The sequence below is a fragment of the Pelophylax lessonae genome (genome assembly GCF_965119305.1).
Source record: "Pelophylax lessonae genome assembly, chromosome: 4".
Taxonomy (NCBI): domain Eukaryota; kingdom Metazoa; phylum Chordata; class Amphibia; order Anura; family Ranidae; genus Pelophylax; species Pelophylax lessonae.
Window position 1 is genome coordinate 568,686,982 of NC_138771.1, and position 72,089 is coordinate 568,759,070.

General features: G+C 43.6%; 1 protein-coding gene across 1 annotated transcript; it reads right to left on the minus strand.

Annotated features, from left to right (window-relative positions):
• Window positions 1-16,727: 16,727 nt before the first annotated feature.
• On the minus strand, window positions 16,728-41,204 carry EGR3 (early growth response 3). The gene is made up of 2 exons (XM_082253401.1): window positions 40,691-41,204; window positions 16,728-18,064 (listed from the first exon to the last, which is right to left on the minus strand). The coding sequence occupies exons 1-2, from the start codon at window positions 40,839-40,841 to the stop codon at window positions 17,070-17,072; spliced, it is 1,146 nt and encodes a 381-aa protein (XP_082109527.1). The 5' UTR covers window positions 40,842-41,204; the 3' UTR covers window positions 16,728-17,069.
• Between the last annotated feature and the right edge of the window lie 30,885 nt (window positions 41,205-72,089).

Below are 72,089 nucleotides of genomic sequence, written 5' to 3' on the forward strand. Positions count from 1 at the left end.
ACTCAACACCAATTTCACTATATGGACCACTTATGTATTTATACTTGTTGCTCATACCCCCTCCCCCCCTCCCCCTTTATCTCCTCCTAGGGAATAATTTCCCCTAATAATTTATTTCCTCAAGAGAGAGTAAATTCAGTTCCTCTAATCTTTCCTCATAGCTGAGCTCCTCCATGCCTATTATCAGTTTGGTTGCTTTCTCTGCACTTTCTCCAGTTCCCAGATATCCTTTTTGTGAACTGGTGCCCAAAACTGAACTGCATATTCCAGATGAGGTCTTACTAATGATTTATACAGGGGCAAAATGATATCTCTCTATATCTGCCTCTCCTAATACAAGAAGGGATTTTCTTGGTCTGGAAACCGCAGCTTGGCATTGCATGCTATTATTAAGCTTATGATCTACCAGAACACCCAGATCATTCTCCGCTATTAATTCCCCAGTTGTACTCCTCCTAGTATGTATGATGCATGCATATTCCTGGCCCCAAATTGCATAACTTTACGTTTATCTTAAACCTCATTTGCCACATAGTTGCCCAATTAGACAGTGCATTGAGGTTGGCTTAAAAGTTTGAGACATCCTGTAAGGAAGTTATTCCACTGCATTGCTTGGTGTCATCTGCAAAGACTGAAATGGTACTTTTTATCCCAGACCCTATATGATCTATTAATATATTAAAAAATAAGCGTCCCAACACTAAACCTTGCGGTACACCACTGATAACCTTAGACCATTCAGAGTAAGAATCATTAACCACTATTCTCTGAATTCTGTCTTTTAGCCAATTTTCTATCCATTTACAAACTGATTTTTCCAGACCTGTAGACTTTACCTTACACATTAGCCGTGTGTGGGGAACTGTGTAAATGGCTTTTGCAAAATCCAAGTATACCACAGTCCACAGCCACTTCTTTGTCCAAGGTTTTACTTACCTCTTCATAAAAACAAATCAGATTTGTCTGACAACTTCTGTCTTTCATGAATCCATGCTGTCTGTTGCTTAAAATATTTTTTTTCCAGCAAGAACTCATCTATGTGGTCTTTTATTAAACTCCAGTATCTTCCCGACTATAGAAGGTAAACTGACAGGTCTATAGTTACTTGGTAAAGACTTTGATCCCTTTTTAAATACAAGCACCACGTTGGCCTTACACCAATCCAGTGGAACTATTCCAGTCATTACAAAGTCCCTAAAAATTGGAAACAATGGCTTTGAAATTACAGAGCTCAATACTTTTAGTATTCCTGGGTGGATGCCATCTGATCCTGGTGCTTTATCCATATATATTCTGTCTAAATATTTCTAGGCCATATCACTTTTGAGCCATTGTGGATCATTTGGGGCTGTGTCAATACCATCCCCATGATGACCATGAGCTCCCCCATGCTCCTTTGTATACACAGAGCTGAAGATATTTAATACATTTGCCTTCTCTTTGTCCCCAGTCACCCACTCCAGATTTAGATGCAGGATCTGAAAGTTGCAGCAGGCTGGAGCAGCCAGATTCAAGTAATTGTGCATCTAGGGCAGGGAAGGTGGGTTATTTTTTATCAGAGAAGCTTGGCAGTTAGAATAGCCTTACTTTATATGAAAATAAAGTTATCTTTTCAGACCATATATGACAGCACAATGAATCTTGTGGAATTTATGGATTGTAACTTTTGTAAGTTTCCACATTAAAACTGAGCCTGGTACAGTGATGCTTTCATTTGCTTAGTCATGACAAGTTTATTCTTATTTCAGCACATGTTCCTGTTCTACTGCATGCTTCTTTTCAATGGAGGATATTTTTTAAATCTGTACCAGTGATAGCTGTTACATGTTTTCATGATATGTATGTTCTAGATGTACTAGAATAATCTGATCAGTAGATAACTCAGGGAGGTTATAGAGGTAATACTATTCACAGCTCAATGACTGGTGATATGCTGTATTGAACAAATTATTTTATTGTTCCTATTTGTTTTTTGCTTTTTTTGGTGAAATAAAAGATGATTTTATTTACTGTATATGTAATTTATTGATTAATAGCACCCTAAAAATCCTAACCAGTTATATTATCTCTAGTGTATTTCAACAAGGCATGGGGTGGTGCTTTGCTTACCCATCAGTCCAATAGTTATTATCACTACTTCTTCTGGGCTGGATGTGGAAACCTTACAAGCGGACCTGAACAAAATAACGGGGTGGGCAACTACATGGCAGATGAGGTTTAATGTTGAAAAATGTAAAGTAATGCACTTGGGTGCCAGAAACCAGAAAGCAAGCTACTCACTAGGGGGGGGAACCTCTGGGTGAGTCTAGGATGGAAAAAGACTTGGGGGTACTGGTAGACAACAGGCTTGGCAGTGGCATGCAATGCCAAGCCGATGCAAGCAAAGCCAACAGAATACTGGGATGTATAAAAAAGGGGATTGACTCCAGAAATAAAGAGATTATTCTCCCACTCTACAAGACTCTGGTCCGGCCACATCTGGAGTATGCTGTCCAGTTCTGGGCACCGGTCCTCAGGAAGGATGTGCTGGAATTGCAAAGAGTCCAGAGAAGGGCAACAAAAATAATTAGGGGAATGGAGGACATCAGCTATGAGGAAAGACTACAAGCACTGAACCTATTCTCTCTGGAAAAGAGACAATTGAGGGGGGAAATGATATCAATGTACAAATACTGTACTGGCAACCCTAGCATAAGGAACAAACTATTCAGAGAAAGGAGATACAATAAGACACGTGGCCACGCACTAAAACTAGAGGAAAGGCGGTTTAACCTTAAAATGTGTAAGGGGTTCTTCACTGTAAGAGCGGTAAGGATGTGGAATTCTCTTCCACAAGCAATCGTATCAGCAGGAAGCATTGATAGTTTCAAAAAACTATTAGATGGGCACATTAGAGACCACAACATACAGGAGTATACAATGTACGGTTAACAGCAAACACACACACACATCATAGGTTGAACTGGATGGACTGATGTCTTTTTTCAACCTCACTAACTATCTAACTATGTAACTACTATTACCAGTGACAAGTGGGTAGGTAGGTTGTTAAAAGAATACTGCTTTGGGTATTAGACAAAAAAAATAATTTTATACTGAGGGTCTCCATTTTACCAGTTTCTCCTGACCTAGACATCTTGCACCCTCTTATGTTGACGGTGGTTCAGTTTCCTTTGTTTGTGAATGGTTTTAGTGTATTAGTTATTTGTTTTCTTGTACTTCTAATACTGTATATAAATGGTGACTGCGTCTCTCTGTCTGTCAAGTGGGATGTATGCCCTATTCCCTGACTCCTCATAGATTGTTCCACATGTTGAGCTGGCCATAGATAAGTAGAATTTCAAATGAAAATTCTTAGGAAAAAAAATCTGTTATGAAAGTTTATTCATTTTTCTAATCTTCAGGGAGGTCAAGTCGGTGTTAATTTTCGACTGCAGTGATCAGAAAATTTGAAAGAGCAGGATGGAAACTTTTTCCTCGTACGAACAGTTTTCTAATAGAGCATGTGGTTTACATTTGGTAAAGTCCATTCATTTTAAAAAATAATTTGGTGAAAGCAAACTCTCGAATGGCATTCAAGAGTTCTGAGAATATTCTGTGAATTTCCATACAAATTTTCATCTGACTTTTCTTAAGAATTTTCGTTTAATCTTCAGGGAGGTCAAGTCGATGTTTATTTTCGACTGCAGTGATCAGAAAATTTGAAAGAGCAGGATGGAAACTTTTTCCTCGTATGAACAGTTATCTAACAGAGCATGTGGTTTACATTTGGTAAAGTCCATTCATTTTAAAAAATAATTTGGTGAAAGTAAACTCTCGAATGGCATTCAAGCGTTCTGAGAATATTCTGTGAATTTCCATACAAATTTTCATCTGACTTTTCTTAAGAATTTTCATACGAAATTCTATCCATCTATGACGTGTTAGTAAGGGAATGGTTGTATCTATCTCATCCGTCACATGAATGGAGAACCTACTGCAGGAGAAAATATTATATGGCAACCACCTGCTACACAGCTCTAGTAATAGCTTTTGCACAAACTAGAGATAAGCCAATTGGTAGACAGGACTTTCATACTTCTCAACTTTTTCCAATTGGTAGAGGCTAAAGGCCCGCACACACTTGACGAAAATTGGACGAAATATCCTCCGATTTTTCTCTCTCTTGCTCAGCGTTCATTACCGTTTTTAGTTGACAGTGCATAAATGTTCACAAAATTTCTCGTCCGTTTTTTTTTTTTTTTTGGGACATTTGTTCCCAGACTTCCGGGTTGTCAGCAACTTCAGATCATGCGCGGACTTTCGTATCTGATTTTTCACGGACGTACTGCATACACATTAAACGAAAATTGGTCGTCTGGGGACAGACGATAAAAATTTTGGTGTTTGTCCCTCCGTTTTTTTCGTTGAAAACGTCGGCATCGGCTGCTGAAAGTTGTGTACACACTAGGCGAAAATCGTCCGATTTTACCTCGGATGGGAATTTTCGGCAGATTTTCTACTAGTGTGTACCCCACTTAATTCAATCCTTTTTTGCATCCGTCATATCATAAAATGTGTCTCAATCCACCCCCGTTTCCCCTCGATCTACTGTCCCAACAATATAGATATTGTGCAAATATTGGAGACTGTTTGCTACTGTTGACGACAAGTTGTATCCTTCAGACAAAGGCTATTGTAATTCCAAACTCATGTTTTAGAAGTCATAAGTGGATAATTAAACATTGCTCACATAATAGTTAATTTACCCTTTGTGTTTTTATTTCATCAGTGACCCACAACTTCCTTCCATCCTTCTTTATTCATGATAGAGCCCATAACAGAAACCATTGAGATTTGCATTGCATTTTTGTTGTGTTAAAAAAGTAAAGAGGCATCTGACTAGTTTCTAAAGGTAACAAAGTTACTTGTCTCCAGTAAACGAGGCTCACCGTTATGCATCTGTAGGTTTTACCATTACCAAAGTGTAGATAACATAGTTTATAGAAGCATGTGTTGTATTCTAGCACATTCTCACATTTTTGATACTTTTTGCCCTTTTCTTTGCATCTTTCACCAAGCCAGCACACATCAACATCAGTTGCAACACACCAGAGCAATGAGACTCACACACAGATAATTATTTTGCCAGTCCTTAATTGCTTTTATATATTAGCCTGACACATCCACGTTACAGAGGGATAAAAACGTGGGATCAGACAGACTATGTCCCAAACAGAGGGTGTGCATTGAAATCTCTCAGCCTGAGATCAACACAAGCAACTTGTACCTGGAAATAAAGTTTGTATATATTTTCACCTTATTATAAGGTACATAGAAATATCTCTGGGAATATAAACAGCCACAAAATATAGAAGACATCTGGTTTCACTTTTTTACATCTTTGTACAAAAAAAACAAAATTAAGCATGTATTAAAACAGCCAACATTTTGGAAAATGTCTCCCACAAAAGCAGCAATTCCCCCTCCCATAAATATCAACACTTTAAAGCACATAAAGCAGTGCCAGGTTTGACCTAAACCTTGAATTCCTGTAGAAAGTACAGAGATACTCAGTGTCATTATACAATGCAGCATTGTCAGTGTATACAGATACTCAGTATCATTATACAGTGCAGAATGATCATCATCAATATATACAGAATCTTGACACCACTATAAAGTGCAACACATTCAGAATCAGCCTAAAAGGCACCAACATCATTAGTATGATGGGTGTCATATATAAGGAATGGGAGTGGAAATGCTGGTCCCATGTTGAATAACTCCTTCTCCAGATTGTTACATGCTTACATAGAAAAAGGACACTGTACATGACCTCTAACCCCTTTACTGCCAGGGAAAATATGTCTTTACTAACATTTTCCTAAATATATGAGACCTGCGCATTTGTAAAAACATAATATTATCTTGGAAAATACAAGTGAATAATGAAAGCAAGTGCATTTGCAGTTTTCCATATGATGGCGCTATCCTTAAAGATTTTAAGGGAGTAGTCTGTAAAGTGGCGGTATAGCTCATAACAAATTCCAGCTGTAATTTTTCCAAGTCATAATATCAGAATCACTGCCATTGAGGCCTGTGCAGCTGCTCTATGGCCTGGTGGTCTGATTAGCAGCTTTTGCGCATCCTAAAGCCCTGTACACACGTACCGATTGTCGGCCGACCGTTCGGCCGTCTTTTGTCCAGTGCTGTTTTGTTGGTTGAAAAGTACTCAAGACTGCACACGAATTTTGCCGGCCAACAACAACCAACTGCAGAAGTGATGTCATGTTCTGGTCTACTTTGCGTGTGTTTTTTCTTTACTGAGCATGCCCAGTCTCGATCATCACATTTTTGTCAAGCCGAAATCTGTACTGACTGACGAACAATCGGCCGTTCTTTGTTGGCCAACAAAAATTTTATAGCATGCACACCAGATTTTGTTCGGCCGAAAAGTCGCAGTCGGTTGTCGGAAGCATCATACTAACAAGCCGATAATCGGCCTATCAGACGTTGGCCGACTATTTACGGCCAACAATCGGTGCGTGTGTACGGGCCATTAGCAGTCCACAAAAAGAGCAGCTCTTGCAATACCACTGCTATGCTTGATCTTTACACCTTTAATGAGGAACTAAACCCTCCTATTGTTTTCAGCCAAGGAAGCTGCCACCTTGGCCTCTGTTTGATCTTCAACTGCAATGCGGTTGCATATGTGATCAGTTATGACACCAGCCATTTAATGGTTTGACAGTTTGGTTTAGAACACAACCAATGTGACTGTTACATTCCCGGCAAGTGCCAGGAATGTAACTGTTTTCTGAAAATGTTAAATTGTTGGGTTTAGTTCTGCTGTAAAGTAAAAATCCTAATTTGCTATAAAAGGCATAATATCTTGGTAAGTAGTAGTTGCACCCTTCCTCCCAGTTCCTTTCTAGTCCAGATAGATCATGTTATGTCCCTGCTAGGAGTTTGAAAATTAAAGCAAGCATAACATTTTATCCATGAGCTGCACTTAGATTTGTATACAGTTTTATAGTACATCCATTTTTTAGTAGTGTACCCTGTTGACCTGTTGAAATACATGTTTATTTGGGTCAAAGTAAATTTGGTTAAACAGTACAAAAAGCAAACCAAGTAGAAAGATGCAGTAACCCATAGCACCCAATCAGAACTGTTTTTTTTTTCTAAACTCAAAACAGTTAAAGATAATTTGTTACATGAGTTTTGCATTTTTTTTTTTTTTACTGTTTTACCGAATACACCTACATATGGTTAAAGTTTTAGGAGTATTCCCTTTGTTATGGTGACCTTTATGGAAGCTTTGGTGCTAATGAATTGCCTAGTGACAAGTTAGCATCTAAGTTTGTTTTTCTGACAAATGTAATAACTTTTTTGTCTTTTGTATTTTTGCTTATGCTGGCTTTGTTGCCATGTCAGTAGATGTACAGGCATACCCCACTTTTAAGTACACAATGGGACCAGAGCATGTATGTAAAATGAAAATGTACTTAAAGTGAAGCAATACATGTAAATACACTAGCTCTATAGGAAATCTTGGTCAGCTTGACATGGCACTGCTCCCAAACAATAAGTGACAAGGACACCAAATTTGGGGAGCACGTTAAGGGGACCCAGAACTATGACATGGTAGATTACCTAGGCAAGCTGGCCGGTTACAAAATAGGACATGTTGTAGTCCTGTGTCCCCTCTTGCTGCTCCCCAAGTTTGGTGTCCCTGTCACTTATGGTTCGGGAGTAGTGCCTTGTCAAGCTGACCAAGATTTCCCATAGACGCCAATGTTAAAAATCGGGAGTAGTGCCATGTCAAGCTGTCCGTTTTTGTGAGTGTACGTAAAGTGAGTGTACGTAAAACGGGGTATGCCTGTATAACAGTACAAGTACACCTATTTGCTAATTTTATATGCAGCTACACACCATATGGGCCTGGTTTGGTAAAGTTTTAAGTGTTTGCTTAAAACTTTCAGTTGTTTATACAGGTTCTCTTTTATGTGATTGGGTGCTTGAAATGAACACAGGTTTACATCACTCACTTCAGCAGAAGCTTTAGTAAATCAAGGACAATGGGGGGAATTCAACTAAGCTATTGCACCACTTTTCTGGCGTTAATCCCTATTGTTACTGTATTGTGCCAAATTCATGAAGCATTTGTGATTCTTTTGGTTCTGACAGCTACTTGTGCACCAAATTCAGGTAGTTCTAAAATATGCCACTTTTTCATTGTGTCGTATTGAATGTGCCACTTTTCCACTGCATTGCATAGAATGCACCAAATATAAAATTGGAGCTAATGAAGACCAACTCTCTTTTGGTGTACAAAGAGAAAAACTGGATCAGACAGATTTTGCAAAAGTGTCTCCTGTGCATTTTAAGGCCTCATGTACACGGGACTCAAAACCCAGTAGAAAGCTGTAGCTGTAGAAGGAGTTTTTCAGCTTTTTGGCAATAGCGTTTTTCAGCGGTTTGTAACTTTTTTCAGCTGTAGCGTTTTTTAGCTTTTTTTTTTAGCAAAACTATACTTCCACAAAAGCTTTTGGCTCAAAAACGTCAAATAGCCACGTAACATTTTTCAGCATTTATAAGCTTTTATCAGAGTTAGAGTGTTTTTACAGCTGCAAAACGCCTCTCAAAACCCACTAGTTCTGGGGGGTTTTTCCAGCCAGAAAACAACCCTGTCAAAAACTGCTGATAACAGCCTATGTTTGCATGGACATAGAATAACATCTGCCTGCGTCAGTCTTTACGAATTCCAGGATATATGTCCACTGTCCCCAAATGTACAAATTGTTTTCAGAAATTTTGAGAAATTAGACTTTTTTGGGAGGGAATTGACAAAGTGTAGCACAGTCATGAATCCTATGCCACTTCTCTAAACCCAGACACAGCATAGAGAGCAGGAGAGCTGGAGCTGCTCGCTCATTGTGAAATAGAAATTGGTGCAGATGGTGCAGATAGACCTGAAACAAATCCATCTGCTTTGTTAATGTGGTACGAGCCACTTTAATTTCCTTTTACATGTACATAATATTACCAGAAGTATTGGGACGCCTGTCTTTACTTGCACATGAACTTCATTGTAATCCCAGTCTTAGTCCGTAGGGTTCAATATTGAGTTGTCCCACCCTTTACAGCTATAAAAGCTCAACTCTTCTGGGAAAGCTGTCCACAAGGTTTAGGTGTGTGTATGGGAATGATTGACCATTCTTCCAGAAGCACATTTGTGAGGTCAGGCACTGATGTTGACTAAGAAGGCTTGGCTTGCAGTCTCCGCTCTAATTCACCCAAGGGCTGAGGTCAGGACTTTGTGCAGGCCAGTCAAATTTCTCCACCCCAAACTCGCTCATCCATGTCTTTATGGACCTTGTTTGTGCACTGGTGTGCAGTCATGTTGGAACAGGAAGGGGCCATCCCCAAACTGTTCCCACAAAGTTGGGAGCATGAATATCTTCAAAATGTCTTAGGATGCTGACCCCTTAAGAGTTCCCTTCACTGGCACTAAGGGGCCAAGCCAAACCCCTGAAAAACAACCCCACACCATAATACCCCCTCTACCAAATTATTTGGACCAGTGCACAAAATAAGTGCCATAAAGACATAGATGAGTGAGTTTGCGGGGTGGAGGAACTTGACTGGCCTGCACGTTCTGACCTAAATACAATAGAACACCTTTAGAATGAATTAGAGCAGCCCTTCCCCTCAACATCAGTGCCTGACCTCACAAATGCACTTCTGGAAACATTCCCATAAACACACTCCTAAACCTTGTGGACAGCCTTCTCAGAAGAGTTGAAGCTGTTATAGCAGCAAAGGGTGGGCCAACTCAATATTGAATCCTCCGGACTAAGACTGGGATGCCATGAAAGTTCATATGCGCGTAAAGGCAGGTGTCCCAATACTTTTGGTAATATAGTGTATATTCAGAACACTGAAGGAAAGATTCAAATACGATGAACCTAAACAAACTAGGGTATATTGCTGAAGTGAGCATGTGTGTGCAATGAGTAGAGAGTGGCAGGCACCCACATTAGCCAATTGGACTATTCTTCCAATAATGGGCAAGTAGATATATGCATTGATATCCACAGATTGTTATGTAATGTGAATGAAAGCAGAAAACTTATGTTTATACTAAAGAGCAAATCAATAAACTTTTTTCCAGCCTAAATAGGAAAAAAATATAATTAACACTGATGAGTAAAACTGCAATACTGTATCTTCTAAATCTTAGAAGATATACTGTTTTGTGTGGCAGCTGCAAAATATTAGACAGTCGACATTCAATGCAGAGCTTTTATTAAAACCTTTCTATTATTTCATGAGTGAAAAGATGACTGTCTAGTAACCGGGTAAGCAATTGCTTATTATATCCTCACTAAGAAGCCTTGGCCTTTATCTAGCACAATACAATTTTCTCCAGACATTTGGCGCTGTCTACCTGCATACGTAATATGTGTTTAATACAAAGTAAGTGCATCACTTTATTTGGTTGTACCTGTGCGCTGGCAGTAAAGGGGTGAAGTTTTTTTTTTTTTTTTTTCTTGCAATTTTAACATTTTAGCAGCAAAAAGTCATTAGAAAAAGGATTTCATTTTTAGTCCTGTCATGCAGAGACATGCAAGAAAGAGGTAGGGTGGCTCACCCCCAAACCTGCCCCCACCCCACTCGTCTCAAAGTGACAAATTCATGTCATTTTATAAAAAGGGTTGAAGCACAGGGAGGAAGATCAGGGGAGGAGGGAGAATGACAGAAAGAGGAGAAGGTATTAGTGACAAGGAGAATGTAGCGAGGAAAGAAATTAGGAGAGTGAATCGAGATGAGAAAATGACAGAAACTGAAGTGGAAAGGGAGAAGAATGCATAAAGCTATTAGATCTACCTGTAATTTTATGTGTATTTCAATCTCTCACATTGAATGATACACTTAACCCACATCATTGGAACAGGCTCCATCATGGAGTCCACGGCCAAGCTGGTATGGTTCTATGTTATTTTTCAAAATCAAGTGCAAGTTGTAAAAATAATGTATTGCATGTGCTTTATTATAGCATTGCAGTGTTTCTCCAGGTTAGTTGATAATAGATGCTAGAAAAGAAAACAGATCCTTAGAAGACTGCTAGGCAAACATAGCATTAGCATAACAGTAAGTAATTGTGCAATATGAAGTAGTTGTGGGATGTTGGGCTTTGTACACACAATGGTCTTCGCTGTTCATGACATTCCTGATAAGAATTTTGTTCAGCATCTAGTTGAATGGAGCTTGTGGTGTAACTACCATTAGTAATAACCGTTTTCTGTGACAGCACATTGATGAAATGCTAGTTTCATTGCTGTTAGCATGAAGGCTCGTACTTAGTGTATTATCCACATCATAGGTTTGCCTTTTTTTTTTTAAGTGTTTTTAAAGTCTACAAAATGATGGTGGAAACAGAGGAAGAAAGCTGCAGATACACTAAAAGGTTTCATTTGCAAATCATCAGCATCTTTATCCGTTAAGGCCAAAGACCTTAAGTCTAATCTGGAAGTTGAATGGATTACACTGGGACAATGGGATGACAGCAAAGGGTGCACCATGGCTTCGTTCTCTCACTGAATGTGCATTTATTGTAAATCTGACTTTTCTTGTTCATTAGCATACACAGGATTCAGAGACAACTGGATATACTGCCGCCTAGAGGAGGATTTGGAAACTGGCAACAAAAATGCAGTGACCAGTCTGGTATAACCAACTCCCTCGCTTCCAGCATGCCCCAGGTTTTGCTAGTGTCCTAGGAGGATGGATGTCTTTTCTCTATTGAGAACTATTTTACAAGCTATTTTATGCCTTTTTCCAACCTTATTCACAAGGTGCCTTTACTTATTGTCATACCCTTTGTGAAGCATGTGTCTGAGCTGGCAGCTTTGTCTTGTAAAGAACCCTTTCTGGTCTTACACTTAGATAAAGTGGTGTTAAGACATTAAGATAAAGTGGTGTTAAGACCCAGAGCTTCCATAATTCCTAAGGTTTCTGTCTTTCACTTTAATCAGGACATTGTTCTTTCGACTCTTTGTCAAATATCAGAAAGTATGTGAAAGTAAAATCAACCCATTTTTTTTACCTGAATGCATTACATGCATTCAGGTAAAAAACCTTCATCTTACTGTTTGTTACCCCCCTTCTCTAAATACCTTACCTGAGTCCTTTCTCAATTCTCAATCCAAAACTGTGCCCATGTGCAGCAGCGCTGGCCTTTCAACCAGCTCTCAGAGGACAGACTGATAGCAGTGAGAGCCAATGGCTCCTGCTGCTGTCAATAAAATCCAGTGAGAAGGAGTGGGGGGGGGGGGCTCTGCTGAGCCATGCTATGTGTGTCTATAGATGCACACAGCCTAGGTTGGGAGCGCCAGCATGTGCATCTCCAAAGCACACACATTGCTATGGGGGCATGCTCAGGAAAAGAAGAGCGAATGGCACCGGCAGGGGAGCCCAGAAGAGGAGGTAAGGGACCACTCTGTGCAATACCCTTGCGCAGAGCAGGTAAGTATAACATCTTTTTTCATTTTAGGTTAAAAATTCCAGGCTTTAATATCACTTTAAGGCAGATCTTTAAAGGAGTTGTAAAGTCAGAAGGTTTTTTATCTTAATGCATTCTATGCATTAGGATAAAAAGCCTTCTGTGTGCAGCAACTTTCCTCAGCCCCTAATACTTACCTGAGGTCCCCCTTTGTCCAGCAATGTCTACGAGTGTCTTGGGCATCCAAGATTCTCCCTCTTGATTGGCTGAGACACAGCAGCAGCTCCATCGGCTCCCGTTGCTGTCAATCAAAGTCAGCCAGCCAATCAGGGGGGAGAGGGGCGGGGCTCCATATCTGAATGGACACAAGGAGCTGTGACTTGGCTCAGGCGCCCCCATAGCAAACTGCTTGTTGCTGTGGGGGCATTCAACAGGAGGGAGGGACCAGGAGCATAGAAGAGGGACCCAAGAAGAGGAGGATCTGGGCTGCTCTGTGCAAATCCACTGCAGCAGAGGAGGTAAGTATAACATTTTTGTTATTTTTATAGGAAAAAAAATTTGACTTTACAATCACTTTAAGCTGGAGGCTGCCTCCAGTTATCTTATTTTTGGACATCCCAATTGTCTCTGAATTCTGTGTCCCTTATGAACAAGAAAAGAAAACATGGTTTTTCTACTTACAGTAAAATCAATTTTTTGGAGATTATTGAGAGACACAGGTTCCGCCCGTCTGTCTTTTGTGATCTTACACCTATTACTACTTCCCTACAATCTGAGGCATGCTGGAAATGAGAGGGGTTATATTAGACTGGTCATTGATTTTTGTTACCAGTATCCAAATCCTCCTGTAGGCAGCAGTACACCCCAATTGTCTCTGAATTCTGTGTCCCTTAATGAACTCAATGATTTTTGCTGTAAGAACAAAAATTGCCTTCTACTAATTGTTTATTAAGGCTGAACTCCAGGGAAAATATAGATTTTTCATGCTTACATTGGGCGGGCTTGACACAATGTATATATGCATATATGATACCTGAATGTCCTCTGTTGTTACTGTAAATCACTGTGGTAATTTAGGCTTCTACAGTAAAAGCAGCAGTCTTCCAGGTGCCATGCCGAGTGCTGCCCTTCTGCATAGTAACCACAGAGGGTCGCATTGATTTGTTCACTGAATGATGGCTGAGACAAGCAAGTGATCCCCTGTAGTTACTATGCAGAAGGGTAACCGCTTGGCACAGCACCTGGAAGTTGAATTGGTTCATGGAAGTTTGCGGCCATCACTGTAGTAGCTTGGGCTACTATAGTGATTTAGGTACAGCTTCCACAATGACAGATTGGGTATTACATATGCATAACCAACTTTGTGCCAAGTTGGCCCAACGTAAATATGCAAAATATATAATCTTTGGAGTCTGTCAGTGAGAACCAAGAGCTCTTTCTGTTCCACTCGATGTAGTCATTATTATATTATTTTTTTTTATCAGTTACGTCCATCCATAGACATGCATGTTTGTATGCCCTTGCCAGTTGACTTCTACAGAGATACTGTACATTTTCCAGCAGTGTCTCCAAGAGCTGCAAAGTGCTAATAGACAAAACAAAACATTCTCAATCCAGTCAAATTCAGCCTGATCAGGTGACAGACACCTAAATTTTACTGTTTTTTTTAAAAATAAAGATTGGGTCTAAGCCCCGGTTCACACTACTGCGTGTGCCGGGTTCGCATGTCATGTCGGAGCGCACTGCTCCGACATGACATGCGATCAGCTGTGCGGTGCGAGTTTAGCCATACAGTTTGTATGGCTAAATTCGCATCGTACCTGCAGCAAACACGCACAGGAGGCATTTTTGCTGCCGCATCAGGATCGGATCGCACAGCGGTTCACACTTGTGCGATCCGATCCTGTGCGAACTGCACGATCGCACTGCGATATGCGATCAAACTGGGGGTGTCGTTAAGATTACATTGACACCCCCAGCGGATCGCATATGGCAGTGTGAACTGCCGGGGGTGCGTGTGCGATGCGGGAACAGGCTGCGAATTCGCAGCCTTCCCGCATCGCATCAGTGTGAACCGAGCCTAAAACAGTCCAATATAGGAACCCCTTAAAATCAACTTCCTGATACTTTAATTATCAGGGGGTACTGATTGATGCATTGGTTTCTTAAATATTTTAGAAAGATTGGGATCTTGTAAAGAGATGTCCTAGCAGTAAAGTTTATCTAGCCAGCCCCTTCCACAGGGCTATAGCTAAGGAGTACCAGGATCACATGGAAAGCCAGCATGTGAACTCGTTTTTACAGTAGCCAGGATAAGCTAAAAAAGGTCAGGTGGAGTTGCTGTTTAAAGCAGAACTAAACCCTCCTATCGTTTTCAGCCAAGGAAGATGCCATCTTACCCTTTGTTTGATCAGCAATTGCCATGGTGCTGCACATGTGATCAGTTATGACACCAGACAATTGATGAGTTGACAGTTTGGTGGAGAGCACAACCAGTGTAACAGTTACATTTCCGGCACGTAACTGTTTTTTGAAACTGTTATGTCGATGGTTTTAGTTGCGCTTTAAGAATGTATTTACGTCATAAATGAACTTTTCCTGCACATTTTCTTTTCAATAGAACTGTTGGCTAGTCCTCAAATCTGCTTCTTCAGTTTTCTTTCCGTATTTAAGGATTTCAGAACATAGCGTGTCCTTATGTCTTATCTTTTTTTTACAGAACTGATACACATAATATCGTATTTGGAGCCCATCCAAACAAAAGTGCCTGTGCCTATGTGGCCCTGTTTGTAAATGCCTGGGTGTGAGCCTTTTAAAACGCTTTAAATGCCCCTTCCTCACTTAGGAAGAGAAATCAGAATGCAAAAAATAGACCGACATAAGGGAAGAAAAAAATAGGAATGGAACACATGCTCTGAGAAAGTTGGCTCCGAGTGCTGTGTCCTGGGAATTCAAGTCAAATCTTTAATTGATTAGACCCCCAATTACACTTCACACTCACTGGGCTGAGCATGTTTCCATTAATCGCAGCCCAGTTGCAGCAGGATTGGCTAGTTCTTTGGTTTAAAGAAAAAATCTATATAGACCTGATATTCTTTCATCGCGATCAGCCTGAGCTTAGGACAATGAAACCTGGCCGTATGTAATCATGCGCACACATTTTCACACACACACTGACTCAAGCTGTAGTTGTTTTTTTTTGCTAATAAAACTGTGTGACAGACGCTGAAAAGAAATCAGGGGGGAGCATGTACGGGAGGGAAAAAGACTGAGAGGAGGGGGATGGAAAAGCAAGAGAATGATAAGAAAAAAACCTCACAAAGAACTGAATGTGTGAAGATAGATGTGATACTATGTGAATGATGGCTGCAGAAGGAGAAGTAGGACAGAACATGGACAGCAGGCACATGAGGGTTTAACATTTGGACATAGCAGCAGAAGAATATCTTGCCATAGCAGCAAATTGTGACCCTGCCTCAAACTTTAAGGATTTGCCTTGGCCAAATCCAAGTACCCTGAGACCCATGTGTCCCCAATTTTGCATCATTCTAGCACATACATTACAATTAGGAGTGTAGATTGAGGCTGTACAAGTCATGTGGTTTAGGTGGAGGGAAGCAAAGAGATGATCTGCAGGTAAAACTGTGGTGTAAAGCTGGCCATGCATGCTTGTTCCTAAAGCCCCGTACACACGCACAGATTGTTGGCCGACCAATCGGCCGTCTTTTGTCCAGTGTTGTTGTGTTGGTTGAAATGTGCTCTAGACTGCGCACGAATTTTGTCGGCCAACAAAAACCAACTGCAGAAGTGATGTCAAGTTCTGTTCTACTTTTCGTGTGTTTTTTCTTCACTGAGCATGCCCAGTCTTGATCATCACATTTTTGTCGGCCGAAATCTGTACTGACTGACGAACAATCGGCCGTTTTGTTGTTGGCCAACAAAAATTTTATAGCCTGCACACCAGATTTTGGTTGTCGGAAGCATCATACTAACAAGCCGATAATTGGCCGATCGGGCGGCGGCCGAAAATTCACGGCCAACAATCGGTACGTGTGTACGGGCCTTAGCTGGCCACGCATGCTTGTTCCTAAATGTGATAGTTATCTTCCATTGTCCCTACTACACATGTCATTAAAACTTTTCCTAGATTACATTTAATTAAATTTTTTTGTGGTTTTCAAACTTAAAACTGCACTTTCTTTGATAGTTAATTTACTAAGCATTCGGATCATAACATATGTGGCCAGCTTTAGAGAAAGGTTTTCAAGAATGAGATACCTAGAATGTTAAAGGTAGCTGAAGGTGTTAAGCAGGAATGTAATGAATTAATGCTTCAAAATGGAACCTGAAGAAGGAACAGTAGCGCCGTGTGTGAAACTTAGCTAGGAAGTTACGTTAAGCTCTGCAGATCATGGAAAGTAAACATGTTAGGGGAGACGTACATTGCAGGTCTCCTTTAGTTAAGTAATAATCAGAACAAAGAGTAATGGTCTGCAGAGCAACATTTCAAAAGATTGTAGGTACAATACATAAAGCATTCTCCTCCAGCCCCTTGAATAAAGTCCATCTAGATAAAAACTCAGGCACATGTGGTAACAGCTGGTGCCCCAGAAACTGAAGGTGAACAGCCTGCTTTTTCAACCCCTTTCTTGTCCTTCTGTTTAAGGTGTATCTTGGCATGTCGTTTTCTCTCATCGCTGCGTGCAAACTTGCGTCCACAGAAGTCACAAGCGAAGGGCTTCTCTCCTGTGTGAGTACGGATGTGGGTAGTTAAGTGGTCAGATCGGCTAAAGCTCCGCATGCATATACGACATTGAAAGGGCTTGTGTCCAGTGTGAATACGCAGGTGGCGAGTCAGCTCGTCTGAACGTGAAAAGCGCCTATCACAGCCCTCAGCTGGACAAGCGTGGGGTCTCTCATGGAGTGGGGTCTTGCTAGGACGGTTAGGGTATTTCCTTGGGCGGATTGGTTTAAGAGTAAGTGGGGGTTGATGGCTCATGCCCCCAAAGCTTGGCAAGACTTGCTTCTCTTTGAATGCTTTGATGGTTTCCAGTGGAGTGATGGGTGGTGGATTAACCCGCATGGCCTCCATATTTTGGAAAGGCTTTTGATCTACTGTGGGTATCTCAGTGTTGTGGTGAAATAAGTTGTAGTCTGGTATCATGGGAAAAACAGTAGAGTCTAAGCTCTGTTTGTTAGATGAGTACTCTTGGGAGGAGTAGGGGGTCATACCTCCTCCTTGAAAGCTCACCTGATCATGATACAGGTCCCCACAACTAGAATAAGGTGGAAGACTGTGGAACATTGACTCCACATCACTTTGCGCTTGACCCATGATGCCTCCATTCCCTCCACTACTTCCACCCCCACCGCCACCGGTGGCTTGGGATGTTGGCACACCAAGGATGCCAGCGCTCATCAAGCTTATTATATTTTCTTGGCACCAGTTGGAGGGAGAGTCAAAAGAGAATTTGCCCAGGTAGGTGACAGTCTTATTACCTGGCTGGAATGTACCTGTATATGAGAGATCCTGGGAAGTTTTGTCATTAGCCAGGCCTAAATCCATAACGTTATCTAGAAAGTAAAAAACAGAGAGAGAGAGAGAGATATTAAGATATCAAGTAATAATCACTCTTTGTTTCATTAATATTTTTCTTTCCACAAATCGTGTTTAAACATGTACTCTGTATGTTTCAAGGAACACCTTCTGTATGAAATCTCTGATCACTAAAAGATCTTTTTTCTTGGTAACAGTCGCATACAAAGTGGCAGATTGGTAAACCATGCTAGACATCAATTGTAGGAGAAAATTTAGTTAGGTGGCATCTATATATCTATCAGTATTGTGTGCACATCTGAAGTGTTTGATCTATAATGCTGTGATTATTCCTGCCAATGACAATAGGGATCAATGCAGGTTTGGATGAAAATGTTACCAATAATGATAGTACCTTCATGTGTTACTCTTGACCCATAGACAGCCACACCCTTTTCCATATCTAAATTTCATATATAGGGCGATGGAGGTCTAACAGGTACAGTATGAGTACCACAACCCTTAGTATGAGCCCTTTCTTACATACAGTATACAGGCATACCCCACTTTTAAGTACACAATGGGACCAGAGCATGTATGTAAAACGAAAATGTACTTAAAGTGAAGCAATACTTTTTTTCATTTCTCAATGCATGTAAATACACTAGCTCCATAGGAAATCTTGGTCAGCTTGACATGGCATTGCTCCCAAACCATGTTGACAAGGACACCAAGCTTGGGGAGCATGTTAAGGGGATCCAGGACTATGACATAGTAGATTACCTAGGCAAGCTGGCCAGCCACAAACATGATATGTTGTAGTCCTGGGTCCCCTCTCGGTGCTCCCTAAGTTTGGTATCCCTGTCACTTATGGTTTGGGAGCAGTGCCATGTCAAGCTGACCAAGATTTCCTATAGACGCCAATGTTAAAAACCGGGAGTAGTGTCATGCCAAGCTGAACAAGCTGTGTCCTTACTCGCGAGTGTACTTAAAGTGAGTGTACTTAAAGCAGGGTATGCCTGTATACTGTAATTGATAATGGCATTCAGAATATTTGCCATAATGCAATTTTCTGTAGACCAGTGTTCATTAAACTGTGTTAAGTTCACCATGGCTAAGACTATCTCCTGCTGTATGTGGACCATTGAAGAATTCAAGCCTAATGTTCAAAGCTGCGAGAATATACTTACTCGAGTGTCAGCTACTAGTAGCAGATAGCACAGGCAGTATAGAAACACAGCTTGCATGGGCTTGTACATGTTCCAGCGGATGCTTTGGAGAAGACGGAGGGACAAATTGATGTTGGCAGTGTAGGTGGATAGGACAAGTGGGAATTTGCAATAGTACAGGTGGCACTCTCAGAGGGTGTGATAATATTACACAACTGAATAGTATGTGAAACAGGTATTCGTGCCTGTGCAGATGGGTTTTGGGCTTGTGTCAATATCATTAGTTTGCATGTGAAATTACCGTATTCAAAATTCATTTACAGATGCATTAACCCACAATTTACATACTTCTGACCTGCATTTGACCTGCAGATTTTGCATTCTCATAGACTTGTATGAGAATGCAAAATACATTTGATGGAAATAAACTCCTGTTGCCACAGTCATGTATAGACAGGACTGTAGCATACAGGGCCGGGACAAGGCCATCCAGGGCAAAGATGCCAAACTGCGCCCCCCCCCTCCATTAGGGTTAGGGTACGGGCGCCCCCATCCCTGCAATAATCTATTGCGCCCAGGGCAACCTCCCTCCTGCCCACCCCTTGTCCCGGCCCTGGTTGTATATATAAGTCTGGGTACACTTGGGTCCCTTTCCGACAGAAGCAAGTCTCACAACCGGCTTCTGATGAACGGGCATGCTAGATAACCAGCATTTGATCAGCGCTCGCAGCCAATTGAAGTCCCCCTGTCAGAATACTATAGCTCAGTGGGGGAAATGGCTGCACTAACATCACTTCTGTTAGTGCATTCATCTGTAAGTTTCTTGTCGTTCAGCTTGCTGAGTTGAACGGAAAAAAACTGACAGTATGTACTTCACATAAGTCTAACCTGTAAAAGCTTGTGAACAGGATCATTTGTAGGTGGCATGGTGGATTCCTCCATAGCCTGCCATATTGTGAAAGCTGTGGCTTCTCTCTGGTATCTTTGGTTGTATGTACTGTCTCCAAGCTGATTATAGAATGTTTGCATCTAGCAGGTAGTTGCACTCATTCTAAGTAGAAGTAATTCATGTATAGCAATCCTGTTATGTACTGTGCTCTCTCCAATGTGAGCTTTGCAATTATGTCTCTGGCACTCACAGAGTTACTGAGCTTTAATGCATCTCCATAGCACCACATGTCAGAGAAAATCTGTAGTTATGGGTAATTCAGCAACAGCACAAAGAAGCAGCCTTTCCACTTCAGATACAAATGCTTACAGTGTAACGCTCTATCAGATTAGCACTTTGTCATCTGTGGTTTGAATGGCCTCCTTAGATGGCTGACCCAAGAATAGTGCATTGGCCCCTTACTGACGTGTATTTGTATAGTAAGATGTTACAGGTGTGGTGTGTAGCTAGAGTGGCAAACGTCTCTACCACTGGATATCATTAGCCTATCGAATTTATTTATTAGCTAGTTTAGCATATTTCTCATTGATATTGCAGTGGATATTACTAAACGTCTCTTCTTTTGGTCTCCCAAAATGATGTTACAGTTTAAATTTAGTGGCCTACTGTGCATGTAGACAGGAAGTGGCAGTGAAAAGGATGCAGGACATTAGCAGTTCTGGCATTGGCGTGCATAGCCTATTGCATTAGGGTGTGCACCCCAAAGCTCAAACACATATGCATGTGTGTGCATGTGTATATATACTAACCGTGTCAGTAGAGCAATGGATGGTGTTAGTAGATTTTATTATTTTTTACAATTTTATTTCTTTAAAAAAATGTTTACAGTTTTTTTTTAGGAGCTCCGTTAGGGGGCTTTGGTGAAACATCAGGGGTCTAAACAGGGGGAATCTGCACCACACATGGTGATTAGGGTGTGCCCAGGCACACCTGGCACACCCTGTCCGCACACCTATGAGTTCTGGGATGCAGGCAGCAAGCTCTGATGATGCATTGGACCCACCCCTGGCCTGCGATCTGGACCGCCCCCTGGCTGCAACCTCTTGGAATATGTAAGTACCCCAGAAGGCTGCAGGAGCAGGTAGCCGGGGAGGGGCTAAAAAAAAAAATTAAAAAAAAAAAGTCCTGCAGTTCTGCTCGGGAAAGGGGAGGTCTTAAAATAGAATTAACTCCCTTTTGGGGAGAACGTATTTCATATAATAATACTATACCAAATAGATTCACAAAATAATTTTCTCCTAATTATCCCAGTTGCAGGAACCCTAAATATGAGTAGGTTTTTATACATAGGTCAGCGCTCTGTAGTCAATAAATCAATACAAAATGTTTTGATTTCCAGTACAATAGCTGTAGTTTAACAACCAGCTTGCAATCCGGTGAACCAGAAAATATGAGACTGTGTTGACTTAACAAAAACTTTTGCTGCAAAACGGCAGAAAAACTAAGATATTTAAAAATGTACAGTATATAGGTGACACATTAAAAATCTTTACAGCCCATCGATTGAAAGCTAAACTAAAATGATGGCTCTAAAGGTATTCTTCTGCAACTAGTGTGTATGTGTGTGTGTGTGTGGGGGGGGGGGGGGGGGGTGTCTAAGTATGTGTGTGCTGGGAGGGGATTTAATTTTTATGTATTTGTTATTTCATGATTTTACTGTTTTTAACATTTTTACCATTTTTTTTTTGTGTTTGCTGCCATTAAAGCGGCTGATAAGCCACCTATATGATGGTAGTGACAGGTACTCTTTATGAAGAAACCAGTGATCCTTTAGTCCCCAGGTGTCTTCTCTGCCGCTAGTTGAAGATCAGGGGGATCAGGTGGCACATTTAATCCCTGATCTGCTTGTATTCCTGGTCACTACCAACTGTGATTAGACAGCTCTAAAGCTGGAAATACTTTTTATGAGGTTAGATTGAAAAATAAGCAAATGTATATGTGGGAAACCTTCTATAATTTGCAATGCGGATGTAGTATGTTTGGTACAGTTAATGATTTTTTCTACTCTTTCACAGCATTCTGAACTATATCAACTACATTTATTATTATTATTTATTATAAACTACTATTTTTTTAAATGCTTGTTAATGAGATTGTTAATTGTAATAATGATTTGATTTGAATATAAAAAATCTGCAAATACTGAACATCAAAATAAATTGCTTACAAATATGATTGAAAATTTTGCCTGAATTTTAAATAAAAAATGCAAAAATGATGTATTTGTGGTCAGCTGACATTCTATATCAGTGATCACCAACCTTTCGGACCTCTTCGACCAGTAAAATGACCAGTAAACTCACAATTTTGAATCCCGGGACCTCTAATACATAATGCTCTGGCTCACACTGCTGCCTTACACAGATTCATCATTGGATCTCAACTCCTTTCCAGCCATGTGCTCAAGCTCTGTGCTCCCTCCCACAGCACTGCCATTGGAAGTTCCCTAATTCTTCATCCTTCCGCTCACTTCACTTTTCCCAGCGCCTCCCTCTGAGTTCACATGAGACAGAACTACAGAGGACACATTGGGTATCAATGAGCAGAGGAGACATCATGTATCAATGCGCAGAGGAGACATCATGTATCAATGCGCAGAGGAGACCTCATGTATCAATGCGCAGAGGAGACATTGGTTATCAATGCGCAGAGGAGACATCGGGTATCAATGCGCAGAGGAGACCTCATGTATCAATGCGCAGAGGAGACATTGGTTATCAATGCGCAGAGGAGACATCAGGTATCAATGCGCAGAGGAGACATCGGTTATCAATGCGCAGAGGAGACATTGGTTATTAATGCGCAGAGGAGACATAGGGTATCAATGTGCAGAGGAGACATCGGGTATCAATGTGCAGAGGAGACATCGGGTATCAATGAGCAGAGGAGACATCGGGTATCAATGCGCTCTGACAGTATTGACAGTCAGTTTGCATTAAGAACAACACTAGAAACAACATTGGGCTGTAAACATCCGTCACAATTTTGATTTGGGGCAGAACCCCTGGGGACCACCATTTTCTCGGTGACCATCAGTGGTCCATGGACCACTGCTTATCGACCACTGTTCTATATCACAACAAATGTGCATTCATTTTGACGCACTTAGGCCAAAAACATAGCCATGGACAACTATTTAGCTTTTTTTCTGATGGACTTTTTTAAATCACTTAGATATTGGTAACTATGAGTAGATTGGTCATAATAACCTTGACATAATAAACACAAGCAATTAAACAAGGTTCCAGTGAAATTCATGGAGTAGGCTGCAAATTTCTGTGATCCATTGTTGAACTCATAGTAAATACCTAAGCTAAAAAACACTACACTACAGTATACATTTTACTGATCTTGATTACAAAAAACATGGGAAGAAGTTGCTCTGAATTTTCCCTTGATTTGTGAAATCTGAGGATTGATTTAATTGTATGCTTGCTATTTCAAATGAACCTTAGACAATAATCTCCAGAATGAGCTAATCTTCATTGTTCTTTAACCACTTAAGGACCGAGCCCATTTCTGACACTTGTTGCTTACAAGGTAAAATCAGTATATTTTGCTAGAAAATTACTTAGAACCCCCCAAACATTATATATATATATATATATATATATATATATGTACTTTTTAGCAAAGACTCTGGAGACTAAAATGGCAGTCGTTGCCATATTTTTTGTCACCCAGTATTTGCGCAGCGGTCTTTCAAACGCCATTTTTTGGGAAAAATTACATTTCACTGCATCTAAAAAAAAAAAAATAAACAGTAAACTTAGCCCATTTTTTTTTGTATATTGTGAAAGATGGTGTCACGCCGAGTAAATAAATACCCAACATGCTACGGTTTAAAATTGCGCACACCCGCAAAATGGCGACAGACTACGGTCAATAAAAATCTCCATAGGCGACGCTGTAAAAATTTTAGATGGTTACCAGTTTAGAGTTACAGAGTAGCGACGGGGACGGTTAAAAATTATTCATTTTTTTCCTATTTATTTTTTAATTTTAGCACAGGTTTTTTTTTTTTTTTTTTAAATCTGATCACTTTTATTGCTGTCACAAGCAATGTAAGCATCCCTTGTGACAGGTACTCTTTATGGAGGGATCGGGGGTCTAAAAGACCCTAGACCACTCCACTGCACTTCAATGTATTCAAAATGCCGAAAACAGCATTTTTGAATACAGTCACTTTTTAAATTCGGCGCCTTTAGCAGCCGAGGAACCCGGGCGTGACGTCATGGACGGCGCCTCCGGGTTATGTCATCCGGGACCCGATTGAGGACTCATCCGGCTTTGACCAGGACTCCAACCAGCCGGCGGACAGGCCAGCTGGTTGCTCGGGTCTCCCGGTGGGACGGGAGACCCAGGCAGAGCCGCGGAAGGCGACAGGAGGGGGCGTTCGTTACCACTTGAAACCTGACCGCCGGCTCTAAAAAATGGTACCGGGATGATGCCTCTAGCTGCAGGCATCACCCCGGTACAACCACTTATTGCAGCCGATGTAGAGCTACAGCGATTTGCGGTAAGTGGTTAAAGTAGATGTAAACCTTTAAAATGAAAAATGAACAGAGCATATCCCTTTATAGTGTGTACTAACCTCAATCCAAAAACTCTCTTCCCTCTGCTGTCTACATGAGTCACTTCTGACAGGTTATCCTGAAACCACAGAATCTCGGGAGACAGCAGCCACCCCCCCAACCCCCCCCCCCCCCCCCAGCACCTAGCAGGCAATCGACAGCCTCAGATGTGCATGTTTTCATATAAGACTGTGTAGGGGGGTTTCTTTTCCCTCCACTTAGGTTTCATATTACACTCAGCTCCCTGCCCTATGCCATGCAGTGTGTGAAATCAGATCCTCACCCCTGCCTGCTGGAACTCAGAAATAGCCTTTGATCTGTGTGTTTTAGAAGGCTGTTGAGGAGAAAGGGTTGCAGATAAACATGTGCAACATATGTAGAAATATTTGTTTAATCTCAGTGTATAACCTGAAGCCAATCACTTTAGTAGGTACGTTAGGACCCTTTCAAATGTGGCAGATTCCGCAGACTGTCCTCTATGGGTGGTCGGCTGTAAACAGACTTCTTGTCCATTTACTCCAGACTGCCATCCGATCTGCGAGACGGATCTGGCTGTTTTTACTGAATGGGGTCAGATCGGATGTCGGGGGGTGTCAACGGACACATGGTCATTGACACATGCTGTCAGGGAATCCCTGTGAGACGCCTGGTGCATAGATATGTGCATGCGCAGGGTATTTCCCGAGGAATGGCTAATAATTACTCTTGGTGCCAAACGGCTATTTAAAGGGATCCCATTCCCATTTCCTATACTGACTGATCTTCAGCCGTGCCCTGTGTCCTGGTAGTTCCTGCATGTTTTCCCATTGCTGACCTGGCGTGTTCTTAACCTGACTTTAGATTCAGTTGAAGAGTTGAAGCTGTTATAGCTGCAAGGGGTAGGCCAACTCAATATTGAACCCTATGGACTAAGACTGGGATGCCATTAAAGTTCATGTGCGTGTAAAGTCAGGAGTCCCAATACTTTTGACAATATAGCGTATATTATGAACCAATTGTTTGAAATGGTTTGCCATTCCCCCTATTGACTGCCCAAGCAGGGCAACAGAGGAGCATCTGTGATCACTGCATCCTGGGCTCCTGGTAGGTAGAACATGGGGATTAAGATGTAAACAAACAAACAAAATAATAAAAAGTAGCTTAGTGGCGTAACACGGAACAGTGAATAGTTCAGCTGAAATGAGTGACCTGCACTGGAAACATTCAGAGACACTCATCCATGCTAATGCACACCAGACCTACATGTAAGCAATCTTTGTATTGCTGTCAGAGCTGCGAGACCTTGATAACATTAGCTGAATGCTTATGACCAAAGTAAGTTAGGCTCTATATGCTTTTTGAATGATATTATTTGTATGTAGTATCCATGGTACTGTTTTGATGTAATTTAATTACTGCATGAGGGTAAGCAACACAAAACATATGCAATGGTGGCTTGTGATTGGATAGTAAATGATGTTTAGCCTTACAAAGTGGATGTTTCTTTCTAAATATATTTGTTGTTGGAGAGAATGCTAACTTTGCAAGTGCAGTTCTTTAATATACTCTCCATTCTCCATTAATAAAAGATCAGATTCTTTCATTATAAAAGGGACAGTTTATCCAAAATTGATATGTCAGTGTAGATTTTCATGAATTAACTACGTAACAGCTTCTTATATTGTTTGTGGATCTTGTTTCTTCCATTTATTCACGGTGAATTTGCGGTTGTCCCACAACGCAATGCTGATCCTACCAGTTCCATCTCTGACCTCATACAACCAAGAGAGGAGTTCTCTGGTTCCTAGATTTTAGAATACAAATCTTCTGAAATGCAAGAAGCTTTTGTATATATTTCAGAGATTTGGTTGAATATAGGCTTATGTAGGCCTCTTAAAAATGGAGGATTCTTTGAAATGCAGGAGTAATAATTCTCACTTCTATTCTATATTTAAAAAAAGAACTTCACCGTAAAGGGAAAGTCCTGCTTTATGTCCTTCTCCCCACCCCTACTCCATCACTTCTGGCACATAACATTTTTTTTGTGGAATGGGTACCTAGTTTTGATAGGTACCTGCTCACCTAATGCCTCGTTTCCACTGAGCGGAACAGTTCGGATTGGTACAGTTTGGAAGGGTTAGAATGGTCCGGCCTATTCAGGTGAGCGTTTCCACTGCAAGTGGGACCGCCAGGGGCAATGCAGTGTTCACACAAAACGTGGTGTTTGTTTTGTGCTTTTGTTTGATGTGAGCATTGACGTTTTCCTGTCCACCATTCAGTGGAATTTATCGTGTTACGCAAGTAGCTCTGCCCTAACCGTACCGTACCATTTCCTATGGCCCTACATCTGAAGGAGGACCAGGAATGGTGCGGTTTGGTTCGGTTGTGTGGGCCACGTTCATAATGGAAACGCTCAAAATAGCGTACCGTACCGAACCGACCCGAACCGATCCGCTCAGTGGAAACGAGGCATTAGTGATCCAAGCAGAAATTCACCCCCCCCCCTCTTTTTGCTCTCAGCTGCTGGACCCTTCACAAAGTGCAGTGTGGTTTGAGCACTCGCAGTGGGAAGCCGGCTGTGAAACCACAAGGAGTCACAGCCAGCTTTCCACAGTAAACATGCCAGCGCCGGGGACCCAAAGACCGGCGGAGAAGCAGCCCAGGTGAGGATTGTGCTGGATCCCTGGAGAGGTAATTGTCCTGTATAAAAGTCAGAAGCTACAGGTGAAAATAAAGGGGAAAAAGAAGCCTAAAAAAAGCCACATTTAGGGAATTAAAAGCTGCAGAATATTACATTATTGTTTTTCTTGTATTACCCCTTTAAAGTAGAAGTCCATGCTATAACCATCTAATATTAAATCTGTTCCAGTCCCTTCTAACTTCTATTCTAACTACCCTGTAGATGCCTATACTTACCTATTTTCAGGACGCTCCGATCTAATCACGTGGTCGACTCTTCTCTCTTCTAGCTAACGGTGGCTTCAGGGGAGAAGAGGAACAGTAGAAAATGGATGCCTTATAGTAAGTTCATTTCTACCCCAGATGAAGTCCGTGTGGACGAAACGCGTCAGTTCTGAATTTGCTCCATGATATTGCGGCTTTTGGATACTATCTGTGACCACGCTACTTGTACTTGAATCGCTTGTAAACTGCCGAGAGAATGTACATTTTCTACTTTTAAATAAAGTCCTTCTTTGATGGTTTTACACTATGAGGAGACTTTTTGTTTTCTATTGGTATTCGAGTTCCTATATGCATAGTGAAGATTTGATGTGACAAAAGAGACATTAACAATCATCCGGAGATCATTGTGTCATCACGGTTTTATTACCTTATGCCTGAATGAGTCTTTACCGCTGGCATTAGAGTCCATTAATTCTGGTAAGCGCTCCTGACTCTCCCCTGTCGTGATGGTCGCACCTTTTGGCAATCTTTCATTCTAAACAAGGGATGCCCCTTTTGGATATGGATTCTATCCCTTATTTGAACACATATCATTCACGTTATTGAGGACTTTTACCATATTTATATACACATTTTTCTCCTTTATTGTGTTATTTAGAGGTTGCATGTTTGCACATTTGTCACTTTGCACTTTATTTGGTTTTGCACATTCACTTACATACTAAACATTGTATATATGTAGCACTATATATGTCAGATTAATTCATGCATTCTTTTCATATGTTTGTAGTGCGGCACTTTTTCTCTTTTCTTGCTTTGGACAATATTGTTGTATTGTAGTGCCAACAGCTGTTCTCCATGACAGTAGCACAGTCATTTTTTACATAAGTCCATAGTAAGTTTATGGTTGATGTCAATGCCCAGGCATTTCAGCTGTTGTTGGTGATCTCTCCTCCCCTCTGAAGTCGGGCACTGGGGAGGTCATTTGACCAGACCGGAGTGTCCTGAGAATAGGTAAGTATAAGCGTCTTGCTTCTACAGTGTAGTTAGAATAGGACAGGGCTTTTTTTCTTAGAGAATATGTGCAGGAACTCCCCTCTCCCAAGTCACCCCTTGTCTCCGCCCCCTACCCACCTCCGAGCACTGTCCCTTGTTTCCACCACCTACCCCCCTTCCAGCACCACATCCTTTAGAGAAAACAGAACCAAGTATCATTTTGTGGTGCTTAGTAATCTGAATGGAATTTGGTCATTATAATAAGAAAAGCAGTAAAAATTGATCCGACGCAGCCAGCAACAATAGCCCCCTAAAGAAAAACAGTTCCCCCCAATAATAGACACCCTTAACAATTACAGATCTCCCCAGCAACAAAATGCCACCTGCAACTATATATCTCCCAGCAGCCAGCATTAATAGACCCTAAATGGCTCCCAGAAACAATTGACCACCAGTAACATAAGACCTCCCAGAAACAATAAACCCCTCCCCCAACATTAGAACCCCCAGCAACAATGGACTCTCCAGCAGCCAGCAGATTTTAGAATAGATTGTTATTCTATTCTGAAATCTGCTCTCACCCCCCTCTCTACCTTCTATGGATAAATATGGAAAAGTAGGCATTTGTCTGACAGCTAAAGCTAAACTTAACCACTTAAGGACCAGGCCTATTTCTGACACAGTATTTTTTGCTAGAAAATTACTTAGAATTACTTAGAACCCCCAAACATTATATAAGTATATTTTTTTTTTAGCAAAGACTCTGGAGAGTCAATATTTTTTGTCACGCGGTATTTGCGCAGCAGTCTTTAAAATGCAATTTTTGGAAAAAATACATTTTACTGCATTTAAAAAAACTAAACAGTAAAGTTAGCCCAATTTTTTCTATATTGTGAAAGATGATATCACACCAAGTAAATACATATCTAACATGTTACGGTTCAAAATTGCGCACACTTGTGGAATGGCGACAAACTACGATACTTAAAAATCCCCATAGCCGACGCTTTTAAAATCTTTAACGGTTACCAGTTTAGAGTTTCAGAGGAGGTCTTTTTTTTTAAATTATTGCTCTCGATCTGGCGATCACAGCTATACCTTGCATGTATGATTTGGACACTGTTTTCATTTCCGGGCGTGGCTTAATATATGCGTTTTCTTTCGTGCGCGAGCTCATGGGGACGGGGGCGCTTTAAAAAAAATGTTTCTTCCTATTTATTTTATTTTAGTTTTTTTTAACACTGTTTTTAAAAAAAAACTGCTCTTCAAAGTATTCAAAATGCCGAAATCGGCATTTTTGAATACTGCCATTTTTTTTTTTTAATTGGCGCCATTGGCAGCCGAGTAAACTGGAAGTGACGTTGTGACGTCGCTTCCGGGATACATGATCGAAGACCTGATTGAAGCTGAATCCGGCTTCGTTTGGGACTCCAACTAGCTAGCGGACCTGCCTGCTGGTTGCTCGGATCTCCTGGTGGGATAGGAGACCCGGGCAGAGCCGCGGGAGGGGGGGATGTCCCCTCACGCTCGCTGGGTTAACGGCTGAACGGGTGCTGAGCCGCTTCGGCTGTTATCTTCTGAAAGCTGACCGCCGGCTCTAAAGAACATACTGGGTTGATGCCTGCAGAGGAACAACCTCTTCTGCAAGCCGATGAACAGGTATGTCGGTTTGTGGGAAGTGGTTAAGGGAGAAGTACAGTCAAAGCTTGTTTGGCTGTACTTCTGTGTATCATAGGAGTGCTGCTTTTTGGCCAAGCTGTGTTGACCAAAGCAGAACTACACAGCATCTGAGCACCACAGACCACAAACACTATTTAACTCATCTTTAATATTCAAAATAAACTTATCTATCCATCCATCCATGTCTTCAAGCTTTATTTTGTTCAGAAATCACTTTGAAAGACACCTCCTAGCGATTCTGGATGTGGCCATTTTGAGTAAAGGCTGATTGGATCCCACCACAATTTTTGAATACCGGATGTGCTTCTACATGCGTGTTTACGTGCATTTTTATGCATTTCTGATGCATTTTTCCCCTCTCCATCTCAAGACATGTGCATTCTGATGCGTTTGTATATGTTCTGGTGTGTTTTTCATGTGTTTTACTGCATTTCATGTGCATCCCATACAGAAAAAATTCAGCTACTTTTATTGACTGCACTGGAACGCACTGCACTGGTGTGCACTAGGGCCACTTTCTGATGTAGAATATAAGTGAACTGGGCTGCAACTGATGTGAACCAGCCCTTAGGGCAGATAATTCATGTAGCATTTACTTCTTAGAATTCATCTACCCTTAGCTCAGCCATGCAGGCAGGAAAGTGTTCTTAGTTGAGAATACCCCTCCATCCCTTCTCCCCACCTGAAGCCTCCTGAGATGTATGACAACATTTGCCAAGGCCTGGGAACCAGGAAGTAACTGAAGAAATGTTACAAAAAAAATGTAAAACAAGTGAATATGATATACAGTACTTTTCTATCTATTTACTAATGCTAGCAGCACAAGGATTAAATAGCCAATGTTGACTGAGAGAGTGAAGATCCACTTAAAATGCAAGGGAGAAAAGTTAGGAGTCTGTGCTGTCTTGCAGGGGTGACTGGATCAGTACAACTACAAATCCTTTTGTAGTTAAAGCGGAGTTCCGGGCACAGAAGTCATTTTTCAATAAACATACCCCTGGGACAGTCAGGGCTAGCACATTCCATAATGGCTAGTCTCTGATCTGTCCCGGTTCGCACTTACCTTTTAGAAGAAATACTTACTTATAAAATTTCTTCCACAGCGTTTCCATCTCTCTTGTGGGCAGCTGAAGCCGGCGCGGTCCTCTTCTGTGTGTTCTTCCGCGTCTTCTTCTCCCAGAATGCGCCGCATTCCTCCACAGCTTCTGGGCATGCCCTGAAGCTGTTTAGCAGGGGAATGCGGCGTCGCCCGGAAGTGACGAGCGGGGCCGGTGCCGTCGCATTGATTCCTGGGAGCGATGACGTTCAGCTCCCAGGAATCATCGCGAGACAGGAAGTGACGGGTGAGCCGCGGCGCTGAGGGAGGAAGTACTCTGAGGTGAGTATTTACGATCTTCAATTACAAGGTGAGTAAACAAAAAAAAAAAAACCTAACTATCCAATTCCTTTTCAGGTGATGTCTAACTTGCACAAAAAAAAAAATATCGATTTTGTGCCCGGAACTCCGCTTTAAGACAAAGCACATACTATATATGAAGCTCAATTGTACCTTTGCCTACTTGCCTGATGTTCAGTTTTGAGGCTGTTTTCAGATATGAGTTGTAAAAATGCCCAACTGCTGCCATACATGCATACATACATTCCTACATACAGTACATACATGCATACATACATACATTCCTACATACAGTACATACATGCATACATTCCTACATACAGTACATACATACATTCCTACATACAGTACATACATACATACATACATACATACATTCCTACATACAGTACATACATACATACATTCCTACATACAGTACATACATGCATACATACATACATTCCTACATACAGTACATACATACATACATACAGTACATACATGCATTCCTACATACAGTACATACATGCATACATACATACATTCCTACATACAGTACATACATACATACATACATACAGTACATACATGCATTCCTACATACAGTACATACATGCATACATACATACATTCCTACATACAGTACATACATACATACATACAGTACATACATGCATTCCTACATACAGTACATACATGCATACATACATACATTCCTACATACAGTACATACATACATGCATACAGTACATACATGCATTCCTACATACAGTACATACATACATACATACATTCCTACATACAGTACATACATGCATACATACATTCCTACATACAGTACATACATGCATACATACATACATTCCTACATACAGTACATACATACATTCCTACATACAGTACATACATACATACATACATACATACATACATTCCTACATACAGTACATACATACATACATTCCTACATACAGTACATACATACATACATTCCTACATACAGTACATACATGCATACATACATTCCTACATACAGTACATATATACATGCATGCAGAGTTGAAGGTGAAATGCCTTTTTCTTATTACATGAGCATGATCAAGCAGTGTAGATGTTAGATACAGCTTATTTCACAAGTATTTTTTGCATTGTTGCACATCGAGTTAGGAAGCGCTGGAATTTAAAGTCCCCTAAAGCAGATATGTAGAGACAGAGAGGGATAGGCTTGTGCTGAACGAAATAACTCCAATATTTCCACTGTTTTTAAAGAACACAATCATTCTTATCTATCTTTTCCTAAGGTGTCAGTGTATATGGGCATCTATGTTTTGCATTTGCTATGTGATTTTGAGTCCGTTTTGAAAAACATTTTTGGATTTTGAATTTCTCTGAAAGCATTTAAAGAGGTTGTAAACCCCCTTAATGACTGTTGCCTATAATAAGGCTTACCTATAGGTACTGTAAATATCCCCTAAACTTGCACCTTTTAGGAGATATATACATTGCATGCAGCTAATGACGTCATCGGCGCATGCGCTCAGAAGGAACGGCCACCCATGCCCTTCCTTCAGAGTCCTGTGCCGTGAATGGCTGTTCCTGCGCGTATGCGCGGGAGTGATGTCATTGCGCCTCGGGCCAATCAGATGGCTGAAGGATGCGGACCAGGAAGAAGGACGGCCGGAAATGTCTGCCGTGTTACATTGAGTGGGCGGCACTTTCTAAGGTAAGTATTTCATAATGAGCTAGTATGCGATGCATGCTAGCTCATTATGCCTTTGTCTTTCAGGGTTTTTTTTTTTTACATTTCTTTTCTGAGGTTTCCAACCTCTTTAACTTGCTTCTTCTTCATTAGACCAACCCTAAAGCTGGCTATTATTTTGACAGTTGAATGTACATGTACCAGGGTTTTTCAAAGAGTTTTTCCGCACTTTTTTTTATATGTTTCGCAGCCATCTTTACCACAGCTTGACAACTCTAAAGTGGGGTACACACTAGTAGAAAATCTGCTGAAAATTCCCATCCGAGGTAAAATCGTACGATTTTCGGGTAGTGTGTACACAACTTTCATCAGCCGAAAAAAAACAGAGGGAAAAACACCAACATTTTTATCGTCCGTCCCCAGACAACCAATTTTTGTTTAACCACTTGCCGACCGCCGCACGACTATTTACTGCGGTGGTCAGCCCCTCACAGGCAGAGTGACGTAGGTCTACGTCGCTAGCCTGTGAGGGTCTAGGGAGCGAGCGCGCGCCCCCGCTCCCAAGTGGTCACGGACCCCCCCGCGCGTGTGACCGGCGGACCCGATGTCCGCCGGTCACTCGGCGATCGTCGGGGGAGAGGGAGAAAGTCAGGCGGCTAGTGTAAACAAGCCGCCTGTCATTCTCCCCGGTGTATGAATGATGATCATACGGTTCTACAATGTAGAACCGTTGATCACTATTCATACATCTGAAGCCACAGCCAATCACAGTTAGAATCACGCCCCTAGGGACACACATAGCCCCTCCCTCTCAAAAAAAGTTAACCCCTTCACTGCCAGTGTAATTTTACAGTAACAGTGCATATATATAGCACTGATTACTGTAGAAATGTCACTGGTAACCCCAAAAGTGTCAAAAATGTCAGTCAAGGGTCCGATCTGTCCGCCGCAATGTCGCAGTACCGCAAAAAAATCTCAGATCGCCGCCATTACGCGTTAAAAAAAAACAACAAAAATCTTTCCCTTTGTTAGTAAATGCGATAACTTTTGCGCAAACCAATCAAAATACGCTTTTTTCGATTTTTTTTACCAAACATATGTAGCATAAAACAAATTGTCCGAAAATGTTAAAAAATTTTGATTTTTACATTTTTTTGGGGGGAATTTCATATAAAAAATGTGAAAAATATTGTTATTTTTGCAAAATTGACGCTCTTTTTTTGTTTATAGCGCATGATCAAAAAATCGCACAGGTGATCAAATACCACCAAAAGAAAGCTCTGTTTGTGGGAAAAAAAGGACGTCAAATTCGTTTGGGTACAGCGTCGCACGACCGCGCAATTGTCCGTTAAAATCACGCAGTGCCGAATCGCAAAATACCCCCTGGTCTTTTAGCAGCCAAATCCTCCGGGGCTTAAGTGGTTAATGTGTATGCAGTACGTTTGCAAAAAATCAGATACGAAAGACCGCGCATGATCTGAAGTTGCTGGCGACCCGGAAGTCTAGGAACAAATGTCCCAAAAAAAAAAAATAATAATTCGGACGAGAAATTTCGTGAACATTATGCACTGTCAACTAAAAACGGTAATGACCGCTGAGCATGTCTTACCTGACAGACTAGTCACATGATACTCTAAGACAGGACCAATTACTTACTCCTCCAGCCCCCCAACGAAAATGTTAAAGTGTGGTAACTTTTTTGAAGACCCCTCGTACAATCCAATCTTTAGGAAAGGTTTTTTGGCCAGAGACAGTTATAAACAAGAATATTCAGGTAGTTCATGCTTATATAATAATGTCTAATGCCTGGTACACACGATGATATTACCATTTTATTTTGCATGTCTTATTGAAAATGAAGAGGTTACTAAAGTTACAAAAATTCTCATACGACAGAATAAAATTTTGAAAGTGATGTGTTGTGGTGTATTTGTATTGTATTTTCGAACGACAACTGTACTGATTAAACGGAAATAGTAGGATCTGGTATGAGAAAAAATGTTGTTCTTGTCCCACCAGATAATATCGGATGAACTGTCTTGATTGGCTCTCGAAAAGCTATATACTAACAATCAGAATATCATACGATCGCTTCGAAAGAGGTATTTTTTGTAAGATTTTCTGATCGTGTGTACGGGCTATTAGGGAGAGGTGGACACCAGAAGTGCTGATTTCTTTGGAGAACTGCAGTGAGCAGGCATGGTCTTAAAAAGTTTATAAAATTGAAATCAGTCAGAAAATAGTGAATGTCACCAGATCCAGCTAAACATTGTTTATGACCAGGCTAAAATAGTCATGCAGACAGGTGGTGGGTAAAGACCCAGGATGTTCTTACTACTATTAGAGGCAACTTTTGCACCCTGAATACTCCCTAGGAAGTCACCTAAGAAGCCTAAACATAGGAAGAACATAAAATGCAATATACAGTACATGCCAGGGTTCTTGGTGGGAACTGAATCTAGGAGACCAGTTCTACAACACTAACCATTAAACCACGCACCTCTTTCTGGAAAACACTTTAAATGCTACATCATCCTTTCTCAGTCTGGGTTCCCGGAGCCCTAGGGTTCCTTCAGGGGTTTGTGGAGAAGCAATGACCAAATTCAGCGTCTCAGATACGTAACCACTGACACCACATCATTCCCACTGACTATAAAACTAATGAACATTGAGCTATAGATATGGTAATTATTATCAGGGGTTCCCTGAGACCAGAAAATTGTTTCAAGTTTTCCTCCGTGTTAAAATGTTTGAAGAAGATTGCATGATAATGCATAACAGACCTGACAGTTTGTTATGGACCTATGTAGAACAGTTGTGAACAAGTAAATGACTGCAGGGTCAACTTGTGGCTGCCTGACCTTAGACTATAAGCTCCTTGAAGATAGGAACTGATGTGACTGTACAATGTATATGTAATTCCTGGCTTCTAGTGCTGTTTTCAGGAACAATCCAGAGTTTAAAAGCATTGCCCCTATGAGTCTGTGTTCTTTTACTTGGTGTGCATATTTTTTATTGCTATCTCTGGTACATGAGGTGGATAGTTTTTAATGCCATCTCTGGTACTTTGGGTGAAAGGGCTGTTAATGGCATCTCTGGTATTTGGTGTGGATAGAATGTGATGCAATCTCTGGTGCTTCCTGTGGATGGTCTGCGATGCCATCTCTGGAACTTGGTGTGGATGGTCTGCGATGCCATCTCTGGAACTTGGTGTGGATGCTTAGAAAGCCACCTCTTGTGCTTGGGATGGATAGTTTGTAATACCATTCCTGGTACCTGTTGTGGATAGTTTGTAATGCTATCAATGATGGTTAGGGGTGGACAACTTTTAATTCCATCTCTTGTACTTGGTGAGGATAGTTTTAATACTATCACTGATGCTTGGCGTGGATGGTTTTTAATGCAATCTCCAGTACTTGGTGAGGATAGTTTTAAAGCCATCAGCAGTACCTAATGTCAATGTTTTTTTTAATGCAATCTCTGGTACTCCGTGTGGATGGTCTGTGATGCCATCTCTGGTACTTGGTGTAGATGGTCTGTGATGCCATCTCTAGTACTTGGTGTAGATAATCTGTGATGCCATCTCTGGTACTTAGTGTGGATGGTCTGTGATGCCATCTCTGGTACTTGGTGTAGATGGTCTGTGATGCCATCTCTAGTACTTGGTGTAGATAATCTGTGATGCCATCTCTGGTACTTGGTGTGGATGGTCCTGTGATGGTATCTCTGGTACTCCATGTGGATGGTTTTGAATGCCATCTCTGGTGCTTGCTGTGGATGGTTTGTGATGCCATCTCTGGTACTTGGTGTAGGTGGTCTGTGATGCCATCTCTGGTACTTGGTGTAGATAATCTGTGATGCCATCTCTGGTACTTTGTGTGGATGGTTTGTGATGCCATCTCTGGTACTTGGTGTAGATGGTCTGTGATGCCATCTCTAGTACTTGGTGTAGATAATCTGTGATGCCATCTCTGGTACTTAGTGTGGATGGTCTGTGATGGCATCTCTAGTACTTGGTGTGGATGGTCTGTGATGGCATCTCTGGTACTTGGTGTGGATGGTCCTGTGATGGCATCTCTGGTACTTGGTGTGGATGGTCTGTGATGGCATCTCTGGTACTTGGTGTGGATGGTCCTGTGATGGTATCTCTGGTACTCCATGTGGATGGTTTTGAATGCCATCTCTGGTGCTTGCTGTGGATGGCTTGTGATGCCATCTCTGGTACTTGGTGTAGGTGGTCTGTGATGCCATCTCTGGTACTTGTTGTAGATAATCTGTGATGCCATCTCTGGTACTTTGTGTGGATGGTCTGTGATGGCATCTCTCGTACTTGGTGTGGATGGTCTGTGATGGCATCTCTGGTACTTGGTGTGGATGGTCCTGTGATGGTATCTCTGGTACTTTGTGTGGATGGTCTGTGATGGCATCTCTGGTACTTGGTGTGGATGGTCCTGTGATGGCATCTCTGGTACTTGGTGTGGATGGTCCTGTGATGGTATCTCTGGTACTTGGTGTGGATGGTCCTGTGATGGTATCTCTGGTACTTGGTGTGGATGGTCCTGTGATGGTATCTCTGGTACTTGGTGTGGATGGTCCTGTGATGGTATCTCTGGTACTTGGTGTGGATGGTCTCTGATGCCATCTCTGGTACTTTGTGTGGATGGTCTGTGATGGCATCTCTGGTACTTGGTGTGGATGGTCTGTAATGCCATCTCTGGTACTTAGTGTGGATGGTCTGTGATGGCATCTCTGGTACTTGGTGTGGATGATCTGTGATGGCATCTCTGGTACTTGGGGTGGATGGTCTGTGATGGCATCTCTGGTACTTAGTGTGGATGGTCTGTGATAGCATCTCTGGTACTTGGGGTGGATGGTCTGTGATGCCATCTCTGGTACTTGGGGTGGATGGTCTGTGATGGCATCTCTGGTACTTGGTGTGGATGATCTATGATGCCATCTCTGGTACTTGGTGTGGATGGTCTGTGATGGCATCTCTGGTACTTAGTGTGGATGGTCTGTGATGGCATCTCTGGTACTTGGGGTGGATGGTCTGTGATGCCATCTCTGGTACTTGGTGTGGATAATCTGTGATGCCATCTGTGGTTCTTGGTGTGGATGGTCTGTGATGCCATCTCTGGTACTTGGTGTGGATGATCTGTGATGCCATCTGTGGTTCTTGGTGTGGATGGTCTGTGATAACATCTCTGGTACTCGGTTTGGCTGATTTATATTACTATCACTGATACTTGGTGAGGATTGCTTGTGATACTTTGATGAAGCTGAAGTCAGAGCATGCTAGATATAAATATATTTTGTACATATTGTGTTACTTGGATATGTTTACACTAGACTTGTAACAAAGTAGTTTAGACCTTTTGGCTAGCAAAGGCTGCAGGTCACCTGGGATTTAAAGGGTTAAAGATGGAATTCCCCCGCCCCCCCCAATACACCTACTCACCTCTATCCTGTGAGCTGTCACCAGCTGCCCCCACGTGTCACCTCCCAACTCCGTCGCCTGCCTCCCCCACACACCGGGCTGGGAGCTCCCCCACCTCCGCAACCATATTTAAAGACTTCCTTCCCCCACAATGTGACGTTTTCAGCGTCTGAAGGGGAATGGTGCAGCTGTCACCGCCATGGAGCACCCAGGAGATGGGGGACCTCTAGTAGTTGGGGTACAGAGGGGTCCCTCCAGTATTTAGGACATCGTCCTGCACTGGCTGACACTATGGATCGGTTATCTGTAAGCGCAATAAACTCTGAGACTGGGGGTAGACAGGGATCGGAGCACCGTCCATAATATTACATCTTATATATCACATCTATAGATTGCTGGTCACATCCCTCCATCCTGGGGGGCAGATCTCCTCCTGCAATCTGATTGTACAGCAGCAAAGCGATCTGTGCGACTTGTTACATTCCAACACAGGAAAGAAAACTTGACAACGATACAATGTAACAGTGCTGAGCCTGCCGGACTCCATCCGCAACAATACCTCTCTACAACCCAAAACTCCATTCATATATATCACCACCCCATCATTCCTCTGTCACATATAGCCAGTATAGGTACAGGAGATGACAGATCACCAATAGGTACTGAGAAAGACAGTTGTCTCGTAGGTACTAACAATGACAGAGGACCCATAGATACTGTACTAACAATGACAGAGGACCCATAAGTACTGTACTAACAATGACAGTTGGCCCATAGGTACTAACAATGCCAGAGGACCCATAGGTATTGGAAATGATAAAGGACCCATAGGTACTAACAATGACAGGTACGTGGACAAGTACATAGGTACTGTACTAACAATGGAAATGATAAAGGATCCATGGGTACTTAAATTACAGAGGATCCATAGGTACTGGAAATGACAGTTGACCCATAGGTAATAACAATGACAGAGGAACCATAAGTACTGACAATGACAGTTGACCTATAGGTACTAACAATGACAGAGGACCCATAGGTACTAGCAATAACAGTTGAACCACATGTACTAAAAATGACATAGGATCCATGAGTGTTGGAAATGACAGCTGATCCATAGGTACTAACAATGACAGTTGACTCATAGGTACTGAAAATTACATTTGACCCATAGGTACTAACAATGACAGTTGACTTATAGGCACTAACAATGACAGAGGACCTATAGCTACTAACAATGATAGATGCCCCATAGGTACTAACAATGACACAGTTGACCCACACATACTAAAAATGACAGAGGATCCATAGGTACTGGAAATGACAGTTGACCCAAAGGTACTAACAATGACAGTTGACCCATAGGTACTAACAATGATAGATGCCCATAGATACTGACAATGACAATTGACCCACATGTACTAACAATGACAGAGGATCCATAGGTACTGGAAATAACAGAGGACCCATAGGTACTAACAATGACAGATGACCCATATGTACTGACAGTGACAGTTGACCCATAGGTACTGACAATGACAGATGACCCATAGGTACTGACGATGACAGTTGACCCATAGGTACTGACAATGACAGTTGACCCATAGGTACTGACAATGACAGATGACCCATAGGTACTGACAATGACAGATGACCCATAAGTACTAACAATGACAGTTGACCCATAGGTACTGACATTGACAGATGACCCATGGATACTGACAATGACAGATGACCCATAGGTACTGACATTGACAGATGACCCATGGATACTGACAATGACAGTTAACCCATAGGTACTGGAAATGACAGTTAGCCCATAGATACTAATGATGAGAACACGATGCAGGTGATGTTGGGTATGATGTGATCTATGCTTTGAATAGCTCCGTCACTTACCTGCAGACATGGCGGAGTAGTGCTGCTCGTTGCCCCCACCGGGGTAGATGGACAGAGCTCCTGGCAGGTCTTGCCCCTCCTCGGCGTACAGACTGTCCGGTAGAAGCGATGTCATATTAACCGGGAGTTTATCCAGCAGCTTTCCGGTCATAGCCCCGGCCACAGTGGGGCAGGATGGGTTTTGCACCTCTGTGCCCTGTGATCAGAGCTGTGCCTAGGAGGGAGGGGGTGCTGGACTGGCCCCTGGTGTGATGGAATCAGAGAGGACTGTGCTCCATGGCTGTCACATCTGCCCCCCTAGACAAGTCGGGGTATTAGTGAGATGGAGGAATGAGGGATGGAATGCAATGCTACCCCATAAGATGGAGGAATGTGCGATCTATAGAGGGGTAAGTCAGGAGCATGTGGAGGAGGCTGGGATGTGTAACAGGTGTGGGGGGGGGGCAGGTAGTGTGGGGGCTCCAGGTATGTATGGGGGTGGGGTTGTGCCCCCCGGGGATGGAGGATACAGAGTATCAGAAGATGCTACAAGAATGATCTCCTCTCTCCCTCTGTCAGGAGACTCCGGCTGCTTTTATCTCCGCCCGGGGAAGCTCCAGTGACGTAACTGTCCATATATGGACACACACTGGCGTGATGTCAGCATGGAACCTCCTCATAATGGAACATTAGAGAGAAGAGGCGGCTGCAGACTGGCTGACCGCATTGTGTACATACAGCAGAGCACATTGACAGGAGGACGGGATCGGATCTGACAGGAGACACTCCACAGACTCATCCACTGACTTCATACCGACTTTATACATAATCTGCACACAGTTCTTTCTATTATGGCTTTTCACTTCTTCTAACTACTGGATTCCAGTATTCTAAAGCTGGGATCAGGACAGGCATCAAAACATTGTGCCTCATTACATTGTTATATACTTGATAGGGCTGAATTAGAGACACCAGTCCATCCAGTTCAACTAGTGTGTATTTATGTTGCTCCCATTTATCATATCCCTGCATATTGCATTCGCTATGATCTATTATAGACCATCAAGACGTTTTTTGAAATTATTGACGCTCCCTGCTGACACCACCAACTGTGGAAGGGAGCTCCACATCCTTACCGCTTTAATTGTAAAGAACACCTTATATAATTGAAAGTGGTTCCCTTAACGTGGTTGTAAAGCCTCCAGGTTTTTCACCTTTATGTATTCTATGCATTAAGGCAAAAAACCTTCTGTGCTGCAACTCCCCCCGAGACCCCCCCCCCCCTTTTTCTTACCTGAGCCTGATGTGCGATGTGCTGTGAAAAACCTTCTGTGCTGCAACTTCCCCCGTGACCCCCCCCCCTTTTTCTTACCTGAGCCTGATGTGCAATGTGCTGTGAAAAACCTTCTCTGCTGCAACTCCCCCCGAGACCCCCCCCTTTTTTTTTTTTTCAAGAAAATAAACTTTTATTGAGCATAAGAATCTCAGTGTACAAGCATCAAATAAAATAAAAGATAACACAGAAACACCCCCCCCCCCTTTTTCTTACCTAACCTCAATCCAGTGATGCTGTCGATCTCCTCAATGGACTGATTTGGCACTTTTCCACTGCAAGTTCAGGCTCGGCTCCACTCGGCCCTGCTTGGCTCTGTTTGGTTTTCCACTGCATGGTACCGCATGGTACAGCGGTACGATTTGGTACAGTTTGCCTTTCCACTAAAGTAAAGCGGGTGGGATAACAATGATTCTCTGACCAATCAGTGGCTAGTAGTGACAAACAGTCAAGGCTGCATGCAAAGGATTGTGGGATATGGTACAGGTACGGCACTCTTGGAACCACAACTGAGGTGGTACCGTTCGGTTCCATGTAGTGGAAAAGCGCCACTATACCGTACCGTACGGAACCGTTCCAACACTGTACCATGCGGTACCATGCAGTGGAAAAGCACATAAGCGAGCCGAACCGTTCGGTTTAATGCAGTGGAAAAGCGCCAATTGATAGCAGCAGGAGCCATTGACACCTGCTGCTGTCAATTAAAAGCTGTGACACAGGAGCGGGGGCGGGGTCAAGTCCCACTGTCTGTGTCAGACACAGCAGCTGGTTCGGGAGCAAACCCGCATGGGTGCCCCCATGAAAAACGGCTTTCCATGGGGACACTCGATAAAGAGGTGGAGCCTGGGGCGTCAGTGTAGGACTCGGAAAGAAGAGGATCGGGCTGCTTTATGCTAACTAGGGATCGGCCGTTTATGGGCAAAGCCGATATATCGGGGACCAATATGCACTTTCCCCTATATATCGGAATCGGGCCCCTAAGGTGATCGATAGTGCCGATATTTCGTGAAAGTGCTTGTACCGGAGTGATGCCTGCAGCTAGAGGCATCACCCCAGTACCAGCATCCATAGCCGACGGTTGGATGTCTTGTAATGAAGAGAAGACCCGATCAAAGCTGCATTGGGCTCTGATTGGGTCTCCATGTAAAAACCCGGAAGTGACGTCATGACTTTTAGACCCCCAGATCCCTCCACAAGAGTACCTGTCAAAAAAAAAAAACAAACATTTTTAATGTACGAAAATATCGGTCGATCACTAATGCAAACCGATTGCACAGAGCAGGTACGTATAGACATGTTTGTTATTTGAAGTGGAGTTCCAGGTTTCTTTAGAAAAAAAATAAAATTTAGCAGCTACAAATACTATAGCTGCTGACTTTGGATATTAGGACACTTACCTGTCCAGGAATCCAGCAGTGTCTTCATCCCAGGCAACTTTTCCAATGGTTTTCAGGTGCTGCGGCCAGCATTGCTTGTAAGGGAAACTAGCTCCGCTTTGTAAATGGCCCGGGGGGTGGGGGGGAGTGGGTACCTGGTTTTGACAGGTACCCACTCCCACTTCTGGGTGATCACCCGGAAGTTTGGCCCCCTCCTCCTTCCTGGGTGGTCACCCGGAAGTGGGAATGGGTACCTGTCAAAACCAGGTATCCACTCCCCCCCCCCCCCTCGAAAGGTGCCAAATGGGGGAGGGGAGAGGAGGCAGATAAGCGGAGCCTCCCTTTTTAGGTGGAGCTCCGCTTTAGAAAAACAAAAAAACAAATGTTTATAATCACTTTAAAGTGTTACTATATCCACAACAGTAAAACCAGCCTGTGTATGCAGTAAAGCATGCTTATTATACTCACTGTGGAACCTAAGGGGTTAATCCTGTTTGATTCTTTCTTCTCTGATCCTCCCCTTCTTCCACTGTTCCCAATCCATCTCCTGATAAGACAGAGCCTTTTGAGCCACTCTGCACATGCTCAGTTTTGTGTGTGTTGCTAGAGAGTTTTTTTTTCTTGGGAGGGTGCATGTGATCAGCACAGGGCCAATTAGCACTGCCCAGACAGAGGGTCAGGAGTCATGCAGTCGCATAGGATAGTCAGAGGAGAATGAAAATTCCTTCTACAAACCTTAATCAGTGCTTGGCCGGACACTGATAGAAATCACAAGACTGCTATATGCTGCTAATGAGAAAAGGTATTTAGCAGTTTTAATTACTAAAATAGTTGCATTTCCAGTGTTAGTAACACTTTAAGGTCTTTACTGTAATTCATTCTCTGCGTTAGGGTAAAAAACCTTCTGTGTCCAGGACCCCCCCCCCCAACCACCCGGGTTGGTGGTTGGGCTTGAAATACTTATTCAAGCCCAATTTCGATCCAGCGCTGTGCCTGAGAGCAGATGCTCTCTCTGCTCTCCCCCTCCTCACAGGGCAGATTGATAGTAGCGGGAGCCAACTGGACACCGGCAGCAGGGCTGGTATGAGTACTTCCCTAGCAAGCAGCTTGTTAGGGGGGTACATCGGAAGGCAGGAGAAGCAAGGAGCGCCAGTGGGGAACCCCAGAAGCAAAGGTTAAGGGCTGCTCTGTGCAAAGCCATTATACAGAGCAGATAGATAGAACATGTTTGTTATTAACCACTTCCATACCGGGCCAATTCTGGCACTCCACTCTTACATGTAAAAATCATCATTTGTTTGCTAGAAAATTACTCAAAACCCCCAAACACTATATGTGTTTCTTAGCAGAGAACCTAGGGAAAAAAATGGCGGTCGTTGCATTTTTTTTATTTCACACAGTATTTCCGCAGCAACTTTTTAAACACTTTAAAAAAAAAAAAAAAAAGTTTCATGAATAAAAAAAAAAACAAAATACTAAAGTTAGCCCAATTTTTTTGTATAACGTGAAAGATAATGTTATGCCGAGTAAATAGATACCTAACATGTCACGCTTCAAAATTGCGCACACTCGTGTAATGGCGCTAAACTTTGGTTTCGCGGCGATACCTCACATGTGTGGAATCAAACGCAGTTTACATATGTGGGCACGACGTACGTATGCGTTCACTTCTGCGTGCGAGCACACGGGGATGGGGGCACTTTACATTTTTTTTTATTGTTTATTTTATTTTTACACTTTCCCTTTAATTTTATTTATTTATTTTTTTTATCACTTTTATTCCTTTTACAAGGAATGTAAACATACTTTGTAATAGGAATAGTGCATGACAGGACCTCTTTATGGAGAGATCTGGGGTCAATAAGACCTCAGATCTCTTCTACAGGCGGATAAGCCTAAAATAAAAAAAAAAAAGAAAAAAAAAAAAAGAAAACAATCTCGGCTGGACGGCACTATTTACAACTGCCAGGCCGGGCGTGAAGTCATAATGTCACGTCCAGGCCTCCAAGAGTCATAGAGACTTTCGGGGACCATCTGGTCCTCGGTATTCTCTATGGTGTACTTTTGCCGCCGGCAGATTTCTTTTCCAGCTCTATGATCACGCGGTAGAAGCACTGGGGGGGGGGGGGGGCAGGTGGGGGGAAGTCCTCCCGCCGCCTGTAAGAACCATCAAGCTGCTATGATTGTTCTTATGGTGAAGTAAATTGCCAGATAAAAAAAATAATATCTGAGCTGCAGGCATCATTCAGATATCCCCACTTAAAGCCCAGGACATCATATGATGTCCAGCAGTAAGGAAGTGGTTAAAAAGAAAATGAAAGGTTAAAACCACTCTAAGGCTCAACCGTTTCTCTTCCAACTTTCTATGGGGGCACTCTTGTAGGCTTGAACCCAAGCTAGGCTGTGTGTGTCTATACACACACATTGTGGCATGGCCCCACTCCCTTGTCACAGGATTTGACTAACAGCAGCAGGAGTCAATTGCTCCCACTGATGACTCCAGTGAGGGGAGCTGCTCTCGGGCACAGCGCTGGATTGACATCAGGTTAAGGTAAGTATTTGTGGGGGCTGACCATAGAAGGATTTTTACCTAAATGCAGGGAATGCAACAAGGTACAAAAAAAAAAAAAACGTAACCACTTTACCACCGGAGGATTTTGCTGTCTTACGTCCAGGCCACTTTTTGCGATTCGGCACTGTGCGAATTTAACTGACAATTGCGCGGTCATGCAACGCCGTACCCAAACGAAATTTACGTCCTTTTTTTCCCACAAACAGAGCTTTCTTTTGGTGGTATTTGATCACCTCTACAATTTTTTGATAATGCGCTATAATCAAAAAAATTTGCGACAATTTTGAAAAAATAACAATATTTTTCACATTTTTTCATATGAAATTCCCCCAAAAAAATGTAAAAATCAAATTTTTTTTAATTTTTGGCCAGTTTGTTTTCTGCTACCTATGTTTGGTAAAAAAATCACAATAAGCGTATTTTGATTGGTTTGCGCAAAAGTTATTGCGTTTACTAACTAAGGGAAAGATTTTTGTCATTTTTGTTGTTTTTTTTTTTTAACAAGTAATGGCGGCGATCTGCGATTTTTTTTGCGGTACTGCGACATTGCGGCGAACAGATCGGACCCTTGACTGACATTTTTGACACTTTTGGGGGTACCAGTGACATTACTACAGTAATCAGTGCTATACATATGCAATGTTACTGTAAAAATGACACTGGCAGGGAAGGGGTTCATTTTTATTGGTGATCAAGGGGTTAATGTATGCCTGGTGCTTACTGACGTGTGTGGGGGGAGGTGACTGAGTGACACAGGGACAGGTCGCAGGTTCAGCTATGCTGAACCCTGCAATCTGACCCTGTCTGTCAGGAGATCCGCCTGCTTTATTTACACAAGCGGGCGGATCTCCACAATCGATTCCCCGACGATCGAGGAAGAGCGGCGGTGATCACCGCCGCTCCTCCCCTGGCCCGACTCCCGCCCACAAGGGGAGGAGTCCGGCAACGTAGGTCTACATCGCTGGACGGGAACGAGCCACTTTGCCGCAGTACAGTCAACGTGACTGGTCGGCAAGTGGTTAAAGTACAACTAAAGACAAAACTTTTTTTTTTTAGTTTTAGACAGAGTGCAGAGGGATTAGAATACCTGTCAGTTGTTATTGCTGTCTGTGCCTCTGTTAGGGAGATTCATTCTCTCTATTTGTCCTTTTTACCGTTATCATTAAAAGTGAAAGTAAACAAAAACCCCAAATTTTGTGTTGTCCCCAGAAAAGTATTAGAGGGGAAATCTTCCAATGGGGACACTAGTTCTGGTGACCTGGGGTCCCATAAGGATTCCATTTATTTGCAGGGATTTCCTTCCACGTCTTGTTTTGGCTATGGGACAGGAAGTGAAGGGAATTCTCTCCAATGGGACACAAATGGCAAAAAATAAACTGGCAGTGGTATAACCCTCCTCTACTCTATCCAAAAATGTTTTTTAAAAGTTTTGCCTATAGTTCTACTTTAGGCTTTTACAACCACTTAAAGTGACCACCATTAAGTGATCAGTTAACAGGTACAGTTCATGCCAACACACTTACAGTTTTACCATCAAAGTGGAAGTAAGACACAAATGTATTTCTTCATTTTGGATAGCGTAAGGGAAATAACCCAATTTATTTTTCTTTTGTATTTTTTTGCCATCTGTGTTCCATCGTGGAGATTTCCTTTCACATTCTGCTCCATAGTCACATTAGGAAGTGAAATTCCCCCAACACATCCTCCCATGGTCACCGAGCCCAGCACCACCTCTTCAGGCACTTCCAACTCACCTGGCTGCAGCTGCCCCTTTCCCTAGCCCTCTTGGCTAACTTCTCCACAGTCCTCCAGACTGACACTCTCTCTACAGTTCTCCCAGAATGAACACTCACCAGCCCACCTGGCTGACTTCTCAGGAAAACTCCCAGACATGCTGACCTGCTCCCGCTGTCCTTTCCTTGCTCCCATGCCTCCAGGAAGGATTCCTCCGTGTGTTGTAGAGGGTCCCTCAAGCACCCGAGCCCCAGGCACAAAGTCTCTCCCCCAGACTAGGGGGCGTCCTCAGGGGCAACTGACAGCCTCCTCAGCACTCCATCTCCATCTTCCACCTGACTGCCCCTGCTGGCATGACTCATGTCTGCTCATGAGGTGCCTACCACCTTCAGCCCCTTTTTTGCTGGGGATTAGTCAAGGGCCTCATAAATATGCCAAACAGCCCCTCCTAACCTCCACCCACTGCATCTGAGAGCTTCTCTAAAGTTCCAGAAAACAGGGGGAGGCACCAGAGATGCCGCTTGCTGAGTCACCCAGCCTCCCTGAGTCACTAAACCCTGACCCAGATTCAGCCCAGGCCTGGCTCTCAGCCAAGCCAATTTGCCTACTCTAACAACTAACCTATTTACACTAGCACACTAGCTAGAGGGTGCTACAACCAAAAGTTCAGATGTTCTCCTGTGGGATTTCCTGGAATTACCGAACTGTGACTCCATTCCCTTCATGGCTCTACTTTGGCTCCTGTATAACGCTCGCCCTAAATTATTTTAATAATGCTTAATAAGGAAATGTCAAGCATTCTCAATGACCCACAACCTAAATTTCTCTAAACATGGGATCCGTAGCTCATTTATTTCATACCATCTTTGAACCCCTCCAGCATATACCTGGTTAGGCTAGTTAGATAGTTGTCTAAAGTTAATTTACCTGGCCTTCTGGCCTCTTGGCTTGAGTCTGTGAGAGATACATCTGTTTGTTTCCGTCCTGCACCCTCTTGCCATACATCCTTCTTTTCTGTCATTTCTTGTTTCCTGCTCATTTTTCTTTGGCCCATCGGCTCCCCTGATGATAAACTGCTTGTTGGCCTCAGCTAACTATGATCCCACAGAAAATCAACCTTGGAGACCAAACAATGATTGTTGTGTTTGTTCATGACTTGTACATCTTCATACACTTTTACAGTTGTGTAGCACCACCCCCGCAGGAGCTGCTGATTATATTATTGGGTCTACACCCTGCCTAACAACCCAATCAAATTGGCTCGATCCCTCCTCAGGCACAACTGACCCAGAATAGGACTGGACTATCAAATAGATACACAGGTTGGAATACAATACTTCACTATGCAACAATACCTTGTTACCTTCTTGAATAGTAGTCCTTCTGGGTGACACAATGGAACAACGCACAAGATTGTAATTAACCAAACTTAGTTTACTATATATCAAATTGAATAGGGGAGATACAATACAATACAATACAAGTCCATAAAAGGTTATTTAAAACAGCTTTAAAAAGGTAAAAGAATACCCCCACACTCCTCCTGCATTAAGGCTAGACACAGTACCAGGTAGGTGGGCCTATCTGAGTCCCTCCCCCAGAGTTCTCTTCTTTCTTGTTGATCTTCGCTAGCAAGGTTATTGAATAGAGCTCATTTGTAATCCAGATTAGGTATAAAGATCAAGAGAGAGAAAACAACGAGCTGTTAATTGTCACCGCAGGGTGTCTGCGTAACTAAGCAATAACTTCTGCGAGAGAGATAAGCCTCTGGCGACTCCTTTACAGACCGTATTGTTTGTCTATGAGTCTCCTGAGAGAGTATGGTGATAAACCCCGGGGTTTTATCACCTCCTGCTGCGCTACCGCTATCTGTAGATAAAACTGTCTCTTCAGCAGATAAAGTCAGTTATTGGGCATGTGCCCTCTCACCAACAGAAGTTTCTCCTTCGCGCGCTTCCACTGCGGTCTCAGTCCTTTGGCTATATGCCAGCCGCGCGGGGTCCTTCTGGCGGATGACTTCCGGTCTCGGCAAACAGCAGTATGACCTCCAGGAATGTGCCTCGTGCTTGAGATGGGACGGTTCCACGTCGTCCCTCCAGGCTAAAAGGCTCTGGCCCAATATCCAGTGTCAGTCCTTCACTCTCGCTCGCTGGTTCCTCAGAGTCCAGCGCAGAAAGGCCCCCCTTTCGCGCGCTTCTCTCTTCCTTTAAATAACCTCCCCCATAGTGCCGTGCGGTGCAGCCGTGCACCCTGGATCTTGCAAAGCAGCCTGGGAGATGTAGTTTCTTCATCTTGTGAAAAGGAAGTCACAGCCTGGGAAATTCCATGCAGCTACCACTAGAGGGAGCCTAGTTCCTGGATCTTGCAAAGCAGCCTGGGAGATGTAGTTTCTTCATCTTGTGAAAAGGAAGTCACAGCCCAGGAAATTCCATGCAGCTACCACTAGAGGGAGCCTAGTTCCTTCCCACATATCAAACAGTGTCTTTAGGCATGTTTAACCCCGCTACACACTCCCCCCACTTGAGAAACTTTGGTCCCCAAAGAGGTCAACAGTATGTACCCTAGTGCATAGGTTGGCATTATACAACAAAAACATTAACATTTTGCTGAAATAAGTCAATCTGAATACATCCAATTTTGTATTCTAATAGCAGTGCAACAGTAAAACGATAAAGTGCAATTAATAAGCAAATAAGTGATTTCTACAGTGTTAATATAGTGCTGCTTTAAAAAGCACATGTGCCTTTGCAATTTCTTAAACACTTACATCTTAAAGTTTGTGTTGAAAAAAAAACATCAAAAGGTGAGAAAGAAAAAAAAACATATAGTGAGGTCAGAGCAACAAAATGTGCGCAAACATTAACTCACAAAGTAAACCAAATTGTGAACATCAAAAACTGTGCTTATTATAATGGCCAAACCCAATATCCTTATGTACAAACTTAAATGCAAACGTTTTCTACTTCAATACTTTGTTCCCATGATCTCTCACAGACCCCCCAAAACTTGGGTGGCTTGTACAGTTGTGCCTGGGGGTGAGCTAGGGTTGTCCCCCACCAAATCTACAGTGGAGGAACTAGGCTGGTCAGGAGACCTTTTGGAGATAAAAACAGCTTCTTCCGAACATTCACCCAATTGATCATAGGTCAGTCTCTTAGGTGGGTGAATGACTCTCCTTTCCCTCTGTTCCCGTGGAGGCATGCTCTCAGAGGTACTAGGATCAGGCACTTCTGAGGATTCTTCCATGTCCCCCTCCTCATGTTCCAACACAGAGGCACCTGATGGTTCAAGAGAGGTCAGTTCTTCTTCAGAGAAGGGTGCAACCTCCTCCTCAGGATCTTCATCCTCAGCTGCTTCTTCTGGAAGCATATGAAAGGGTATGAATTCAGGGGCTTCTGCCCGAAGGGCTCCTCTATCAGCCAAGTCAGACGAAGACAGGGAGGCAGGTGTGGGTTCTGGCAACTGAGATGACCACAACCAGTCGGGTACCTCCTCTTCATCTTCCAAATCTTCAGATGGAGAACTTCCCTCTCCCTCATCTGGGAGCATCGTCTGAGATCTGGTAACCGGTCTGGACCGGCGAGAAGTCGAAGGGGCCGCTGACAAGTCTTCCACAGGGGGCATACGAACCGCTTCAGAGAGAGGCAGCAAATGGTTCCGATGCCAAGCCTTCAATGGACCCACACTTCCCTCAGGCCGAATTTGGTACACAGGAAGGTTTGGCAGTTGCTTACAGATAACATAAGGTTGGGACTTCCAGCGGTCTGCCAACTTGTGTTTTCCCGGGACACCCAAGTTTCTCAACAAAACCCTGTCCCCTGGTTGCAGGTCATGGATCCGAACTTTTAGGTCGAAATTTTTTTTATTCCGCAGTCCACGTTGATCAGATGTGGCCTGAGCCTTGTCATAGGCCGCTTTCAGACTCTTCCGCAGTCGGTCCACATATCCTCTATGCGATGCTGAAGAGGTATGATCAGGCGAAATGCCAAAGGCCAAATCCACTGGCAACCGAGCCTCCCTTCCAAACATCAGCCGATAAGGGGAATATCCAGTAGCATCACTGACAGTGCTGTTGTAGGCATGCACAATGGCAGCTACGTGCCTGCCCCAATGCTGTTTCTTCTCTGAGCTCAAAGTCCCCAACATATCCAAAAGAGTCCTGTTAAATCGTTCAGGCTGGGCGTCCCCCTGTGGATGGTAGGGAGTGGTTCTAGTCTTTTGAATGCCTAACATATCTAACAGTCTCTTGATCAGTCTGCTTTCAAAGTCCCTTCCCTGATCAGAATGGAGGCGCTGTGGTAACCCATAATGTACAAAGAACTTCTCTACAAGAACTTTGGCTACCGTTGAGGCCTTCTGATCCCTTGTTGGGAATGCTTGAGCATATCTGGTAAAATGGTCTGTTACCACAAGGACATTCCCCTGGCCACTCAGATCAGGCTCTAAGCAAAGGAAATCAATGCACACCAGCTCCATGGGTCCCTGACTTTGTAGATGGCCCATTGGGGCTGCTTGACGTGGCAGAGTCTTCCTCTGTATACACCGGACACAAGAATGACAGTATCCTTCAACTTCGGCCCTCATACAAGGCCAGTAGAACCTGTCCCTGACAAGCTGAAAGGTTCTTTCGGGCCCCAGATGGCCATGATTATCATGAAGAGCGGCCAGAACTCCCTCTCTGTATTTAGCTGGTAAGAACAGTTGCCACTTCTCCTCCAGATCTTCAGATGGACCTCTCCGGTAGGCCACTCCTTCTCTGATCTGTAACCGGGTCCACTCTCTATGCAACAGACGGGCCCCCTGAGGGGAGTCAGTTAGAAGCAACTCAGGGCTCTGGATCTCCAGGGCTTCCAAGAGAAGTTTTCCCAAAGGGTCTTCCAACTGCTCCTTCCGCAAGTCCCTTTTGGACAGCCGGGGCAAACCCTCCCCTTCAACTTGGGTCACCTGGCAGTAGCATTTGGGTACTCCGATAGCCGAAACCCCAATCTCTTCTGCTCTTGACCCTCCTCGGGATCGAAATTCAGTTCCCTGATATAGGGCACGCACCCCTTCTGGAGCCAAATGAGTCCATTCTTCCGCAGGTTCCTGTGGAACATGCAACCTTCTGGATAGGGCATCTGCATCCCTATTTCCGATTCCTGGCCGATACTTCAGGCTAAAATTGAAGCTAGAGAGGGCAGCCAACCATCGATGTCCTGTTGCATCCAGCTTGGCCGTAGTCAACAGATAGGTGAGGGGATTATTATCTGTCTTGACAATGAATTCAGCTCCGTACAGGTAGTCTTTCAATTTGTCAACCACTGCCCACTTCAAGGCCAAGAATTCAAGTTTGTGAGTAGGATAATTCCTTTCAGCAGGCAGTAGGCTTCTGCTCACATAGACAACAGGTCGCAGATGACCCTCATGCTCCTGATAAAGTACCCCCCCAGCCCATCTCGGCTGGCATCAACATGCAGTTCATATGGTTTTGTGGGGTCCGCATAGGCCAACACAGGGGCAGTGGTTAGGGTTTCCTTCAGCTGGACAAAGGCCCCTTCGCATTCCGGGGTCCACTGATCCTGGATGGATTCCTTAGCCTTCCGGGGGCCTATGGTGGACTTCGCCGGCTTTACCAACTCAGGGACATCATCTTCTTCATTCTTCAGGAGCTCATTTAGGGGTCGGGCAATCTGGGCGAACCCCTCCACAAACCTCCTGTAATAGGAGCAAAAGCCCAAGAATGACCGGAGTTCGGTCACATTTGTGGGTCTCGGCCAGGAAGCAACAGCATCCAGCTTGTCCGGGTCAGTGGCCACCCCTTCTTCAGACACGATATGGCCCAGGTAATGGACCGAGGACTGATAGAATTGGCACTTCTCAGGAGAAAGTTTCAGACCTTCTTCATGTAGCCTCTTCAAGACCTTTTCCAACCTCTCCTCATGTTCTTCTAAAGTTCTGCCAAACACGATAACATCATCCAAGTATACCAGTACCTCTATCAAATTCATATCTCCAACGGTCCTCTCCATCAGCCTTTGGAAGGTAGCAGGGGCCCCGGACAACCCCTGAGGCATGCGATTGAACTCAAAGAACCCCACAGGGGTGATGAAGGCTGTTTTCTCCCGATCTTCGGGGTGCATGGGGATCTGATAATACCCACTCTTTAAGTCCATCACACTGAACCACTTCGCCCCTGACAGACTCTGTAGGGCATCTTCGATTCGAGGAGTGGTATACTGGTCTGGGATGGTTCTTCTGTTCAGCGTTCGGTAGTCGATACAAAGCCTCAAAGATCCATTTTTCTTCCGGACTACCACTATCGGGGAAGCATACGGGCTCCTGGATTCTCGGATAATCCCGATCTTTTTGAGCTCTGCCAGCTGTTGACGTAGATCTTCTAAGTCACCTAAGGGGACTCGCCGGACTCTCTCCCTGAAAGGCTTGTCCTCACTCAGGCGGATCTTATGAGTGGCGCTCCTGGCACATCCCACGTCAAACTCGTCCTTAGAGAATATTTCCCTCCATCGAGCAAGTTGTGCCTTGGCCCTCTTCACCCATTCCGGCGGGAGGGCAGCGTTTCCAGAGCAAAGCTCCTCTATAACCGCTTCACCCTGTTCCTTTTCTTTGAAATCAATGGGGGCAACTGGGGTAGCCGGGTTGACTTGGCCCAGGAGCACTCTGGCCGGTACCTTCACTGGTGTAATAGAGGTGTTTCTGACACTCACTAAAACCCTTCCACGGTTTTCCTGTAACACCTTCAAAGGGATCACCTCAGGGATCACTTCTATCCCTCTCTGTCTCTCCTTTTGACCTGATTCAAAGATAATGAAGGGACCCGGCTGTTGCCATGTGAGTTTAACAGAAGCCTTAAAACAGGCCACCTCTCCTGGCTGTAAGACCTTTTCTGCTCTATCCAGCTTCCAGAGTCGTCCAACTCCTTCTGCGGGGGTCTCTTGCTCCAACACTAATCGTTGGTAGGCCTGCCGTAGCATGGGATGGATCCTTGGCGCCTGAGCATCTTGTCCCTGGACCAGTTGTATCAGAAGGCGCCTTACCAGGTCAGTGTTTGTTCCTACGATGAGAGAGCTTTTGTTGGCCCCTGGTGGACGAGGACAGACCACCGCTAAGGTGTCGAAGGTTTCCGCTTCACCAGCCACTGATGGATCAAAGGTCAACTTGATTGGCAGATACCCGTCATAGGGAAAACTTTGGGTCCCAATACCCCATATCTCCAGATCTTCCAACTTCTGCAAAGGTAGATGGGTAAGATATTTATCATAGAAGTCTCTATACAAAAGAGTCACCTGGGCCCCTGTGTCAAGGAGGGCTCTTGTGTAAATTCCTTCCACCTGAACCGAGACCACTGGGGAGGGCCCGACCAAGTTAGTTGGGAATTCTCTTGATGTAGCCTTGTTATCTGATTCAGTTCTCTGTACCCTGGCCCTCTTCTCCTTTTTCTTCCTTGATCTAGGCCCCCGCCGAATCCGGTGTGCATTGACTTTCCTTCCCTCAGTAACCCGGAGTCTAGAACTGGGGGTGTTATATTTGGGTCTGACCCCCTGACTCAGTTTCCCTGATCCTGCACCACTTCTGGAGTCCCTTAAGACTGGCGGACACCCGGTTGACTCCTTCACCGGTGTCCTCTGAAGTTTCCCGCTGGCTCGCGAGGTTTCGCGGCAGCATTTCCTGAGCTGGGACATACCCTTCTAACATGCCCAACTCCCCCGCAGTTGAAACAAGTTAACAATCTTGCAGGCCGTGGCTCTGGATCTGTGCTGAGACTAACAGGTTCATCTGGCCTCTCCGATATACTCCCCTTGGGTAGAGTGGATACCTGACCAGTCAGGATGGACACCATTTCTATCAACTGAGACACTTGGGTCTTTAGGAGTTCAACTTGAGAGTCACCCTCTTCCACACTTATCACTCCAACCCGGGCAGTTGAGTCAAACTGCCGACTTTTCTTCTTGTTGTCCAACATGACCTCTTCCTCTCTGACCATTCGAATCAGATCGGGATATTCTAGAATGCCGCCATCTCGACGAGTTCGTAACAGTATGGCAATGGGATCTAAAGGTTGAGCCCCTTTCAGAACCTGTCGTGCACGAGTCTCATCTATTTTCCGGGGGTCTATTCCTTTCTTTAACAAAATCTGGTGGATAATCCTATCCAGACGTTTAATAAATTCGGACAACTTCTCCCCCTCTTCTTGATAACAGTGGTCCAACTGGTAGAGAAGTTCAGCCGCGTTCTCCGTCCGACCAAACACATCTTGCAGAATGTCCAAATAATCCTGTGCAGTGCAGTTCTTCTTGCTAAGCTTTAGATTACGTACAGCCTCTAATGCAGGTCCCCTTAAACTCTCTGTGATCCTCTGCTTCTTGTGCTGTTCTGGTACCTCCCATTCCTCCAAAGCCTGAGTGGCGGTATCTAGCCACTCTTCGAACCCATCTTCTGCTGAAGGCACAGGCTGTTTCCCAGAGAATGTCCGGAGCTTCCTATATCCAGTCATCAGATAGCTCGAGGAGTCCCTGCTACATTTTGCCACAATCTCCCCAAGAACAGCACACAGTTCTGAGCTAAAAGTCGACAAAGGTGATGACTCAGGATGCCCTTCTTGGACACCTTTTTCTTGGCTGGATACCCCAGGGGTGGTGGATGAGGGACCCGCAGTAGGAACTCCTGGATGTATCAGGAAAAGTTCTGTTTGGTCAATAGTTTTTACACTGTTTCCATTGAAATAATCAGGGACCCCTTTCCTCCACTCACACAGTGCATACGTGTGTGGGGCAGTGGTGTCAGTTTTTATGTCAATCACCCAGAATTTCCTGTCTGTGGATAGTGCCCTTAAAACAGGGAGGAGCTTTTCTTCAGTCCAGGCTTCTCCCTTGATTTCAACCACCAGGCCATTTTCCACTATGACATTCTCTTCCTTGCACCACTCAGCAGCAGCGACAGGATCCATTTCTGCGTGGGGAGGGGATTCTGGGGCTGAGAGGGTTGTGTTGCAGGACTGTACAAATCCCGGACGAGCCCCCACGTGTAGCACCACCCCCGCAGGAGCTGCTGATTATATTATTGGGTCTACACCCTGCCTAACAACCCAATCAAATTGGCTCGATCCCTCCTCAGGCACAACTGACCCAGAATAGGACTGGACTATCAAATAGATACACAGGTTGGAATACAATACTTCACTATGCAACAATACCTTGTTACCTTCTTGAATAGTAGTCCTTCTGGGTGACACAATGGAACAACGCACAAGATTGTAATTAACCAAACTTAGTTTACTATATATCAAATTGAATAGGGGAGATACAATACAATACAATACAAGTCCATAAAAGGTTATTTAAAACAGCTTTAAAAAGGTAAAAGAATACCCCCACACTCCTCCTGCATTAAGGCTAGACACAGTACCAGGTAGGTGGGCCTATCTGAGTCCCTCCCCCAGAGTTCTCTTCTTTCTTGTTGATCTTCGCTAGCAAGGTTATTGAATAGAGCTCATTTGTAATCCAGATTAGGTATAAAGATCAAGAGAGAGAAAACAACGAGCTGTTAATTGTCACCGCAGGGTGTCTGCGTAACTAAGCAATAACTTCTGCGAGAGAGATAGGCCTCTGGCGACTCCTTTACAGACCGTATTGTTTGTCTATGAGTCTCCTGAGAGAGTATGGTGATAAACCCCGGGGTTTTATCACCTCCTGCTGCGCTACCGCTATCTGTAGATAAAACTGTCTCTTCAGCAGATAAAGTCAGTTATTGGGCATGTGCCCTCTCACCAACAGAAGTTTCTCCTTCGCGCGCTTCCACTGCGGTCTCAGTCCTTTGGCTATATGCCAGCCGCGCGGGGTCCTTCTGGCGGATGACTTCCGGTCTCGGCAAACAGCAGTATGACCTCCAGGAATGTGCCTCGTGCTTGAGATGGGACGGTTCCACGTCGTCCCTCCAGGCTAAAAGGCTCTGGCCCAATATCCAGTGTCAGTCCTTCACTCTCGCTCGCTGGTTCCTCAGAGTCCAGCGCAGAAAGGCCCCCCTTTCGCGCGATTCTCTCTTCCTTTAAATAACCTCCCCCATAGTGCCGTGCGGTGCAGCCGTGCACCCTGGATCTTGCAAAGCAGCCTGGGAGATGTAGTTTCTTCATCTTGTGAAAAGGAAGTCACAGCCTGGGAAATTCCATGCAGCTACCACTAGAGGGAGCCTAGTTCCTGGATCTTGCAAAGCAGCCTGGGAGATGTAGTTTCTTCATCTTGTGAAAAGGAAGTCACAGCCCAGGAAATTCCATGCAGCTACCACTAGAGGGAGCCTAGTTCCTTCCCACATATCAAACAGTGTCTTTAGGCATGTTTAACCCCGCTACAGTTATTTTAGCCACTGTGTGGGTGCACCGGTTGTTATTCCTTCATAAAACAATAAAAAGAACTGAACTAGAAACATTTCTGACAGCAATAGCAGGTGGGGCACTATCTTGCAGAAACCGTATTTTACGTCTTTCCAACAAAGGAATGTCACCTTGTTGAGACACAATAAAAGATTGTATCAAAAAATCATACCTCCCATTGATATCAGCAAGTGAATATATTTCTATATTCTTTTTTTTATATATACTGTATATTTTTGAGCTCATATATGGCTGGATGATCTCAGCCCCTCAATATACTCTCATGTTTAATATAGATGGTCGTTCCTGTTTATATGGTCCCGGCGCCCGCCCCGGAGGGAATATGTCTGGCGCATCTGGTGAATAGGTTAGTGTCTATGTGCCTTCCGCTTCAGTTATATGTAATGTATTACATTAAGTGTATGATTGTAAATTTCATTTATGTATATATTCTTTTGTAGAGAATGTCTGTAAGGTCTCTTTAGCCCTGAAGAAGCCTCTGGCGAAACGTGTCGGCTTCTTAGGACCTACATATTCTGCCATCAGGGACATCTCTGTATTTTGTATCTATAATATTCCCACAGGAATATAATTTTTATGTCAAATTATGTGTTGTGAAGATCTTTTTTAGTCATATGGATGAAATAAATTTTGAAACAATTTTTAAGCAATTGTGATCATCCCTCCTTTGTGGCCTTTAAGGTCCTTCTTTTCTATGTATGTGTTTGTTTAATATTCAATGTGGATGATGGCCATTAGCTCATGGTGTCTTGCATATCTGTATCATATAGAGGTACATTACTATCCAAACATATGGCCTTTAGCCATCCAGGTTTGAGTGGTTTCCAGACCAGTAACGTGTGTTGCGCTGGATGGCACTACCATCTAGATTAAATAAGGCTTCATCACTGTAATTAATTAATTCTATCTGTTGTAGGAATCACTCACAATATTTCATAAGGCCTGTTAGTGCCATTACTGAGCAGTTTCTGGACCAGCTGCACCGTAAAAGGGATGGAAATTATGATTTCTAATGAATCCAGACTTTTGGGACACCCTGTATATCTCGTCCTTCCATTTATTCCTTTTATAAAGAGCAACTCTACCAAAACGAATGTAGTTTACATCTCCCACCCACTCTTCTGTGGAAGATTGAGAGTTCAGATTATCAGTTAACATACTTGTGTCACTGGTCTGTGAGTTCATAATTACTATTAGGAAGCCACAAGCAAGAATCTACCATGATAGCAAATGGTTTTGGTAAAAAAGTTGACTTTTTAGCCTAAATCTGATATTATTGTTTAGCAGAGATCAGTACCGGGTTCCAGAGCAGGAGTAAGAGCTAGTGAGTGAATAGCTTGAACTAGCGACGTATATTGGGAATGCAGTTTGGGTAGAGTTGGTCTTTATTGTGTCATCATCCTCTACAGTCCAGCCACAATTACAAATGATGTTCTCAGTGGGAGTCTTACATCAGCTGCTGAGATGAGAAAGGACAAATCTGAAGCCAACAGTTCCTGTCTCTCCAATACTGGAATAAAAGTGGAAACTTCAGCAAAATCATTTTCATTTCTCTTTTTTGAGTAGGGAAGGGTTTGAACATCTATCAGATTTTAATTGTGGTTTGAGCCCCATTGGAAAGAATTTCACTTGCGGAAAAAAGTCAAGAAATGCGTCCTGGGGTTTTATTTGCAGGAAATAAGCTATCAACACAAATTGAATTGTGTGAAAGTATTTTTTTTATATAATTATTAAAATCCACAAAGGTTTTAAAAATATGAGCTCTGGTTCCATAGACTTACATCATGACCTATTTGTAACAATGCATACAAAATTAATATTGAAATAGGCACGTATACTAAAAGCAAATTTTTCTCAACACGTTTCGACTAACCAAGTCGTAATCTTCTTCAAGGGGACTTCAATTATCTGAATGCAAAAAAAAAATATGTTACATCTTATCAATACACACTGTCATATAACATTTTGTGTTATCCATATAGATTTAGGCAGTAAAGTTACCTCCAATACATGGGAGATTGCATTGAAACCAGAGATTTTCGAAGGAAGTCTTTTGTTGTCCCAGACCTCACCACTCACACAGCAGGACCCACTGTAAAATGACTTACAATAGATCACGCTTATAGTGCTCAGAGGGAGTGGGATTGGGTCTCCTATGGCAAACAGTTCCCAAAATAATTGATAATCAATAATAATAATAGTATAAATCTAGATGTGCATACAAAATTGTGCATAAAGTGCAGAGGAGCGGCCACAAATATGAGTATTAAATTAAAAAAAAAAAAATATATATATATATATATAAAATTTATATATAAAATGTTTATTATTGTCACACTTACTAGGAATTGAAATATACCTGTTATATATAATATAGATTTATATCTGTAACGTTCATGCGTTTTTGTTTGTGGATGGATTTACAGCTGCAGAATTATTACACTCAGTAGCCTTGTAGAGAATCTGTTGAACAACATATCCAACTCTCAGGACTTCATCACCGTGTACAGCCTGTTATATACTATATATATATTAATAGATGTTTAATGGAGGGATAGAGTATATGAGGATATATAGAGGAGAGACAGGCTATTGTATGGTGAGCACTAGAAGTAGTATTATGAGAGTTGCAGGTGATGGTAAAGCAGATAGGTTCTGATGTCAAGTATAGTGCAGATGGTAAGAGGACACAGATGGAGTATACTTAGACAGAGTAACCTAGTGCAAGGATAGTTGAAGGTAGTCCCAAGAGCTAACAGTCTATGCAGATGATAGTGAATAGATAGATACAGATAGTCTTTGGTAATTGCAGTAGATGACAGTAGGAGATTGGTTAGCAAGAATCCCCTGCGGGGTACTTATCACTTAGATAGGTTTAGGAATAACAGTGTCCATTGGAGAGGGGTGATCCCGTAGCGAGATACGGATCACCAGCGAGGTTTCCAGCTTCAGTTCAGCAAGGGAGGTATGTCAGCAGCTCCGACTTCTCACGCGTAGGTGCGATGAACATGTGGGTTTGAACGAGCGATGAGTGAGAGCAAACCGGCGATTGAAATAGCCGCTCATAGCGGCGCTCGGCAATGATGTCATCCGGTCTTAAAGGTATATGCGTCCCTTGTTACACAAGATGGAACGCAATTAGGAGAGGAGAAATATGGAGACAAGGGTACCAGAGGTACCGGAACATTACAATATCTCATATATGTTATTAAATGAATATAGTCAGCTTTATAGAAATGCTGATCGCACCCTCCTTAAAACTTCATAATACTAACTAGTGAGTAATAATAAGGGCCACAATTGGCAGTTGTGTGCATAAAACACTGTGAGACTATACAAAGACAAATAACTGTGTAGGTAGAAGCTGGAGAAAATTAAAAAAAGGGGAAAGGAGGGCATTTGTAGATATGCATATATAATGTATGTACTGTACCTTATAGCGAGTGAACCAATCATTAGGTGCCAAAATAGTGCACGTGAAAAACTTGATAGGTGAAGTGAGCAGGAAAGATGAATTGATCTTCCAGAGACCATACATTATCTAACAAAAGTGAGTACACCCCTCACATTTTTGTAAATATTTTATTCTATCTTTTCATGTGACAACACTGAAGAAATGACACTTTGCTACAATGTAAAGTAGTGAGTGTACAGCTTGTATAACAGTGTAAATTTGCTGTCCCCTCAAAATAACTCAACACACAGCCATTATTGTCTAAACCGCTGGCAACAAAAGTGAGTACACCCCTAAGTGAAAATGTCTACATTGGGCCCAAAGTGTCAATATTTCATTTTATCTTGGTGACAGTGGTCTCTAGAATAATCAGAATTTTTCTAACAGGGACACAGACAGCATTGAAATTATGTTTGGGCTACAAATATTTAGATGAAGCAGCGAATAGGAAAAATATAAAGCTTAATCCAGGGATTGAAAGACTATTGTTATCAGAAGCCTTGAAATATCCACCTAGATCCATTGGCAGATGTTCTGAAGCTAGAAAAGATACTCATGGATCACCTATCCTGATAGGCTGTTAGAATGAATAGCTTTATGGGGGCATTTAGAGACTTATAGTGGGACTGTGATAGTGCGGCAGACAATTTGACCCTAACTGACAACTGTGGAATCTGACTAACTGACACTGACATTTTAATTGACACTACAACAGTGATCAGTGCTAATACTGTATACTGTCACTGTAATGACACTGGCTGGGACGGGGTTAACATTTAGTGGCAATCAAAAGGTTAACTGTGTGCCTAACCATGTTTACTGTGTGGGGTTTTCACTAAGCAACAGCAGCACATTACCAACACAGGGCTCTCTTCTGTCATTCGCTCAGCCAATCAGTGAGTCCTGGACATAAACCATTAGCCAGGACCCCCTGATCAGCATGTGCTGGAGCCAATGGCAGCAACAGCCGGGGCAATGGGCGTGCATGTCCCCTACTCCGATGAGGCTTAACTCATACATGTACGGGATCCGGCATAGTGGGGCTGCAATGCTGCACTATATCGGAGGTAGGCGTTCGCTAAGTGGTTAAAGTGCTCTGCATTAAAGAAGAATTATCACTTTTTTTTTTTACATTATTCAGTTCCTGATGGGACAAAGTACAAAGCCTGAAAAAAGTATTCATACCCCTTAAAATTTCCACATTTTGTCATGTTACAACCAAAAACGTAAAAGTATTTTATTGGGATGTTATGTGATAGATCAACATAAAGTGGCACATAATTGTGAAGTGGAAGGAAAATGATAAATGATTTTCAAAATTTTTGACAAATATGTGAAAAGTGTGGCGTGCATTTGTATTCAGCCCCCCTGAGTCAATACTTTGTAGAACCACCTTTCACTGCAATTACAGCTGCAAGTCTTTTTGGGTATGTCTACCAAGTTTGCACATCGAGAGAGTTAATTTTTTGACCATTCTTCTGGGCAATACAGCTCAAGCTCTGTCAGATTGGATGGAGAGCATCTGTGAACAGCAGTTTTCAAGTCTTTCCACAGATTCTCTATTTAGGTCTGGACTTTGATTGGGCTATTCTAACACATGAATATGCTTTTATCTAAACCATTCCATTGTAGCTCTGGCTGTATGTTTAGGGTCGTTGTTCTGCTGGTCGGTGAACCTCTACCCCAGTCACAAATCTTATGCAGACTCAACAGGTTTTCTTCTAAGATTGCCCTGTATTTGGCTCCATCCATCTTCCCATCAACTCTGACCAGTTTCCCTGTCCCTGCGGAAGAAAAGCATCCTCACAACATGATACTGCCACCACCATGTTTCATGGTGGGGATGGTGTGTTCGGGGTGATGTGCAGTGTTCGTTTTCTGCCACACATAGCATTTTGCTTTTAGGCCAAAAAGTAAAATTTTGGTCTCATTTGACCAGAAGTCCTTTTTCCACATGTTTGCTGTGTCCCCTACATGGCTTGTCGCAAACTGCAAACAGGACTTCTTATGGCTTTCTTTCAACAATAGCTTTCTTCTTGCCACACTTCCATAAAGGCCAGATTTGTGGAGAGCACAACTAATAGTTGTCCTGTGGACAGATTCACCCACCTGAGCAGTGGCGACTGGTGCTCAAAATTTTTTTTGGGGGGGGGGGGGCGCAAACAGAAAAATGTATTAGGCATTGCTTTGCGGCAAAAAACGCTGTAAAAAATTGCGTGACTTTGAGGTCACAAAAGTGTGAAAGGGGTCTTCAGTAATCAAGTTATAGTGTGCTCCTTTCAATGCAGAGAGGCCAGCGTGCCCCCTTTCAATGCAGAGAGACCAGCGTGCCCCCTTTCAATGAAGAGAGACCAGCGTGCCCCCTTTCAATGCAGACTGACCAGCATGCCGTGCCCCCCTTCAATGTAGAATGACCAGCGTGCCCCTTTTCAATGCAGAATGACCAGCATGCCCCCTTTCAATGCAGAGAGACCAGCGTGACCCCTTTCAATGCAGAATGACCAGCGTGCCCCCTTTCAATGCAGAATGACCAGCGTGCCCCCTTTTAATGCATAGAGACCAGCGTGCCCCATTTCAATGCAGAGAGACCAGCGTGCCCCCTTTAAATGCAGAATGACCAGCGTGCCCCCTTTCAATGCAGAGAGACCAGCGTGCCCCCTTTCAATGCAGAATGACCAGCGTGCCCCCTTTCAATGCATAGAGACCAGCGTGCCCCATTTCAATGCAGAGAGACCAGCGTGCCCCCTTTAAATGCAGAATGACCAGCGTGCCCCCTTTCAATGCAGAGAGACTAGCGTGCCCCCTTTCAATCCAGAGTGACCAGCGTGCCCCCTTTCAATGCAGAATGACCAGCGTACCCCCTTTCAATGCAGAGAGACCAGCGTGCCCCCTTTCAATGCAGAGTGACCAGCGTGCCGTGCCCCCCAACCCCCGAAACCAGTGTACTTACCTGCAGCGGCGGCTTCTCCTCAGTCCCCCGGCATCTCCTAGAGTCCTCCCGCCTCCTCCTCAGCCAATGACATGGTTTTGTCTTTCGGCCAATCAGGAAGCGGGTCTCGGACCCGCTTCCTGATTGGCCAGGAGGATCCATGCGCCCCGGGTCCACCCTTTTCTGAAGCCTATTAGAGCCTCTGGCTCTAATCAGGTGTCTCAGAAAAAAAAAACCCCATTGAGTTCCATGCATCCGGCGCCCCGCATGTAGATTAGGGGTCTGGACGCATGGATAGGGGGGGGGGGGCGGCGCCCCTGCGCCCCCAACACACAAGCTGCCACTGCACCTGAGCTGGGGATCTCTGCAGCTCCTCCAGATTTACCATGGGCCTCTTGGCTGCTTCTCTGATTATTGCTCTCCTTGCCCGGCATGTCAGTTTAGATGGACGACCATGTCTTGGTAGGTTTGCAGTTGTGCCGTACTCTTTCCATTTTCAGATGATGGATTGAACAGTGCTCCAAGAAATGTTCAAAGCTTGGGATATTTTTTTAAATCCTAACCCTGCTTTAAACTTCTCCACAACTTTATCCGTGACTTGTCTGGTTTGTTCCTTGGCCTTCATGATGCTGTCTGTTTACAAAGGTTCTCTAACAAACCTCTGAGAGCTTCACAGGACACATGTATTTTATACTGAAATTAAATTACACACAGGTGGACTCTATTAATTAGGTGACTTCCGAAGGCAATTGGTTCCACTAGATTTTAGTTAAGGGTATCAGAGTAAAGGGGGCTGAATACAAACTCAAGCCACACTTTTCAGATATTTGTAAATAAAAAATTGAAAACCATTTATCATTTCCCTTTCACTTCACAATTATGTGCCACTTTGTGTTGGTCTATCAGGTAAAATCCCAATAAAATACATTTACTTTTTTGGTTGTAACATGACAAAATGTGGAAAATGTCAAGGGGTATAAATACTAATTCTCAAGGCACATCCCATCTTCCTAGCTGCCCCATAACACTAGCTGTGATGTCCTATAACACTAGCTGTGATGTCCTATAACACTAGCTGCGATGTCCTATAACACTGGCTGCGATGTCCTATAACACTAGCTACGATGTCCTATAACACTTGCTGCGATGTCCTATAACACTAGCTGCGATGTCCTATAACACTAGCTGCGATGTCCTATAACACTAGCTGCAATGTCCTATAACACTAGCTGTGATGTCCTATAACACTGTCCTATAACACTAGCTGCGATGTCCTATAACACTGGCTGCGATGTCCTATAACACTGGCTGCGATGTCCTATAACACTGGCTGCGATGTCCTATAACACTGGCTGCGATGTCCTATAACACTGGCTGCGATGTCCTATAACACTGGCTGCGATGTCTTATAACACTGGCTGCGATGTCTTATAACACTGGCTGCGATGTCCTATAACACTGGCTGCGATGTCCTATAACACTGGCTGCGATGTCCTATAACACTGGCTGCGATGTCCTATAACACTGGCTGCGATGTCCTATAACACTGGCTGCGATGTCCTATAACACTGGCTGCGATGTCTTATAACACTGGCTGCGATGTCCTATAACACTGGCTGCGATGTCCTATAACACTGGCTGCGATGTCCTATAACACTGGCTGCGATGTCCTATAACACTAGCTGCGATGTCTTATAACACTAGCTGCGATGTCCTATAACACTAGCTGCGATGTCCTATAACACTGGCTGCGATGTCCTATAACACTGGCTGCGATGTCCTATAACACTGGCTGCGATGTCTTATAACACTGGCTGCGATGTCTTATAACACTAGCTGCGATGTCCTATAACACTGGCTGCGATGTCCTATAACACTGGCTGCGATGTCCTATAACACTGGCTGCGATGTCCTATAACACTAGCTGCGATGTCCTATAACACTAGCTGCGATGTCTTATAACACTAGCTGTGATGTCCTATAACACTAGCTGCGATGTCCTATAACACTGGCTGCGATGTCCTATAACACTGGCTGCGATGTCCTATAACACTGGCTGCGATGTCCTATAACACTAGCTGCGATGTCCTATAACACTAGCTGCGATGTCCTATAACACTAGCTGCGATGTCCTATAACACTGGCTGCGATGTCCTATAACACTAGCTGCGATGTCCTATAACACTGGCTGCGATGTCCTATAACACTGGCTGCGATGTCCTATAACACTGGCTGCGATGTCCTATAACACTGGCTGCGATGTCCTATAACACTGGCTGCGATGTCTTATAACACTGGCTGCGATGTCCTATAACACTGGCTGCGATGTCCTATAACACTGGCTGCGATGTCCTATAACACTGGCTGCGATGTCCTATAACACTAGCTGCGATGTCTTATAACACTAGCTGCGATGTCCTATAACACTAGCTGCGATGTCCTATAACACTGGCTGCGATGTCCTATAACACTGGCTGCGATGTCCTATAACACTGGCTGCGATGTCCTATAACACTGGCTGCGATGTCTTATAACACTGGCTGCGATGTCCTATAACACTGGCTGCGATGTCCTATAACACTGGCTGCGATGTCCTATAACACTGGCTGCGATGTCCTATAACACTAGCTGCGATGTCCTATAACACTAGCTGCGATGTCTTATAACACTAGCTGTGATGTCCTATAACACTAGCTGCGATGTCCTATAACACTGGCTGCGATGTCCTATAACACTGGCTGCGATGTCCTATAACACTGGCTGCGATGTCCTATAACACTAGCTGCGATGTCCTATAACACTAGCTGCGATGTCCTATAACACTAGCTGCGATGTCCTATAACACTGGCTGCGATGTCCTATAACACTAGCTGCGATGTCCTATAACACTGGCTGCGATGTCCTATAACACTGGCTGCGATGTCCTATAACACTGGCTGCGATGTCCTATAACACTAGCTGCGATGTCCTATAACACTGGCTGCGATGTCCTATAACACTGGCTGCGATGTCCTATAACACTGGCTGCGATGTCTTATAACACTGGCTGCGATGTCCTATAACACTAGCTGCGATGTCCTATAACACTGGCTGCGATGTCCTATAACACTAGCTGCGATGTCCTATAACACTGGCTGCGATGTCCTATAACACTGGCTGCGATGTCTTATAACACTGGCTGCGATGTCCTATTACACTGGCTGCGATGTCCTATAACACCGGCTGCGATGTCCTATAACACCGGCTGCGATGTCCTATAACACCGGCTGCGATGTCCTATAACACCGGCTGCGATGTCCTATAACACCAGCTGCGATGTCCTATAACACTGGCTGTGATGTCCTATAACACTAGCTGCGATGTCCTATAACACTAGCTGCGATGTCCTATAACACTAGCTGTGATGTCCTATAACACTGTCCTATAACACTAGCTGCGATGTCCTATAACACTGGCTGCGATGTCCTATAACACTGGCTGCGATGTCCTATAACACTGGCTGCGATGTCCTATAACACTGACTGCGATGTCCTATAACACTGGCTGCGATGTCTTATAACACTGGCTGCGATGTCCTATAACACTGGCTGCGATGTCCTATAACACTGGCTGCGATGTCCTATAACACTGGCTGCGATGTCTTATAACACTGGCTGCGATGTCTTATAACACTGGCTGCGATGTCCTATAACACTGGCTGCGATGTCCTATAACACTGGCTGCGATGTCCTATAACACTGGCTGCGATGTCCTATAACACTGGCTGCGATGTCTTATAACACTGGCTGCGATGTCCTATAACACTGGCTGCGATGTCCTATAACACTGGCTGCGATGTCCTATAACACTGGCTGCGATGTCCTATAACACTAGCTGCGATGTCTTATAACACTAGCTGCGATGTCCTATAACACTGGCTGCGATGTCTTATAACACTGGCTGCGATGTCTTATAACACTAGCTGCGATGTCCTATAACACTGGCTGCGATGTCCTATAACACTAGCTGCGATGTCTTATAACACTAGCTGCGATGTCCTATAACACTGGCTGCGATGTCTTATAACACTAGCTGCGATGTCCTATAACACTGGCTGCGATGTCCTATAACACTGGCTGCGATGTCCTATAACACTAGCTGCGATGTCCTATAACACTAGCTGCGATGTCTTATAACACTAGCTGTGATGTCCTATAACACTAGCTGCGATGTCCTATAACACTGGCTGCGATGTCCTATAACACTGGCTGCGATGTCCTATAACACTGGCTGCGATGTCCTATAACACTAGCTGCGATGTCCTATAACACTAGCTGCGATGTCCTATAACACTAGCTGCGATGTCCTATAACACTAGCTGCGATGTCCTATAACACTGGCTGCGATGTCCTATAACACTAGCTGCGATGTCCTATAACACTGGCTGCGATGTCCTATAACACTGGCTGCGATGTCCTATAACACTGGCTGCGATGTCCTATAACACTAGCTGCGATGTCCTATAACACTGGCTGCGATGTCCTATAACACTGGCTGCGATGTCCTATAACACTGGCTGCGATGTCCTATAACACTGGCTGCGATGTCTTATAACACTGGCTGCGATGTCCTATAACACTAGCTGCGATGTCCTATAACACTGGCTGCGATGTCCTATAACACTAGCTGCGATGTCCTATAACACTAGCTGCGATGTCCTATAACACTGGCTGCGATGTCCTATAACACTGGCTGCGATGTCCTATAACACTGGCTGCGATGTCCTATAACACTGGCTGCGATGTCTTATAACACTGGCTGCGATGTCCTATTACACTGGCTGCGATGTCCTATAACACCGGCTGCGATGTCCTATAACACCGGCTGCGATGTCCTATAACACCGGCTGCGATGTCCTATAACACCGGCTGCGATGTCCTATAACACCAGCTGCGATGTCCTATAACACCGGCTGCGATGTCCTATAACACCAGCTGCGATGTCCTATAACACCGGCTGCGATGTCCTATAACACTAGCTGCGATGTCCTATAACACTGGCTGCGATGTCCTATAACACTGGCTGCGATGTCCTATAACACTAGCTGCGATGTCCTATAACACTGGCTGCGATGTCCTATAACACTGGCTGCGATGTCCTATAACACTAGCTGTGATGTCCTATAACACTAGCTGCGATGTCCTATAACACTAGCTGCGATGTCCTATAACACTAGCTGCGATGTCCTATAACACTGGCTGCGATGTCCTATAACACTGGCTGCGATGTCCTATAACACTGGCTGCGATGTCCTATAACACTGGCTGCGATGTCCTATAACACTGGCTGCGATGTCTTATAACACTGGCTGCGATGTCCTATAACACTGGCTGCGATGTCCTATAACACTGGCTGCGATGTCCTATAACACCGGCTGCGATGTCCTATAACACTGGCTGCGATGTCCTATAACACTGGCTGCGATGTCCTATAACACTGGCTGCGATGTCCTATAACACTGGCTGCGATGTCCTATAACACTGGCTGCGATGTCCTATAACACTAGCTGCGATGTCTTATAACACTAGCTGCGATGTCCTATAACACTAGCTGCGATGTCCTATAACACTAGCTGCGATGTCCTATAACACTGGCTGCGATGTCCTATAACACTGGCTGCGATGTCCTATAACACTGGCTGCGATGTCTTATAACACTGGCTGCGATGTCCTATAACACTAGCTGCGATGTCCTATAACACTAGCTGCGATGTCTTATAACACTAGCTGCGATGTCCTATAACACTGGCTGCGATGTCCTATAACACTGGCTGCGATGTCCTATAACACTGGCTGCGATGTCCTATAACACTAGCTGCGATGTCCTATAACACTAGCTGCGATGTCTTATAACACTAGCTGCGATGTCCTATAACACTAGCTGCGATGTCCTATAACACTGGCTGCGATGTCCTATAACACTGGCTGCGATGTCCTATAACACTGGCTGCGATGTCCTATAACACTGGCTGCGATGTCTTATAACACTGGCTGCGATGTCCTATAACACTGGCTGCGATGTCCTATAACACTGGCTGCGATGTCCTATAAGACTAGCTGCGATGTCCTATAACACTAGCTGCGATGTCCTATAACACTAGCTGCGATGTCCTATAACACTGGCTGCGATGTCCTATAACACTGGCTGCGATGTCCTATAACACTGGCTGCGATGTCCTATAACACTGGCTGCGATGTCTTATAACACTAGCTGCGATGTCCTATAACACTGGCTGCGATGTCCTATAACACCGGCTGCGATGTCCTATAACACCGGCTGCGATGTCCTATAACACCGGCTGCGATGTCCTATAACACCGGCTGCGATGTCCTATAACACTAGCTGCGATGTCCTATAACACTGGCTGCGATGTCCTATAACACTAGCTGCGATGTCCTATAACACTAGCTGCGATGTCCTATAACACTAGCTGCGATGTCCTATAACACTAGCTGCGATGTCCTATAACACTAGCTGCGATGTCCTATAACACTGGCTGCGATGTCCTATAACACTGGCTGCGATGTCTTATAACACTGGCTGCGATGTCCTATAACACCGGCTGCGATGTCCTATAACACCGGCTGCGATGTCCTATAACACCGGCTGCGATGTCCTATAACACCGGCTGCGATGTCCTATAACACCGGCTGCGATGTCCTATAACACTAGCTGCGATGTCCTATAACATTAGCTGTGATGTCCTATAACACTAGCTGCGATGTCCTATAACACTAGCTGCGATGTCCTATAACACTGGCTGCGATGTCCTATAACACTAGCTGCGATGTCCTATAACACTAGCTGCGATGTCCTATAACACTAGCTGCGATGTCCTATAACACTAGCTGCGATGTCCTATAACACTAGCTGCGATGTCCTATAACACTAGCTGCGATGTCCTATAACACTGGCTGCGATGTCCTATAACACTGGCTGCGATGTCTTATAACACTGGCTGCGATGTCCTATAACACCGGCTGCGATGTCCTATAACACCGGCTGCGATGTCCTATAACACCGGCTGCGATGTCCTATAACACCGGCTGCGATGTCCTATAACACCGGCTGCGATGTCCTATAACACTAGCTGCGATGTCCTATAACACTAGCTGTGATGTCCTATAACACTAGCTGCGATGTCCTATAACACTAGCTGCGATGTCCTATAACACTGGCTGCGATGTCCTATAACACTAGCTGCGATGTCTTATAACACTAGCTGCGATGTCCTATAACACTGGCTGCGATGTCCTATAACACTAGCTGTGATGTCCTATAACACTAGCTGCGATGTCCTATAACACTAGCTGCGATGTCCTATAACACTAGCTGCGATGTCCTATAACACTGGCTGCGATGTCCTATAACACTAGCTGCGATGTCTTATAACACTAGCTGCGATGTCCTATAACACTAGCTGCGATGTCTTATAACACTAGCTGTGATGTCCTATAACACTAGCCGCGATGTCCTATAACACTGGCTGCGATGTCCTATAACACTGGCTGCGATGTCCTATAACACTGGCTGCGATGTCCTATAACACTAGCCGCGATGTCCTATAACACTGGCTGCGATGTCCTATAACACTGGCTG

Coding starts and splice junctions, on each gene's coding strand:
- EGR3 (XM_082253401.1), bottom strand. CDS start 40,841: ATGACCGGAAAGCTGCTGGATAAACTCCCGGTTAATATGACATCGCTT. Junction 18,065..40,690: donor CTACTCCGCCATGTCTGCAG/GTAAGTGACGGA, acceptor TTTACTTTCTAG/ATAACGTTATGGATTTAGGC.